Consider the following 71,608-nt stretch of genomic DNA (forward strand, 5'->3'; position numbering starts at 1 on the left):
TATTTAATAAAAACTTGTTAAAACATGATAGATATCTACGAGTACTAATAACTATTAAAATGCGAAAGTGTGTCTGTTGCCTTTTTATTTGTGTCTACTTTCATTACGAAACGGAGCGACCGATTGACATGATTTTAATTTTTTCTATATTCAATAAAATGTGACAGATATATGAACTACGCGGAGAGAAATATAGAATCGAGTTTGAGCAATCTTTTAATTCATATTAGTTGATGTTCACAAGTCGTTGTTGTTGTTGAGAGTCGAGAGCTCTTGCAGTCGATGTTTAGTCGTTGTTTTAGTCGATTAGTTATATCTATTTATTACATACATCAAACAAACTAAATTTTCCTTGCTTTTGAGTTGGCAAAGATTTTAATTAAATCATTTATTTTTATATAAATTTTTGATTCTATACTAAATTAATGGCTAAGTTTGTTCAGTCTGTCATGGTTGAACGAAGGTAATTTTTTATTAATTTTAATTTTGAAAAGGATCTTTCACCTTCTGCTACTGTTACAGGCAGTGTTAAATATATAAGCAGTGTTGTTGAGATATTAGGAAATGAGGAAATTAAAATATTAGAAAATATATAGCTTTAAATATCAGTCAATCCCCCTTCAAATCTATTTTTAAATGTTGGTTTTTCTTGGAGCCGATAACACTGAGATTTTTTTTCATGCATCTCTAATTAATTCCATTTGGAATAAAATTACATTTGGAAGAGTGAAAAAACTCAATTACGATACGATGTGTCAATTGACTACAGTAACTACCAATGTGTTGTTATTGGTTCTATGAACTCGGTTTGCTCACACTGTAAGGCATTAAAATACAAAAACGAAGCCAATGGATTGTGTTGCGCAAATGGTAAAGTGAAATTGATACCATTGGATCCACCACCAGAACCATTGTACTCATTGGTTTCAGGAATAGGAACAGATTCTATACACTTTTTGACACATATCCAATACTGTAGAAAAAACAGGATTTCAATATTTAATGAAAGTAGTGGCACCGCTTTATAAAGTTCCAGCCAGAAAAACAATTACTCACATGATTGACGATAAATATGACATTCTGTCGACGCAATTGAAATTAAAAATACAAGAAGTAGAAGCACTATCTTTAACTGCAGATGTTTGGACTGACTCGCATAATAGTCAAAGCTACTTAGGCTTAACTGGTCATTGTATATATGGAAATAAATTAATGAACATAATTTTTGGTGTAACTGCTCTAACAGAACCACATAATGCTGACTACTTAGCACAAGTAATTGTTAATATGACAGAAAAATGGGGCATCACAAGTAACAAAGTGGTAGCGTTTATCACGGACAATGGCGCAAATATCGTTAAAGCTGTCACAAATGTTTATGGCAAAAATAAACACATGCCATGCTTTGCACACACATTAAACCTAGTATCATCAAAACCATTTGATAATAAGGATGGATTGGAAGAAGCCAAAAATTTACTAACAGCTGTTAAAGATATAACAACATATTTTAAGCATAATACAAATGCTGCTTGCTGACTCTTTAAAGAAAGCTCAGGATCACCAAACAAAGCCTTTGGGGCTTATTCAGTCTGTGTCTACCAGATGGAATTCTGTTTTTTATCAATTAGAACGATTTGTTGAGTTATCCGAAATAATTGCGCCAATATTACTCAAGTTAGAATTCATAAAATATCTTATGAATATATTAAGACCATTAGAAGTAATAAAAAATTTAAAGTCTCAAAATATGTTACATCTGGAAGGTGCTATTTTACTCGAAGAATGTGCTGGCTGTCCGGAATTCCTTACTCGACAAATATCAAAATATAGAGGTGAATTGTGTCAAGAAAAAATATGGAGAAGACATTCGAAAGTTTGCATTCACATTGAACTTTTTGTCGCCTAGTGCCTACAAGTTCGTAAGGACGACATACAGAGACTGTTTACCACATCTAAGGACCCTTTTTAAAATGGTCCCAGCGTGTTGATGCACCAGGGTTCACAGATGAGGCATTTAAAACTTTAAAAATAAAGGCCCAGAACAGTTTAAGGGCTTGTACACAAAACTGCGATGCGACGTCGCATCGCAAAAATCTGCGAGCTCCCTCTACGCATCGCAAGAACTTGCGAATTGATTCGCATCGCGCATTCCTGCGATGTTGCGTCACACTTGTTGACGCCATTTTTAGTTCGCTCTGGGACAGCGTGTGGGCAAGACGTGTACTTTAAAAATGACAGAATACGACGTTGATTTTTTAATATCACTGATCGAGGAGCGCCCTGTTCTTTGGGATACTAGTAATGAAGATTATAAAAACAAATTCATTAAACAAGATGCTTGGAAGGACGTGTGTAAAAGTTTATTTCCAAATTTCGAGGAAAAAGAAAACAATGAAAAAACTAAACTTGGTAAGTACACAAATACATTTATTAAGTAAAACTTCTTTTTACTTTTTACTAAAACTACCTACAAATCAAACATTCTATTCATATAAGCACAAAAAATATTCTTTAAATTGTTTACAAATGTTTAGGCGTCGACAGCGAGCTACTTTAATGTTTTACGATGTGATCCTTTTGTACCTGTTGTATTGACTTATTACCTAGAACGCGAGCAACAATGCAAGCCGCATTGTATATTCTTAAATTAGTTTTAGTTGCCAGCTTAATGCTCCAACTTCACTAGTAAAGTAATCCGAATATTCGTTTCTAATTATATTTGCACTTACCACCTGACTACCTACATTCAACCCTTGTTGAAGTGGTTGTAGTTCGGAATTATCTATGATCATTTCAATAGGGGTGTCTAATTCATCACGGTTAATTACAAAGTTATGTAGTATGCAACAAGCCTTAACAATATCTATTGCAAAATCATATGAAACGTTAATGGGCCGGTGAAATATTCGCCACTTATTGGCCAGTATGCCGAAAGTACACTCGACATATCTTCTTGCCCTACTCAAACGGTAGTTGAATACTCTTTGTTTAACAGACAAATGCTTGCCAGAATAAGGACGCATGACATTATTCGAAATAGAAAAAGCTTCGTCTCCGACAAAAACAAAAGGAACCGGTTCTTGAAAGCCCGGTAACGGCCTTGATGTTGGTGTAGGCAAATCACCTCTCATCAGTAAGTCGTACAGTTTCGTGTTGTGGAAAATAGTGGAGTCACTTTCCTTTCCATATGCGCCTATGTCCACATAGATGAATCTGTATTTCGAGTCCACAATAGCCAACAAAACTATTGAATTGTAGCCCTTGTAATTAAAAAAAAGTGATCCACTTTTTGGGGGACTACGAACACGAATATGTTTCCCATCAACGGCTCCAATACAGTTAGGGAAGTTGGCTTTCTTGTTAAAGTCCGCAGCTATTTCTTCAAACAGCTGTTGTGTTATTTTTGGTATGTTTGCATTTAAACAAAATTTCCATATTGCATTACAAACTACTCGTATTATCTTAGCAACTGTACTTATTCCTCGATAATAATCTAAATGTATATTTCTGATTTCATTTCCGGTCGCTAGGAATCTGTAACATAAATAGAAAAAAAAGTTAATTTATATAACATACTTGAAAAGTAAAGAACACTAACCTAAAACGACATAAACATACATAAATTATTTTAATTTATTTAATTGGTAGACAACGCTTCTAGCGTTAAGTTCGCCTATTCTGTACAATTGGTATTTGATGAATAATAAAGATTAATAAATAAATGAATAAATTAAATATTGTCTATTTTTTTTTTTTCAGGAAATTCAGTAATACAAAGATGGAGGGGGATTAAGGATACCTTTAATAAATATGAAAAGAAACTCAAAGATGCAAGTAGGTCAGGGTCTGCATCCAAAAATATAAAAGAATACCATCTGTACAAACAATTACAATTTCTTAAGAAAAATTTGCAAAATGAGACCACTACTAGTATAAATGATTCAGAAAATGAGCAGGATAATCAAGAAGGTACATCTAAAACACGTTACCAAAGGCAGCCACCAAAACGAAAGATGGTTAATAATTTTGAAGATGATATTGTAAAGATTTTAAAGGAACCTGAGAATAGACACATATCTTTTTTTAAAGGTATTCTACCATCACTTGAAAGATTAGATGACAATAAAACTCTAATCTTTCAGAGCAGAGTTCTTCAAATTTTAACAGAATTGCATCAACCTCATGGCTACTACTATCCGAATAGCAACTACCAGGGTGGCTATCAAACTCAACATTTTGCGACATCTCAACAAACGCCACTGATACGTCCACAGTCATCTAACATACCAGATCAAATTGATTCACCCAGTAATGATTTTTCTAACTCAAGCATATTAAGCACACTTTCAACTGAAGAAGACTTTGATTTTTCGTAAATTTTATGAATTGTAATATTTTAAAAACTCTTTTCTCAATAAAAACTAATGTAAACAATTATTGTTTTACTTTACTTACCGGATAGTGAGGCCAATCATTTCCAGAGGCATAACAGGAATTCTCCCCTTGTACGATTGTTTCTGAAGATATGGTGATAATAAACTTAAAAGCTCTTCGAATGAAAATATGCTCATTCTAAAATACTCGAAAAATTTTTTTTCGTCGGTTTTCAAAGCTTTATATTTTAGAAGAAAATAGTTTCCAACGGGATTCATAATAGTAATAAATGGATGAACCCAAAATCTTCTTTGTTTCTTTTTCCTGTATCTCCTAAGCAATAATAGGAGTAGAGGAGGAGGAGTAGAGTAGAGGAGGGTAGTTCGGGAACTCTGTCAATACATACGTGTTTACATTGCGCTAGTTAAATTATTGATATTTCTCATGCTAATTCACTTTTATCCGTGTAAATAAGTAGTGTAATCGTACTTATGTCCATAATAAACTATAAATAACATTTATTTGTGAGTGAACACGTTATTTTTGTGTGCCTAAGGAGCTTGAAATAAAAACTGTGCGCGCGGTACAGTGTTGACGTTTCGCACAAGATTTCCATCAACTATAGAAATGAAGTGCCTAGCCTGTCTTTCAGAGTTGAACAAAAGCGAAATTATAAAATGTGTGGCCTGCGATGGTTGTTTTCATTTCAAGTGCGTGAACATGTCGTCAACTTATTTTGTTGATAATTATTTGAACATAAAAAAATCATGGCGCTGTCCTTCGTGTGACAATGTAACTTCAAGACGTAAAGGTAACGACACACCGGTCCGTCTCCAACAAGCTTCATCCGATTCAACGTTTGATATGTCCTGTGAAGATGTAATGGCTGACGAAATCATCAATAAGGAAACTTCTTCAAAAGAAGGTGACTTTCAATCCCCGGGCGTGATTTCCTACAAGCAGTTTGCCACTCTTTTGGACTCTAAATTACTTAATATGAAGTATTCGCTAGCGAGGGAAATAAAAACTGAATTAAACAGTGCCCTGGAGAAATTTAAGTTGGATTTCTCAGCGACTACGGAATTCTTATCTAATCAAATATGCGATCTGCAAAAGGAAGTTACTTGCCATACAACAAAACTCAAGGACCTAGAAACTGAAAACCTAAATCTAAAAAAATCTATCAATCAACTTCAGCTCGAGTTAAATTTAAGGGAGCAGGGGAATTTGAGTAGTGATTTACAAATATCAGGCATACCGGAATATGAAAACGAGTCGTTAACTCATATAATAACTACGGTAGCAGCTAAACTACAGGTAAATATTAATGAACAAGATATAGCCACCTCGATGCGTGTCGGGCCTAAACGCCCTGCCAATAATCTATCGAGTGGAGCGCATTCCTTTCGCTCCCGACCGATCGCCGTGCGACTCGCGCGCCGCTCCACTCGCGACGAGCTACTCAAAAACGCGCGCGTTCGGCGCGGCTGTACGTCAGGTGATCTGGGTTTGCCGTCGCACGAGGTTAGACGTGTTTATATCAACGAGAGACTCACAAGGATTAATAGACAAATATTTACCAAGGCGCGAGAAGCCGCGCGTGCTGCGAGATGGAGATTTGTATGGACTAAAGATGGCAGAATTTTCGCTCGACGCGCAGAGTCCAGTGACGTTCATATGTTGCAAACTGAAGAAGACATCGATAAGATATTCAACTGTAATAATATCTCACACGACGCAGAATAACCACCTTGCTCATATAGTTTGTAATCGTTACAATAAAACCTTAATAATCATGTTTTTGTTTACTAAATCCTTAATAAACAAAATAATTGAGTTTTTATGTTTCTTATGGCTAGTTAGTTGTAATTTCAGTATATATTACATAATAGTTATTATTATGCTATGTATTACAAATTCGATTGTATTAGGTGTCCAAAAGATATTATTTTTCATTTATCTCTTCTTGTACTGGTTTATTAAATTTTTATATATTTTACATTTAGGTTCTTATCTCTTTTGTCTAAACTACTTAATGTTGTTAATTAATTTAGTTACTTTTAATGAAGTTCATGTTTCGTATACGTATTTTTATCAAGGCAGGTCGTTCATGTGTTACGTGCCAATGAAATGTGTTTTTGTCCATCTTAAAAAACCTGTACACAGTATTTTGCCGGTGAAGGCACGTAAGCGTGCAAATATACATTTTAAGTTATTAGGTCTAATGTCCATGATAATAATTATCAGTAATTTGTGGATTTACATAACTAAAAGTTAAGAAATCTAAATTCTTAAAATTTGGTATTTTTAATGCGGGGTCGCTTTCTACTAAACATGATGAATTTATTGTGGCTATATACTCTCATTCGCCTGATATATTAGCTATAAACGAAACCTGGCTTAAAAAAGGTGAAGAGGGCCGTGCACCGAATATTAGAGGCTACAAACTCTTGCATCTACCGCGCCCTCCTGAAGTACGCTCTCGAGGGGGGGGCGTAGGGTTTTACGTTAAGCAGGGCGTTAGAATCCGCAAGTGTACCCACCCGTGTGGGCCAGTAGAAGTTGAACAGATGTGGTTGTCGCTAAATATTAATTCGCACAACATTTTATTAGGCACCGCCTACCGCCCACCCTGGGTTGATATTGATAAATTTTTCGATACTCTGTTAGAATCAATTCTATTTTTCTCTAAATTTGACGAGATTGTATTACTGGGAGATTTTAATATTAATCTATTAGATAGTACCAGCAACGGTACAGTCCAATTCAAGCAATTTTTATCTTATTTTAATCTACATAATTTTATAACCGAACCAACACACTTTACATCTCACAGTAGCAGCCTCATAGATGTCATTTGCTCTAACTTGCCTCTTGTCAATATTACTGTCACTCATAAACCTGAACTTGGAGGTCACGCAATGGTATTTGCAGAAGTTAAAATTATCAAGCCCAAACCTCCTGTAAAACGAATAACTTATCGACCTTTAAAAAGTATTGTTATAGCCGATTTTGATAAAGAGCTTGAATATATAAATTGGAAAGCAATTATCAACCAGGATAAGGTGGATCTTATGGTCGAAATTTTTAATAAAATAATTTTAAGTCTGTTTGATAAGTATGCTCCAGAAAAATCTTTTATCTCCAAAAGTCAACATAGTCCTTGGATAACCAGTAACGTACGCCTCATGATGAAACTACGTGATGAGGCGCATGCAAAATACAAAGCTCTTAATACTATAGATAGTAAAAATAATTATAAAAATTTGAAAGCTCTATCATTTTTCAGTATGGTTAGCGAAAAAAAAGCATACTACGACTTTCATATTAATGCTCATTTACGTAATTCACCTTCCCTCTGGAAAAATCTTAAAAAACATGTTTTACCTAATTTTAAGAACACTTGCGATCTCCCTGACCAATTTGATAACCCAGATATAATTAATGATCATTTCTTAAACATCCCTGGAGATAATACAATTGATCCCTCCGTTTTAAGTTATTTTGAGACACAAAAGTTTTCTACCGCTAGTAGTTTTCAGATCAAGACCGTACATGAAAATGTTGTAGCTAAAATTATTCTAGAAATTAAATCTAATGCATTGGGCGTCGACAAAATTAACATGGATATGATCGTACTTACACTACCTGCTACTCTTGAAATTATTACAGCTATAATTAATAAATCTATTTCAACATCCACATTTCCCTCACTATGGAAAACAGCTTTGGTCTTACCGCTGCCAAAAAATAATGAACCAACTGAGATAAAGGATTTACGACCGATTAGTATTCTTCCATATGTTTCTAAGATTCTTGAAAAAGTGATATATTACCAAGTCATAAAGTATTGTGAAACAAACAACATTTTACCACTTTTTCAATCCGGTTTTAGAAAAAATCGTAGCACGTCTTCCGCTTTATCAGATGTCATCGATAATATACTTACTTATCAAGATGCCGGTAGAGGAAGTATCCTAGCCTTACTGGACTTTTCTCGTGCGTTCGATTCAATTAATATAACTCTTTTGCTTGCCAAACTTTCACATTACGGTTTCTCGTTTACCACAGTCCTATGGTTCGCTAGTTACCTTCAAAATAGGAAGCAACGAGTTCTTTTACGCAAGATTAATGGGAATGAATTACTGTCGACAGTAAAACCTATAAACAGAGGAGTACCCCAGGGATCTATTCTGGGTCCTTTATTATTTATTTTATATTCGGCTGATATAGTTAACTGTTTAGAAAATTCTCAATATCACTTATACGCAGATGACTTGCAAATATATGTTCCTGTAGATCGAAAAGACGTCAATGCCTGTGTTGGTAAATTAAACGAAATCCTTGCTAAAGTTTCACAATGGTGTAAACATAACGCGTTAATTCTTAATCCCCTTAAATCGAAATTCATGGTCGTTGGGACAAAGAAGCAAGTAAAAGATATACTAGATCAACAGCCTAGGGTACACATTGATGGAGTAAATATCGAACATGTCAATGATACTCGGAATCTAGGATTACGTATCGATGAGAACTTGCGCTTTGAGAACCACTTAATCGATCTTGCTCGGAATTGTTTTTACAGACTAAAAGTACTATATAGTATTCGATCCTTTATTAGCATTCAACTTCGAATTAAACTTTGTGACACATTAATACTTTCAAAATTTAGTTATTGTTTTACTGCATATGGCCCATGTCTTCTACAAAAGTCGTGGCGATTGATTCAGCGAGTTCAAAACGCTTGTGCTCGTTTTTGTTTCACCGTCCCGCCCAGATCACACATCACCCCATTTTTAATTGATAATAAAATATTAAATATGAAACATAGGTATCAGCTATTAGTAGGCACTCTTTTATTTGGTGTTGTCAAAACTAAAGAACCTCCATATTTATACAGTAAGCTAGCTTGGCGGGAACCTAGCTATGGTAAGAGGTCTAAAGTACCACCTTTAATAATGCCACAGCACAGGTCTGCAGCATTTCGTGGCAGTTTTAAATATCTTGCCACAAAATGTTGGAACAACATCCCCCCACCTATTCGGGAGGTAAAATCTAAATTTACTTTTAAGAAAATTTTTCGATTGTATTTGTTAGATTGCCAAAAAGCAGACTGTGGCAATTATTAATTATTAATCAATAATATACAATAAATTCTATATATTTTTTCCTTTTTTTTTTTTTTTAATTTTTCTTTTCTTTTGTGTTTGCTAGCTATTGAGATTAAATTTTTTTTTTTTTTTTTTGTTCTTCTGAGATTACACTACTGTATTTTTAAACTGTATTTTGTTTTATTTTATTAGTTATATAATTATTTTGTGTTCTGTTCTTCCCTCCTAAGGGTCTGACAGAATACCAGCGTTGTGGGTACTGATGTACTCACAACAAATTTTAGCTGAGTCAGGTCCATTTTTTTGGCACAACATATTTTCTATATATATATATATGTATTAGTTTTAAGTTATTATTACGTTGTAAATGTATTAGTTTTAAGTTATTATGTAGTTATGTGTTGTGTTAACAAATAAATGATTTCTATTCTATTCTATTCTATTCTATAATAAAAGTGCACACTTCTTTTTACGATCCATGTCACGACCTGTTTTCAATTTAAAATACGTTTAGTACGGTTAACGGTCGTCGAAGAAATGGTCGCCCTGAGAGACGCCTTGCCGCACGAAATCGCATCGCAGCAATTCGTGTCGTAATTTTTTGCGTTGCGAATTCGCATCGCGTCGCATCGCAGTTTTGTGTACAAGCCCTTAGACCAATCCTATGTACTTTAGTAATCGATGAAATGGCTATTAGGAAAGGGTTACATTAGGATAATGCGGCTAAAAGATTTTATGAACCGACAGAAGATGTGGTCAAGACAGTTTTTTAAGTCGAGTTGGGAACGAATGAGTAGGTAATAAGCCATGAGATGATGTCAAATTTAGATAATTATGACAGTTTCGATCAACACTATCAGGCTTAATATCAATATTTACATCACCAATTAAAACCACATGTCTACTTTTCTCTAAAGATTTGAGTGTATAGTCCAAGGATTCAAAGAAAGCATTCTCGTTTTTAAAAGAGGGTGGTCTATAAATAGACACTATTGATAAATTATTTATCGTCGTAATTAAGCAATTTGCGATTGATGTGTTACAGATTGAATAGATTTTTTAATATATATAACTATACCGTCGTTCTGATTGTAACAATTCGCTGTTGTATAAGAAGTGTAGTTATCAATTTGTGGCACAAAGTGGCAGCTTCGTAGCCAACATTCGCTCAGCACTATAATGTCGGGTTCAAAATGTTCTGTATGTGCCAGAATTAGCTGTCAATTTACTGTCAGTTCGTCAGACTACACAGAATAACTGTCAAGTAAAGTTTACGAAGGATTGTTGCAAAGTATATAAAGATTCTAAATTAATTCTCACAGGATATACAAGGAACAATTTATTTGTAGGTCATAATCAAACCTTTGCTTTATTGTCTACATTACATTTATGGCATCAAAAAATGGGTCATCTAAATTATAATGATTTTCAGAAACTTAACGAGTCCACAAATAGAGCAGATATAGAGTCAAGTAAGGACAATGTGGTATGTAACACATGTCTGAAAGGCAAACGAACAAGGCAGCCTTTCAAGAACACTGGTACAAGAGCTTCCGCCCTCTTGGAGTTGATACATTCAGATGTATGCGGACCTATGGAGGAAAAGTCTCTCGGAGGTGCCAGATATTATGTCACATTTCTCGACGATTATTCTAGAAAGGTATTTGTTTACTTTTTACACTCTAAATCTCAAGTACTCGAAAAGTTTAAAGAATTTAAGAATTTTGTAGAAAATCAATTAAATGCAAAAGTTAAAACACTAACATGTGATAATGGCAAAGAATATGTTAATGAGGCATTTGATATTTTTTGTAGAAATTCAGGTATTAAACGTCAGTTGACAATACCCTATACTCCTGAACAGAACGGTATGAGCGAGAGGATGAATCGAACATTAGTAGAACGTTCTAAGTTTATGCTTATGAATTCCAGCTTATCTAAGATGTTTTGGGTCGAGGCGGTAGTTACAGCTGCATATATAATCAACAGAAGTCCTACAAAGTCCTTACAGTTTAAAACGCCTGAATGTTGGGAGGAATGAATGGGTTGGGAAGATGCCATGACTGGAGATGAGGGAGTAGATGGAATATTCTCTATCTCCCTTGGAACTTCAAAGATTTCCTGACATGAAAGTAGAAAAATTAGCTTAATCATGCATTTTAGCCAAAAGACAAAACATGCCACATTAAATGGAATTAAACAATACACACGTATAGGCCTATTTTCGTCTCTTCAGGCCCAATGCCTGTGGAGGCCTCTTGTCCTATAATGGACAGCACCTTGTTTGTAATGTCCGACACTACTGGGACAGTAATACAGTTCCCAGTAGTGTGCCTCGCTCGAGACGAGGCTGCATTTTCAGAACGCGAGTTCTTCTTAATGTCCTTCCATGTCAAAGTAACATTGTTACTATGAATAGTACTAGGATTTTATTGAATAGTAATAGCAAGAGAATTTAGGTGCTGTAGACTTCTGTGGTGTAGACGTAGACGAGGTTTATGGAACTGTAGACTTTAGGTTTTTTCTCTGCCCGTAGCTTTTTGCGACATTCTTCTGTCCTATGTCCTAACAACCTACAGAAATTGCAACACTCTTTTATCTTCTTCTGACCTCTTGCTATACTCGTATCATTATCATTGTTGAGTTCCTCCACTGTTCTCGCTTTGTCTACTTCGCTGTTCGCTGTCGCTTTCGCAAGAAGGAAATTTTCAAAACAGGTACGTTTGTTTTCATTAACAATGACCAAATATTTTCCATCATGGTCAATGCTAGACTCAATCATTACTTTACTCTCAAAATGAGAGAGGTATGTAGTAGAGGCCAAATGTTGTTTGAAAACTTTGCTTCTCAGATACTATTTACCGTTAGCAGGGATTCTCATGGACTGTTTTTTGTATTACAGGAGGAGGTGGACCCCAACCACCACCACCACCTCCAACTAGTGTGATTGTGGAGGCAATATTGGGTCGAGTAATGGAAGTATTGCCTAATAGTTATGATAGTGATGCCCTGGATTGTAATGTATGTTATCTATTACAAATTTTGTACTTCATATTTATGATGAATATATTATATTTAAGTTTAATATTTCCCTTTAATTATACAGGATATAAGCACAATTGAAATAAATGAGGCTACAAATAGTCAGTAGGCTACTTCTAGTGTCGAAAGCAACATTATAATCAGCATGCCAGAGCATGAAAAGGTATATAATTAATTAATCATAATATATGTAGAGAGTTGTATTGTAACATGCTTTTCACTGTTTTATAACTTAATGATGTTTTAGGAGAATTACATCCCAGAGAGGTCCAACCATTCAAACCAAAGTGAACCAGAGGCATGTTTCAGTAAGTCTGAAGTATGTATTTATAACAGCTATTTCATCGTCAAGTCAAGTTTTTTTTCATTTCAGCACTATGCTTTAAAAGTTACTTTGTAAAAAGGATATTATGGTGCCAGATATGTGTGATTTTTAACCTAAGTGTACATACAAATTATACTGTATTTTACTAGTTGGTTATTTAGTTTTTGTATCCTCTTCAGTACTATGCCATAAAAGTATATTAAGCTAAATATGGTGCCAAATGTATACCTAAATTGTACCTACATAAGAAATATACTGATTTTATTTGATGATTATGAATTCATTTTATTTTGTCCATACCTACCTTCTCAAATCCAAAAAAAATTAATTACTATTCATCAGTTTAATTTAATAAGATTTTTTACTGGCCACTATCCTATAAAGACACTTTAACATGTGTTCTAAAGCAGTGTAGCATCACTAACTTCCCAATTATATTGATTTTTTCATGCATAAGGTACAAAAGGAAAGAAATAAAATGCACTTTCAAGTACTAAAATGTATTCGTTAATTCGAGTGTTTTGAAATAATTATTAATAAGAGCTCTCCTTACTTGGTTTACATCTCTTCTAATATGATACTGTACCAGTATCCTGTAACTGTCTTATTTGCCCCCTTTGAATGAGTTATTCCCACGGTGCTGGTCAGGGTCATCTATAGGTATCTCGTCCCCATTCAACTCTAAAATGTTGTGCAGGACGGCAGTAGCAACTATAATTGGCAAACAATTATTTAAATTCACCCAGATTCCTAATGCCAAAACCGGGAAGCGCCTTTTCCAAATACCGAAAAGTCTTTCGACAGGCATACTGGTTCTTATTTGTGACTCATTCTACAAAGACTCTTCAGTAGTAATTATTCGGTCCAATGGCATCATTATATAACTTCGGTTCATGTATCCACTGTCAGCAACAAGAACAGAGTCCGTATAATGACCTATTTCAAACATTGCATTTCTTCTACATGAACTAAAAATGCGTTCGTCATGAGCACTACCAGGCCATCTTGCTACTATGTCTGTAATTATCAAATTGGCATTACATATCACTTGAGTGTTAATAGACATATAGCCTTTTCGGTTCCTAAAAGTTTCGGCATGTTCTCCTCCTGGAGAAATAATCTTTATATGAGTACAGTCTAGAGCACCAATAACTTTAGGAAATCTGGCTATTCTGTGGAAGTCCAGTTGAGTTGTCCTAATTTCCTCTGCGTCTTGAGGAAATTTTATGAAGTCCTTGCTTAGACACGCAATCGCAGCAGTCACTTTGTGAATCACTCTGTTTGCAGTGGACCTGCTAACCCCACAAAAATCACCCATTGTCAGTTGGTGGCATCCAGTTGCATAGAACCTCAAAGCTTGTAGAAATTGACTCATGGGAGGCAGTGAATTATTTCTGAAATGAAAAAAAAAACTCTTTTATAACTTTACGAGTCCTTTGCATTTGGTAGTAGTAGAGATAGTAGTAACTTGGTAGTTTGTTATAGGTAGGTAAGTACTTACTTATCATTAGGAAATTCCAATTTATGTTCAATCAATCCCAAATTATATAATGCATTAGATTTTGATAGGCGAAATCTAGTTTTGAATGCAACTTCATCGTATTCTTCATAAAAGTTATGACGTTTTTGAACAACCCTGGGTCTTTTCGTCATAGTTTCTAAATCGTCCAAATATTCAAGAATATTTAGATTATTATCTCCCTCCATTATAAAATTAAAAGCCATTATAGGTAGATAAAAGCTCAGATGAAAAGTGGTAAGTGTTATCCCAATTTTAACTTTACGAAACTTGTATGCTTGCGAGCGTAATAAACATAACCTGCAAATTTATCTGTCAAACACTTAAACGAAGAATAAACGGGGTATGAACGCTTGGTTAAGATAAACGCCCGATTTACGTCCTTAACCAGCATATGAGCTGTGGTGAACAGGAAATTTGGACTTAACGGCGTTTAACTTATTTAAACGGTTGATTATGTTTAAACGAATGTCGGTGAACTCGAACCTTAGTATCTGTTCAATCTGGTAAAATCAAATACAATTCTTTGTCAAGCTTTGAGTTTAAAAACGCTCCACAGACATCCATTTGGTTTATTTCTAATCCTAGCTTAGTAGCAACAGCCACAAAAATCCTAAAAGTATTTAGCTTTGCTACAGGGGCATATAAGTCCTCGTCACATTCCTGTTCAAAACCTCGAGCCACTAACCTTGCTTTGTAGCAATCTGCCTTTTTCTTTAACACCCATTTTGAACTAATTACCTCTTTTCCATCTGGTATTTGATCTACTTCTGTCCACGTGTTATTTTCCTTTAACTGACTAAGTTCATTACTGATAGCCTCCTTCCAGTTTTCAGCCTTATCTGACATTATAGCTTCTTTATAATTTCTAGGTTCTGCAATATACAAATGATAGTCATGTAGGTACCTTGGCTTTCTTACAGTTCTTGTTTGTCTACTTTCTTGACGAAAATCAAAGCTCTCATCTTGCTCTTCATTTTCATGTCCCACACTCTGGTCCTGAGTAACATCTAGTACTGTATCATTTGCCTCATCCTGGTTCTGTCAATTTCTCTGTGTCTCTGCTTCATTGGTATCAAAGAACTCATCTTCCTCCTCCTCCTGCTCATTATTTTCTAACGGTATATCGAGTGAAATTATATTATCCTTTTCCTGAATATTTTCAATATTTTTATCTTTCTGTCCAGTTTGTTCTACAAAAACAATGTCTCTTTTAATATGTACTTCTTTTTTGTCTTCATAGTAAACTCTAAATCCTTTACTTTCATCATAACCAACGAACATAACCTTTTCCCCTTTTATGTCCCATTTCAGTCTGTTTGCCTTTGGTATGTGAACAAATGCATAGTTTCAGAACACTCCACATAAGCTCTGTAAATCAAAATCACGTTCATAAAATGTCTTGTAGGGTGTCTTTTCTCCTTCCCTACTCTTTGAAGTTCTATTCAGCACATATACTGCAGTGTTCTGCTTCTGCCCATAGATCCTTTGATACATTCTTACTTGCAATCATGGACCTGGCTGCTTCTAAAATTGTTCTCATATCTCTTTCTGCTTCCCCATTCTGTTGAGGAGTATGCACCACAGCAGTTTGGTGTTGTAAACCATTCTCTTCAACAAACTTTTGCATATCTTTATTGACAAATTCGCCTCCATTGTCTGTTCTAATTACTTTAACTTTGAGACCAGTCTGTCTTTCTGCCCAAGTAGCAAACAGCTTTATTTTAGCGAATACCTCACTTTTCTTTTCGAGAAAATAAACTGTACGGTAATTAGAAAAGTCATATTTTATCAATAAGAAATATCTAGAACCTCCTATGCTTTGCACCTCCATTGGGCCACACACATCAACATGGACCAATTCTAAACACTCTTTGGTATGTTGCTCTCTTTTATAAAAAGATAATCTGTGCATCTTACCTTCTAAGCATGAAACACATTTAAAACTGTAACCTGTATAGTTAACGTTATTATTTTTTAATACTTGCTTTACATATTCGACACTTTGGTGACATAGCCTCTCATGCCACTCAGTTAATGTTGCTAATGCTACAACTTCACCACAAGGACTTTTCTTTGCTTTAAGTACATAATAACTCCCTTCACGATGGCCTAACGCACGTAATGAATTGTCTTTGTGAATTAAACATTGCCCATTTGAAATAGTTACATTATAACCCTTATTAGTCACACTTGGTATGGAGAACAAGTTAATTTTAATGTCTGGAACATGGAGCACACTGTTTATCGTTGAGTCAACATAGTTTTTCCCATTAAACACACTTAGTTTAATATCACCAACACCAACAATAGATAAACGTCTCCCATCTCCAACAACAACAAATCTATTTGAAGTTGACAATGATTCATAGTTAGTGAACAAAGAGCGATCTCCTGTCATATGCTCACTCGCTCCACTGTCAATCACCCAGCACTGATTGAAAGACCTCTTGTCTATGTTATTCAAAAGTTCAATCCTGGAATCTGTTGTTAAAGCTGCTGTAAATGCATTACCCAATTTTTCCTTCTTCAATAAGTGTTCTCCTATTTCTGTGCCTGTACGCTTGGGACACTCAAACTTCAAGTGATCTCTGGAACCACAGACAAAAGACCTGCGAACATCAGCCTCACTGTGACAATTTTTAGCCAAATGCTGTGTACTTCTGCACTTGAAACAGTGTTTGACATATCCATCTCGTCTCTTTACAAATAATGCCATGTTATCCCCTTCTTTATCCTTCTCTCTACTTTTTAACCTTTCCTCTTCAACAAGCAGGCGTGCCACCATGTCATCATATTTTTGTTTAGACATTTCTACTGATTCCCACGCTGATATAAAATGACTGTATTCCTCAGGTAAGGACAGTAAGACTTTGGTGATTAAAAATTTCTCAGACACCTCCTCACCAACCTGTTTTAATTGGCTGGCCATTTCTTGAAGTTTAGCTAAAAATACAGATAATTCTCCATCTTCAAACTTACATTGAAGAAATCTCTGTTGCAGCATCATGGTACTGGTTGCTGATTTTGCATACACTGTGTAATTTTAGCCACATATCAGCCGCCGTCTCGCATGTTAAAACATGTACCATAGCCGCTTCACTCAGCCTTGACACGATAATATTCTGTGCTTTTATATCTCGTTTCATCCAATCTGTTAGATTGGCTTCGGATTTCTTTTCTGTTCCGTTAACCATTAGGAACACATCTGCACTTTTCAATGTAACTGCCACTTGGAATTTCCACACATTCCAGTTTTTCTGGCCTTCCAGTCTGATGACATTTGAAGTCGATTCGTCATTGTCTGCAAATCCATCTTTGTGTTTGTGGAACCCCAACGCGCGTTTTCTTATCTCCACGATGCCTGATGTCGTACTTTAACCTCCGCACGACCTCTTCCAGACACCGCTTGATTAAATAACCTTTCTTTGTCCTGCTGACCACGCACGTTGTTCCTTGCCGCCAACACTAACTACCGTGTTGCATCGATAGACAGATCCCCAGCGATCTTCAACTTCACCTAATCAGAATTATGAGCCTGGGCGCATAACCTGTTAGGACTTGTAGTCCAATAAAACAAAGTGGAACTTGATTAATTCTGTATTAGGTATTAGATCACATAACTATCTCTTACGGGCCGACATTACAAAAGTACAGACATTACAGAAAGAGTGGTTCATAGATTAAAGAGAGTGTTGCCAAAGTGAAATATTGTATTGTTTCCTCAACAGTACAACGGTCCATATAAAGTGTTAAGTGAAAGTGAACCAAATGTTACAGTGCAAAAAGGTAACAAAGTTGAGACTGTCCATAAAAACAGAACAAAACCATACGTAACCTAGTATTAAGTCATAGCTAAGTTGTTTTGTTTATGATAGGTACCTATACATTATAATAGCCGGCTACCATCTAGAATTGTTTAGCGATAGTATTGTATTTCATTAAGATTGTTACGTAAGCAAAATACATATTGTATTCTAACTACAAATACGATTCGGAATGTATTTTAAGGTAAAACTCCTAAACATATATTTTAGGATATAAGACAATGATGTGGTCTATGGTACTAAAGCCTTTTCGGAAACCGGCTTGTTCGAGAGGCTGGAAGTCGTCAAACCTATTAGCGAGACGATTCGTAATGACTCTCGAGAACAATCCATACGCTGCGGCAGGTTATACAGAAGACTCACGAGTATAACCAGCCACTATGCTTAGCGTTTGTGGACTATGAAAAAGCCTTCGATTCGGTGGAAACCTGGGCTGTGCTAAGGTCATTGCAGAGACGCCGAATTGATTACAGGTATATCCAAGCGTTGAAGTGCTTGTACGAAAACGCCACAATGTCAGTCCGTATTCAGGATCAGACTACGAGACCAATCCAGTTGCAGCGAGGAGTGCGTCAAGGAGATGTGATCTCTCCGAAGCTATTTACCGCCGCACTGGAAGACGTCTTTAAGCTTCTGGACTGGGGCGGACTTGGCATCAACATCAATGGCGAGTACATCACTCAACTGCGGTTCGCGGACGATGTAGTCATCATGGCACAGACTGGATGACCTTAGTACCATGCTCAATGACCTCAGCAGCGTTTCTCAACAGGTGGGCCTGAAAATGAACATGGGCAAAACAAAAATAATGTGTAATGCTCATGTATCGCTCCACCCAGTTATAGTTGAGAACTGTTATAAGTGTTCTCTGCAACCCTTCCTGCTGAACTTTTCACCACCTAAGCCTCTTCCTAACCGAACTAGCTTCCGCCCGCCAGACCAGCCTTCAGTCTTATCCCGGATTCCATGCCAGACGGTTGTTTTAAATTAATTTGTCAATTATTTCTTTTTTTAAAAAGGCCTAACCCAGGTCCCCTCTAACATTTGGTGGCAGCGGTGGGATTTCTTGGAAAGTCCCCGGTACCGTCTCCGTATCTGTAAATCGCTTTGTGAAAAATCTGTAAAACAAAATTGTGTACCTATATGTGTTTTGTGAGTGAAACTTCTGCAAGATCCTGTGCCTTGCTAAAGGCCCTTTGCTGCGCACTGCTCGTGCTGTAGCCGGCCTTTCTCCATTGCAGCTGGTATAAAGCCGGTTAGCAACAAATAACTACTTCCGTGAAACGTCTCGCACACCGTGTACAATGATAATACTAATCTTGTCAGCACTCGTGTGAGTAACCCTTGGTCATTGCGCTTCTCAAAGTTGTATTGTGTTATTTTATAAGGTTTTTGTAATTCGTTTCTAATTTTAATTATTCAATATTAATAATTCAATACTAATAAAATGGCAGAAAGTAGGTCGCAAAGTCCTAAATTAGAAAGACCCGAAGTCACCGTCACTGACACAGAAGAAGAAACCTTTTGTGCCCCAGGGCCTACCACAAGATCAATTTCAAAAAAGAAAGTTGCCGCAGTTGCTAAAACAAGTTAGCTTCTGAGGTTCAAAAAGATATCCTCTTCAAATACATTCTCTGCCAATTACAGGGTAAAGCACAAACAGCCTGCTCAGTAAAGGAGTTCACAAACTGGCTCCAACTGAAAGAATTCCTAAAGACCCAGTTTAGTGAAAGAAAACATTACACTCACTTATTAACAGACCTGCAGGAATGTAAACAAACAAACAACGAATCCGTGAGCCAATATGCTTTAAGGATCGAAACGTACTTATCCAAATTACTAACCGAAATTTCTATCTCCCACGGACATAAAAGTAGGGAGATGATAGGTCGAACGGCAGCAATGGAGGAATTAGCACTCCATCATTTCCAAATGGGGCTAAGTGCCCGAATTTCCGACATAGTCAGGTGTAAATCTCCAAAGCCCCTAATGAAGCGATCAATATTGCCATCTCCGAAGAAAAAATCCAACAATTCTTAAATAAACAAAATACACTCAACATGCGCGATAAACCCAATTTCCCAAGGCCGAATCAACAATTTGTACGCCGTGGACCAAATCAACCGCCCTTTTCAAATTTGAACCGCCGCGAACAAGTCCGCGCCCGTTTCTCAACTATCAACCTAGGCCAAATGTAACTGTTGGCTCTTTCTCCAATTATTTGCCGGTATTGCAGAGCTCCAGGACACACTCTGGAGCAATGTCGTAAAAGACAGTACAAGATAACTCTCGTTACACAGCCGAACAAAATCCAACAAGACCGCCTCAACGAGTCCACTTTATGTCCCCCGAAGATGAAAACCTAGTAGAGCAAGGTTACGACACTATCGATGCCGCAACCGAACAAAAAAACGATCAACCATCCCGCCTCGGTGTCGGACGGGACTTCACCATGGAGTAAATGGCACCAAACACTGTGTCCCAAAATCAAAAACGAGTCCGCTACATGGACTTAACACTATCCGCTGTATCCGCTGTATCCACTGTATCCACTGTATCCACTGTATCCGCTGTATCCACTGTATCCACTGTATCCCCTGTATCCCCTGTATCCTCTGTATCCACTGTACCCACTGTATCCATACAGCCTTCCAAAAGGCCAGCTGAAGTATTCGAAATCTCTAACGATCCTGCAATAATGTTATTACCTCATGTGCTCGTAGAATCTCCAATATCCGACATACCATTGTCACTGCTAGTAGATTCAGGATCATCAGTAAGCTTAATTAAACACTCCTGTCTATTGCAAGGAAATCCCAAACTTGTGAAAGAAATAATCCAACTAATTACCCAAATCCAACATCACACACCGATTCCATGTCATTGATACAATACACTTACCCTATGATGGAATTATAGGTTCCGACATGGTCAATACACATAATTGCAACATTGACTACTCCAATAATTTACTTCACGTCGATAAATCATCCGTAAAATTACATTTTCATGAACCATCATATCTGATTCCTCCAAGGTCCGAATTCATAATTGAATGCTCAGTTCGTAACCCTCAAGTAAGAGAAGGAATAATACTAGATCAGAAAATCTCTGAAAGTCTTTTGATAGCCAATAGTGTAGTTCGTGTGAAGAAAAATAATAGGATAAACATATCAGTAGTAAATACTTCGGAAGAACCCGTAACTCTGAAATTGTAGACGAATACGTATACCTAGGACATATGATCCAGTTAGGTAGGTCCAATTTCGAGAAAGAGGTGAACCGTCGAATCCAACTCGGCTGGGCTGCATTTGGGAAACTTCGCGACATCTTTTCGTCCGAAATTCCTCAGTGCCTGAAGACAAAAGTCTTCGAACAGTGCGTGTTGCCAGTGATGACCTATGGTTCCGAGACTTGGTCGCTAACTATGGGCCTCATAAGAAGGCTCAGTCACACAGCGGGCGATGGAACGAGCTATGTTAGAAGTATCTTTGCGTGATCGAATCAGAAATGAGGAGATCCGCAGAAGAACCAAAGTCACCGACATAGCTCAACGAGTTGCGAAGCTGAAGGGGCAATGGGCGGGGCACATAGTTCGAAGAGCCGATGGACGTTGGGGTCCCAAAGTGCTGGAATGGCAACTCCGCACTAGTAAGCGCAGTGTTGGCCGACCCCCCACCAGCAGGGCTAGCACGGGCAAGGGAGAAATTTATCCACGGGGAGAGGATAAAACGTTTATCCCCCACACTCGTTTTATCCACTCACCGCGCATGGGCACGCCGGTGGATATAATATCCCCGGTGGATAAACGGAGGGAAAGACTTGTCAACCCATTTGTATATATCTTATAAATTGGCATTAGGTATATTAATAGTCCGAAATAAACGTAAATTTGATAATATTTGGTTATTTTGTGCATATTATTTATCTGTTTTCTGTTGGCATTGTTTTGTTTGGTGATTGTTTTTTGCGGTGGTTTGTAGTAGGTATCTATAGTATCTATCATACTAGCGGACCCGGTTAAGCTTCGTTGTGACATAAGTGCACTTATTCTCTATCCCTACTCTACCCTTCTTTACCTCTACCCCTACCCTACCCCTGCCCTACCCCTACCCTACCCCTGCCCTACCCCTGCCCTACCCCTGCCCTACCCTACCTCTACCCTACCCCACCACTACCCCACCCCTACCCCACCCCTACCCTACCTCTACCCTACCCTACCCCACCCCTACCAAACCCCTACCCCACCCCTACCCTACCCCACCCTACCCTACCACTTTTTTAAATTACCCCGATGATGTAGTGTAGCGCACTCACACATAGATTAGTAATGTACTGTATGTATCGTAATGAATAGCCATTTTGTTGATTAGTCAATAAAGTTCTTTCAACGCAGTCAGACGTGTTTAATTGACACTACATGCCGCCTCAACCTCACCACAATCTATATTAAAGAAAATAAAAACTTAAAAGGGTTGTTGGTTGACCAACAGACTCTTTTAGTACAGAAGGTGCTGGATGAGTCCATTTAATTGCGTCAGGGCATGCTCAAAATGTAACGATCGCTTTGTGTCGGAATACCTATTCCACCAATGATAATATTAAAAGGACACGGACAGAAAGTGGAATTTAGTGACAATTACCTGCCGTCAGTTTCAATAAAATGTCACCGAATTATTTAACGAAATATAAGACTCAAGGAAAATTTTGTTAACCTTCGATGGAGCTTCATCTCACTTAGATTGCAAGTACAATTCCGAACTGCAACCCCTCGATAAATCCTTTGAACATTATTGGGATCAAGAGGTTTTAAGATACATGTATCAAAATCCTGGAAGACGCATAACGAAAACCAGTTTCAATGCCATTTTCACAAAGGTCTGGTCACAGTGTTTAACCCGTGAAAATATAGTAAGTTTGTAACGCCGTGGATTTTAATTTTTGGTGGTTAAATTTGGAACCTCTAGGGTTGTTTCGAAGGGCAGCGACATCGATGAATTTCGTAGAGATTACGAGGTCCGTTGCTAGATGGCGCTTATTTTGGAACCTGAGTCTACTCCTACATCTATCCATTTGCACGCGTCGAGTAGCATGCTGCTAGCGGCGTGAATCTTTGGAGGCCCGCTTGCCGCTAGACAAAATGGCGGACGTGATGAACGCAACGGCAAGGTCAGCGACCGCGTGGAGTCAACGTCCATCATAAACGTCAGGTCGTACCTATTCTTTCTTTTGTTTAATGGAGTCATTCTAAAACTTCTATTTTTATTCTTTTTTTTGCAATGATGCGTTACATTAATTGTTAGTGGTAATTCGGATAAACCGTTCAGATATACAATAAGATTTAAATATGATGATTGTTTGTGATGAGATAATTAGACCTCTTTCGTGAGCGTTTACAATGCAACGGGTTTGTTGTTCCTTTAGTATAAACGTGTGTAATTGCTAAGCGAATTTAAATGGGATCATCCTTGTGGATTTGACTGGTAGCGATGTGTATTCATAACTTCTAGTGCGTTGTTCGACGGACCCACTTTAAATACCTAGCCGTGGCAGTGGTTTGGTCAACAAAAATCCAAACGCTATATCGACACCATCAAATCCCCAAGGATTAGAATAATAAAACAAATATTTGAGATAACCACTGTTTATTTACAAAGTATGTACAAAGTAACTTAACATTAGGAATCCTTCTATTTTTCACGTAACTTGACCTATTTATATTTTTGTCCTTTAGGGTTCCTCATATATTTCTAAGGGATTAGCATTTCTTTTATATTGTAAAAATGTTCATCTAAAAAATATAGAAGCCAAATACCGGTGATTTAACTGTAAAAGTGTTTTTGTTTACTTAACCCTCCATCCTCCTACATGTATAGATCGGAAAGCCAGAATCTCGGTGGCACCATTTGAGATTCTGGTCTACAAGCTATGTGTTTGGCTGGTGACGCACTAGGGATTTCATTCAAATCGTTTTCACTAAAATCGGCCAAAACTAAAGGCTTGCAAGTTATAGTGGTTATCGGGCTTGTTTCCGTTCAATCCTGACATATTACCAGACGATTATCTTAACTTAATTTAACAGTTATCGTAACTGAGCTGGAATGGCGACCCCGCACACGATTGCGCAGTGTTGGTGGACCCCCCACTAAATCACAATATCAGCAATATCTCGACACAGATGTCGACAGTACGATTACGTATTTTAAAATGCAAGGATAGATATATTACATAGATAGTCGGAATTATTTGAATTACTTTGTATGAAAACATAATTTTTTATGCAGTTCGGCTCCTATAAGACTTGTCGACACCTTGAAGTTATGGGAAATACTCCCGAGCACCCTGTATAGCTCATCTTTTTCCAGCTGTTGGTGAATGTCTTTTGTCATATCAGCAGTTTTTCCAAACATCATAAAAACGCCCAAGAAACTATTCTCACTCTCACTAATTGTCGCACTTTCACAATGTCTTTTTCTATACGAACGAATCTAATTATTTGACACATTTGGTCTGTTTTACTCAAAAATGGTTCCATAATACTTTTTAATAACTGCAACATTTGTTTTCGTTATGTTCACCCAAACATGTTTTTCAGTAATTCAAAATTGAAAGGTAGGGCGAGAATGTTCAGTATTTCAGAACTGAATTATAATAATATGTTTTATCTACTTCCGAACGACGCATTGGCCGTCTCGTTCTCGCAATCTCTTGGTCTCTCTCTCCTCAAGATGGCGAATAAATTACAATGTCATCATACATATACATCACATTATAACCCAAATTTCTCTTTACAGGAGATTCAGGATATGCCCAACGCGATTAGCTGATGACTCCTATACTGCACACCACACCTAATACACCTGAAGCTAACTACACAAACATTCAAACCAGAGCGCGCAACACAGTAGAAAGAAGTATTAGTGTGTTGAAGAAAAGAGGTGTCTTTTGGTTCACAAGACTTTGCACTATAGTCCTGTGAAGGCGGGAAAAATTACAAATGCATGTGTTGTTGTAGAAGTTATTGGCAAGTTGTAATGTGTTTAGGAAAAAGAAGAAGTTTGTACAAATGTCAAATTGTAAAGAACTCAAATAATAAAAGTTACATGTTAAACCTATTATGAGTTTTTAATTTAATACATGGCTTTAAGCTTTAGCCATCAGGTTATGGACCTCCAGCAAATAAGGTAAACATGAATAATACCAAAAATAAAGACGAAAATAATCTAGATGTTGAGAGATCACAATTTTCCTATACGATATCGAGTCTTCCGTGCATAGAAAAATTGGACGGATGCATGGATTACAGTACGTGGAAATTCCAGATGGAACTCCATCTAATTCATGGAGATGTACAAGGTAACTAAAGAGATCAAAAGGCTAGAGCTAAAATCTGCTTAATGGTAAAACCATATTGTTTAGTACATGTTTGTCAAACAAAGACAGCTAAGGAGGCATGAAATCCTTTAAGGATGCGTTTGAGGACAAGGGTCTTTGGCTTACGTACTACGGACTCTGTTTTTGCTATACGAATTTGACATTTGTGATATTATCGAAGGCTTCTGCATAACCCTGGACTACTTGATCATGCCGCCCAAGAGTACGCAAACATGCATTTAATTTACGTGCTGTGTAATTGTAATGCAGATGCAGCTGCACGAGATAATCGTCGAAGATACCCTAATCAGCGACATCCCGATTATCGCGTGTTTACACGAGTGCACGACGCTTTTAGCGAAGGGCGGATGCCTGGCACCGGTGTTGGTGGAGCTTTGGAAGGTAGACCTCGACGACATGGTGATGACGAAGTTTTAAACGCTGTAAAAGCAAACCCTGAATTATCAATTCGCGAAATAAGTAGCGAAACTAATGTGGATACGCGCACTGTGGGCAGAATCCTGCACAGGCATGAGCTTACATTTCATTTTCAGAGTCTGACTCTTATGACAAGGGACTCTTTTGACGGCCTCCGTGGCGCAGTAGTATGAGCGGTGGATTTACAAGACGGAGGTCCTGGGTTCGATCCCCAGCTGGGCCGATTAAGGTTTTCTTAATTGGTCCAGGTCTGGCTGGTGCGAGGATTTGGCCGTGGCTAGTTACCACCCTACGATGTCGTGTAAAAACCGAAAGGAGTGTGGACTTTTATCCTCCTCCTATCAAGTTAGCCCGCTGCCATCTTAGATTGCATCGTCACTTACCATCAGGTGAGATTGTAATCAAGGGCTAACTTGTAAGGAATAAAAAAAAAGCATTATGCGCCGAGAGTGCATTTCTGTCGAATAATGTTACGGAAAATAAGAGAAGATACGGATTTCTTTAACAAAATATTGTGGAGCGATTAATCAAGTTGTAGATGAAATGGCTACCTCAATTTGCACAACCTCCATAGTTGGCAGGCAGTGAACCCCAGAGAATGTAGACAAGATCGTGCTCAAGTCCAATTTAAAGTAAATCTTTGGACGAGAATTTTAAACGGACAAATAATTGGGCCCATTGAACTACCCGAGACACTAACGGATCCCATTTATTTAAATTTACCGCAAAATATTTTACCAGAACAATTACGAAATTTAAATGTTTTCAATGCATTATTCGATTTGACGTTTGCTGTCAATTGTCATGTCATAGTTGCTCTATGGGCGCCATCTTGAAAAACTTGGGTTGGGTTATTTTATTTATTTATTTTTATTTAGTTACATTTATTCACTTAAATAAATTTTAATAATACAACAGTGGACCTGAAATGGATGGTCCATTTCAGGTCCACACTCCTTTGTATGAAACTCTTCCTGAGGTACAATTTGTACTATTATTCCTACCTACATAAACATGACTTTAAATTTTTTATGTGTTTTTATTTACAGACTAAGTTACCATTAATAAAAAATATCTGCGATGTCTACATTTTGCGAGCAAGGAATAAAGCAATGCAACTTGAAAATATATTCTAAGGGACTGTTTATCAAATAAGTGCAATTGTAAAAAAGCTAATATATTGTGCAATTAAAGATATCATAAATCTTTGACTTGTGCTAATAAGTAGCTACTTATATAGTTTTTATTTAAACTTTCAAACAGGGAAACATGCGGATGTGTGAAACATGAAAATATTATGAGAAAAATTGATAAATTCAAAATTTTAGCAATGATTGATACCAAGGACATAGATGAAATCTTGGCAAAAGTACAATGTAACTTAAATTATGTACCATGTTCTTATAGAGAATGTTTCACATGCACCAACAATAAGATTGATTTTGACTGGGATACTCACAGCCCAAATGAAATAGTTAGATACAACGAATACAAACTTGAGAAACATGAGTATGTGAATAAAAAGAATAATAAAAAAATAATCACTAAGAAGATGGAAAAGAAACGAGTAAGTGAAACTTTGGAATCTTTAATAAAAAAATTTAACAACGACATAAATATTATGAGAAAACACCAATATCAACAATATTCTTCCTGCATTAAAAATTTAGAAAAAAATTAAGTAGCTATACATATTAATTTCAGTGAGAATTACATATGTAAGCTTTAAAACTAATATTCGTCACGCTTCACATACTAAATGCTAATACTTACTCGAGTTTTTTTTATTAAAAACTTCAAATAATTTAGGATAATGACAAGTTTGATTTATTATATTCCTACTAATTAATATTATATTATTTCATTTTAATATTTTACAAAAAATATGTTGATATTTTTTTTTATATAAAAACCCTTGTGCTTATTTTCAGAAATGCTAATTTTTATTACTAAAATTTTTATTTGACTATTATTACTTTGTAGGAATGTGATGTAAAAAATAAAGATTTTTTCATAAAATATTTTTTTAATGGATTATAATATTATCATATCACACATAACTAGTTGACTCAAATAGGTAACCAATGTTATCTTTAAATCTCAGTTAACTTCCTTTAATTTCACAAATATTCTTCATTTCTCTAACATGTATTCAAGACTCATGTATGTTACCGTATGTTACCAATTCACGACTGTTAATGTACAATTTTTGGCGGCCTAAGTCGTATAAGTAATGGCAATTATTGCAGACCTACTTTTTGGTTGTCACAGCATGTACCAAAGATAATAAGCACTGAGTTAGAAACTAAGAAAGAAGAAGAAGAAGATAAATTAGCCAAAAAAGAAAAAGAAAATATAAAAATAATACTTAAAAAACCAAAAAATTACGAAAATGAGTATGTGCCCGCCCCTTATGTGGCGAAAAGTATTCTGATCCACCGACTGAAGATTGGATTGAATGTAGCCTTTGTGGAGCTGAAGTTCAAAATAAAATATCTCAGACTTTAGACACTTCACAAGTGTACTAGTAGAACTAGTACACTTGTGAAGTGTACTAGTTCTACTAGACTCGGGAGAATTTACATGTCCCAACAAATTTTATTTAATATATACAATTTAATATTTAAAAAATGTGGAAAGAAGCTCGCGGCAATCCGACGAACGCCCGCTGTGTTAATGTCGCGAGCTTCTGGGAGGACAATCTGTTGCCACAGGTGCATTCGCATACCAACCATGAGTGGATATATAACATGATGGACCTGAGATTATTTCCCACAGAATAATTCTTTATTACATGGGAATCGAATTCGAAGAACATTGCCAAATTGACCCCTGACCAGCGCCAACAACTTGCGAGTACGTTAATGCCGGGTTTTACTAAATTTTTATTTAATTTAATTGTTTTCAGATGCACCGTGAAAAAAGTCGGAGGGAGGTCGTGCCTGCGATGCGCGACGAGCGCGACATCGGTCGACCCATTTAACTCATTAGATTGCACAGCTCCACTTTGCAAGAGTATATATCCAGATTCGAAAATCGCAAAAGATGTAACCTGTTCCCTGCGATGCGCGTCATCGGTCGATCCGCCGCGCTCCCGTCCAAAAATGCGGAGTACCAATGCAAAAATGCCCGCCTCAGGAGCTTCGTAGGCTGGCCGGAAAACATGCGCCAGACGCCGGAGTAGCTTGCTGAGGCAGCCTTTTTCTGTACTGGTAAAGAGGACGCAGTGTTATGTTTTTTATTGCAACCGGGGGGCTAAAAGGCTGGAAGAGGGGGGACCAACCATGGGCACAACATGCCCAGTGGTTCGATCGATGCCCATTTTTGGTCCATGCTAAGGGCAAAATCTACATTAAAAAAATGTGGAAAGAAGCTCGCGGCATTCCCACGAACGCCCGCTGTGTTAATGTCGCGAGCTTCTGGGGGGACAATTTATTGCCACAAGTGCATTCGGGTACCAACCATGAGTGGATATATAACATGATGGACCTGAGATTATTTCCCACCGAATAATTCTTTATTCCATGGGAAATTAATATCAGGTCCATTAAAAACCTAGTGTTCTAGACCAATAACTAAAGGTAAATTAGAGCGATTTAGAGAGTATAATTTCACTAATCGTTTGGAGGCTAAAATTGTATTGAACAAAATGTTTGTATGTACAGCTCATGCGTACAGATTGTTAATTAAATTATTAATTAGCGGTGAGCTGTGACACAGATATAAATGTTCAGTCAGCAATATATTTGCTATATAAATCATAGCTCTGCCTCCAACCAGTATTTCTGGTAATTAGCCGAATTGCTGTCCATCTACGGACCTGGTTTATGCCCGCCGGTCTGGACTAGTAATAAGACTAAGCGCCTAACAACACTCGCCGCCTATAGACCCTTTGCAGGTCCTGGTGAGTCGTGAAAGTAGTAGAAAGTTTATTGTTGTAGTGAAGAATTAAATATTTATATAAAATTAATTTCCGTTAATTAAAGTGTTTTTTTTATAAACACCGAGAGCCCTAGACTAACATTTGGTGTCAGAAGAAAGCGGGATTTATTCCTGTTCCTGCTCTACCAATAGCTCCTCCACGTAAGTCAAAGCACCAGCAGATGGATAGAAGACAATGTAAATCAGCAATTCCAACAGACACACCGGAAAAGACCTAAATAGGTCTTTTCCGGTGTGTCTGAAGAGACGAAAAAGAAAGTATCAAAACGTGTGCTAAAAGAGAAGCATAAAAGTAGAAAATCATAAAAAAATTAAATAAAAAGAAGTCATCTGGTAATGAGGATGATGACGAAAAGAACGACATAAATGTGTCCTTTGAATGTTTTGACATGACTCTTTATCGGGAAATAACGTAATTTTATTTTTACTAGTATTGGAATGACTACAAGTCTACAAGTAAATTAAAAAAGTTGGCTGTAGCTACTAGAGCATCACATCAGCAGAGCAGGAGGGGCTACTTTGAACCGCCTTTTAACCGAAATAGAAAATAAATCTTAGGAGAAGATTTTGGCTCTGGTCTGCCAAGAATAAGGGTAGAGCCATTTGGAAGTAAGTTCGTAATTGCATATACAACGTGTCCCAAAATTCAACGATAAGCGGGCGCCAAAAGATTGACCTGCTCATGAGCACTTAAGGAAAAATAATAAAAAAAATATACCTAAATTTTTTTTTTAGTTACAAAATAAATTTTAAAATTCTTTGAAAATTTACACCTTGTATGATATTTTGAACTACCGCAGCTACAATTTCTTAAATATGCTTAAGATTTTTTTTGTATCGGAACCTAAGTAGTACTACTATTCACCACAACTCTTAAAAACACCACAATGCCCGCAGTTTTTACACAAAAAAATATCAAAATATTTTTTTTCCCTCAAATTTTTAAAGATTTTTACTTTCAGTCTACTTTGACTCATGGTCTTGCAAAAAAAAGTATGAACACCGCTATGGCAAGTTATTTTCAAAGTTGACGCAACTAATCAAGATTTCAAAATAGTATAATACCCTAGGATAACTAGTCGCAAAAAAAAAATATGCGTACCATTTGTAAACAAGAACTAAATTTCTAAAATGTTTTTGCTCCTAGAAATCACTTTTACTTTATGCACAAAATGATGTGAGTCATACGTTGCAATTTCCTAGAATTTTAATGGAACGAACGATAACATTTAAAAATAAGAGAGAGAGAGAGAGAGAAAGATAGCGATAAGTATACGTTAGAGAGGAATAGACAGATGTTCTTTGTTGAATGACAATGATGCAGGTAAAGAAAATCCTGTTCCCAGCAAGTCAGTACGCTCTGCTCCTTTGTTTACTGCGCAACTTTCCGTATTCAATTGACGTGGCTCTCGTACTAACGACTTTTGGCTTTGCATTTTGGACTGGACTTAAGTGATCTGCAAACTGAACTGACCTGGCATTATTTTGGACTGTGCCTGTGTTTTGTGAATTGGACTTTTGGTGTATTTTGGACTGTTTAGCGTTATCATGCCGCAACCATACACGCCGATGGAATACGCTAACATGCATCTCATTTATGGAGAATGTCGGTGCAATGCTAACGCTGCTAGCAGATTGTATCGAGAAAGGTACCCAAACGCTCAAAGATATCCAGATTATCGGGTATTTATGAATGTGCATCAAGCGTTTTCGGAGGGTCGTTTGCCGTCAGCTAGAAGAAACGCTGGAAGACCTAGATCGGAATGCGATGAAGAAGTTCTCAATGAAATAAACATTGATTCAACTACCTCAGTGCGTGCCATAGAAGCAGCTACGGGAATCCCAAAAAGTTCAGCACATCGAATACTAAAACGTCATCGGCTACACCCATATCATTACAGACGTGTACAAACGTTACTATCACGGGACTATCCACTGCGGATCGCATTTTGCCGAGTGATGCTTCAAAAGCATCGGGAAGATCCTCAGTTCTTGGATAAAGTACTATGGTCGGATGAAACAACCTGCAAGAAAGATGGCTATTTAAATCTTCACAACCTACACAGCTGGAGCAATGAGAATCCGCACCTGATGAGAGAAGACAAATCCCAATATCAATTTAAGGTCAACTTATGGACGGGCATTTTAAATGGAAAAGTGATTGGGCCTTTTGAATTACAAGGAAACTTAGATGGGGACAGTTATTTGAACTTTTTACAAAATGATTTGCAAGAATTACTAGAAGACGTCCCCCTAAGCGACCTTCAAAATATGTGGTATCAAAATGATGGTTGCCCAGCTCACTACGCTCGTCCTGTGAGACAATACCTAGACCACGAGTATCCGGGGCGTTGGATCGGGCGACTTGGTCCTATCCTATGGCCACCCCGATCACCCGACCTAAACCCCCTGGATTTCTTTTATTGGGGTTGTCTCAAAGACAGGATCTACGCAAAACCGATTACGACATTGGACGAGCTTCGGCAAAAAATCACTCAGGCTGCGGCACATATCAATGCTAGAAGATATGCGCGAAAAATAAAACGGTCGTTTTTAAGGCGATGTCGTGCCTGTATTAATGCCGGTGGAAAACAATTCGAACATTTACTTTAATGTTGTGTAATTAAAATAACAAACACATTTTTGGAACATAGTAAAATTTATTACTAACAACAAGAACAATTAAGAAATTTGGTTCTTGTTTACAAATGGTACGCATATTTTTTTTTGTGACTAGTTATCCTAGGGTATTATACTATTTTGAAATCTTGATTAGTTGCGTCAACTTTGAAAATAACTTGCCATAGCGGTGTTCATACTTTTTTTTGCAAGACCATGAGTCAAAGTAGACTGAAAGTAAAAATCTTTAAAAATTTGAGGGAAAAAAAATATTTTGATATTTTTTTGTGTAAAAACTGCGGGCATTGTGGTGTTTTTAAGAGTTGTGGTGAATAGTAGTACTACTTAGGTTCCGATACAAAAAAAATCTTAAGCATATTTAAGAAATTGTAGCTGCGGTAGTTCAAAATATCATACAAGGTGTAAATTTTCAAAGAATTTTAAAATTTATTTTGTAACTAAAAAAAAAATTTAGGTATATTTTTTTTATTATTTTTCCTTAAGTGCTCATGAGCAGGTCAATCTTTTGGCGCCCGCTTATCGTTGAATTTTGGGACACGTTGTATTTATTAGTATAGTTGAATAGATTTATCACATAATTTATTATATTTTTCAAACATTAAGGCTGTGTCCCCAGTAAGCAAACTGTCAGCGGCCAACTGAGTTAGCGGCGTATCGGTTTAGTACGCCCTTCCATATATTTCAAATGGCGTGTTCACAGTTTGCTAGTTTTGCGCTCACTGTACGCAGTTTGCAGCGTTACGCGCGCCGACTATCTTAGTGAGCGGCCGACTCCCACCAAAACCGGTTCCAGTCGGCGGCGGCGATTGGTTGTTCGCCGGGCGTAGTGACTCAGTTTGCCGCAAACTGATTATTCGGATAGTTGGAAAAAAGCTATCATCGTGTTAGGACGTGTTTTTTTGCATCGCACCTAACTAATCTCAACGCACACACACATCACTGAAAATCCAAGATGTCCTTTGATACGGAAAGGTTCATTAGTGAAATACAGAATAGACCATGCATATGGAACATGTCGAGTGAAGAATACAGCAACAGAGTATTAAAGCAGAGCAATTGGAATAAAGTCGCTGAAATTATATACGATGATTGGCAAAACTTAGAAGAAAACACTAAACAAAAAAGAAGTAAGTTCCATTCTAATGAATTTATTATTTATTCAACAATATACTTGTATCACTCACTACATAAAACAAAGTATCATAATTTACATAGTATTTACGGCTTTACACACTCCGTTACACTATTTCTTCCTGTAGCTACAACTTACAAATATTTCTCTTGCCAGGATAGCTTTCCTTCGTTAAGAAAATAGTTTTTAAAGTTTTCTCTTGTTGTTTTTCCAGAATTTGATACAGTAATAATTTGGCTCCTTGAACTTGTAAGAGTTGTTGAGGTACGTCGCGAAATATGTGCATATTGTGCTTGTTCTCTTGCTATGACAAAATTATGTAAAATACAAACGGCTTTTACGATAGCGATGGTTGTATTCACATTAGTAGCGATCGGTGTATGCAGAACTCTCCATTTGCTTGTTAGGATGCCGAATGCACATTCCACGCATCTCCTAGCTCGACTATGACGATAATTGTAAATTCGCTCTTCCTTATTTAAACTTTTATTAGGAAAAGGCCTCAAGATATGCTTTTGTAATCCAAATGCCTCATCTCCAAGAAACACGAAAGGTTGGGGCAATCCATTTGAATTAGGCAATTTAGTTGAGTTAGGAATCTTCAGAGACCCACACGCCAAATTTTTGCCAAAACCACTTTCTTTAAATATATTACTGTCAGCATTTCGTCCGCAAGCACCTACATCAATAGCTATAAAAGAACAGTTTGCATCTGCTACGGCTAACAGAACAATTGAGAAGAACTTCTTATAATTAAAATAGTTAGACCCACTTTTTGGTGGTTTTCTAATACGGATATGCTTGCCATCGATAGATCCTATACAATTAGGATAGTTGGTTTTTTTATAATATCGTTTTGCTATTTCTAGCCACAATTCTTCAGAAGGTTCCGGCATTTCCTGTGGCTGTAAAATATCCCATATAATGCATGCAGTTTCACTTATTATTTTCGATACCGTCGATTTTCCAACAAGAAACTCTTGTGCAATTTTTCTGTAACTTAGTCCACTTGACAAGAATCTGGAAAGAATATTGAACTACCGATTATTTCTGTTTCAGTAAAAGACCTACAAAAAAAATGGAAGGGTTTGCGCGACTATCACACCAGAGAAAAAAATAAGGATTCCTCAGTCAAAAGCGGAAGTGGCGCAACAAAAAAACGCAAGACACCATACTTGGACATGTTACAGTTTTTAAATGTTTCTAGAGCTAGCAACCAGACATCTGGCAATATTAGCGCCGAGACGTCTAGCGACAGTAGCGCTATTTTAGATGAAAATGATCACTGTGTTTCAAGAAGACCAAAAAAGATGACTGTGTTTCAAGAAGCCCTAATTAACTCGATGGAAAAAAAAAGAGAAAACGATCCAGATATGAACTTTCTACTAAATATTTTACCGGAAATGAAGACAATGTCCCCAACACAGAATTTTGAATTTCGGTTCGAAGTGATGAAAATTATTAAAAATATAAAATATAGTGTACATAATAATTATGACGGTGGTATGATGCTAACTGGATGGACGAATGCCTACCAGTACCCACATCAGTATGGCTATGCGAGTGGAAGCAGCAGTACACCAAATGTGCAAAACTACCCTCGAAACAGTCCATCACATAGCTCTACAGGTTCTTCAGCGGAAATAGAAGACATAGAAGCAATATTGCGAGGCGATTCAAACCACACTGAAAATGAGGAATGACAGGTTACCAACTTAATGTTACCATATATGTTCTTAATTCAATTTAAATAATACAGTAACTTTGAAAAGTGATTGTTAAATTAAAAACTATAAATGCGAAAGTGACTTTGTATTACAATAAAAATAACATATTTTTTTAAAATCCTAAAGCGTTAATTATTTACTTACCTCAAAGTTATAGTAAGCCGTTCTTCGGGACATAATGTATCTCTTGTGATATTATTTTTAGCTATGTACTGGGTTATAGATTTAAGCAATTCATCAAATGTATGAGAAGTCATATTGAAATAGTCGTAAAATTTTTCTGGATGTTTCCTTAGTTCTGGATAAAGAGTGTGAAATTGTCCAATGCTCAACCTTTTCTTGTATAATGGGTGAACCCAGTGCTTCCTTTTATCCTCTTTCAGCGCTTCTAAGATACCAATTACTTCAAAAATATCCATCGTGACCAACACAACCACTCCCTTCGTACAACAAAAGTAAAGTGATAATTAAGTCGGTCGGCTAAATAAGCGGCTAACTCTCTCAAGTTTGCTTGCGACGCACGAAAATTGATTTGAGTCTGCAGCTAACTCAAATTTCAGTTCGCTGCAAATTTGCGGCTCACTCAGTCGGCCGCTGACAGTTTGCTTACTGGGGACACAGCCTTAACCAAACTACAGATTTTAATTCGGAAGCAACAAATCCAGTACTTTCTGAAAGTATATTGAGTTTGCCGATGGTTATGGAAGAAGAGCCTGGACCTGGACCATCATCATTTAGATTAACACCTCCTCTACCTGCATCACATCCTTTACCTACATCACCTCCAGTAGGTAGTAGTAACCTACCCCCGGCACTGTGGCTGCCAGATCTGTCCCCATAAGCACTCTCACTCACCACGTCGCCGCAAACGCCGCGTGATCCCATTAACGCAAGAACGCTCGGAGAGAACTTATTAGGATATCCGACAGAAGGGCACAAATAGAAGAAACGAACATGGATACTTTAATAAAACTTATAGAAGAAATAAGAGGAATAAATGAAATTATTTTGTCAAGGTGACTGTTTATATGTATTTTTATACTTTAATACAGTTACTTTATATTTTCCGGATATCACGACTATAAAACCTTTATAGAAACTGTATTTAAATATGTATCTAAAAATGCAAATAAGTAAATTAAAAAATATGCCTGAACAGGCCAGACAGTCACGCATCCGAAGTGAAAGACATAATCGTCGGACCGTCTGATTACAAGCGACTAAAAAATGAACTAACAACAAGTTTACATCAGTCAGCAAGTAATGCAGCAGAACGATTTCAAACAAATAACGAAATGCTATGATTCTGAATATACTGTCCGAAAAAGAGAGATTTAATAGTAAAAATTACCTTACATACCCCTGTCAATATAAGCCATAGAAATGTTTACGAATATTCAGGATGTAACTCGATTTAACTCGAACATAATTATTTAGTAAAATTTAGTAAAAGTAACAATTATAATATTAAAAAACATGTATTAACTTTATTACTTCTTCACTGTAATTTTAATTTCCTAAAATGCTCACATTTTAGAAACATGAAAAACAAAATTTCGCATACGCATTCGATTTTATCATTGTTATATAGTTAGTACATTTACTGTTTATTTTATTCCGCGCTTAAACATTAAATATACATTTTATATTAATTATTGGAGTTTAATTCACTCACACCACACGCGCGCTCCCATACATCTGATAAATTAATAAAAAAACATAAAATCATTTTTTTACTTTAACTCATTGCAAACTGGAGCAGGTGTGAAAAGAAAAAATGAAACAACGGAGTCTTCTAGTAAGCGGTAATGCTCTCAAGAACCTTCCACGTCTACAGCACTATTATAAAAAACAAGATTTGTGGAGGAACATTGAATGTCCTATATTTAAAATATACGTAAAAAAAATAACCATTAACCAAGGCTTCCTTAACCTAACTAATCAAAAGCGAAAAAAGCGGCAATAGGAAAAAAACCTAGTTCTAAACGACCAACAGCTACGAATAATAGGATATACTACTTAATCGCCTAATTTACTAGAGTTTGATACACTAATTCAATTCTTTTTACTGACCAAGCAAATCTCTATATAATACAAAAGAATCCTTCCTAACCAATCCTTTCAAATTACCATACCGATATTCAGCAGTTTATTGGTTTTTACTGATATGATGTCATTGATACAATTGCCAAGAGTAATCAGTCATTGGAAGACACCTACACCCATGATTCGAGAAATAATGCCAAAGCATAAGTTTGAAAAAATTAGACAGTATATCCATTTCAATGTCAATTCATCTTCATCTGAAGATGACGAAGAACCGACACCTACCCAAGGCAGCAGCCACGCAGAGGCTGAAGGATCGACAGGAACGGGGTCTCTGCAGACGTTTCCATTCAGTGGTGTTGGCCATTTCAGCATTGGTCCAGCTGAGTCCCCTATCGATCTTTTCAATTTAATATTTAGCTCCACATTTATGTCCATGTTACTATCAAGCGTAAACACTCATGGTTTACGCCTGATGTTAGATAGTACAGGCCCCAATAGTAGGTCTTTGAAATGGAACAACACCAACGAAGACGAAATACGTATTTTCATGGCGTTACTTTTCCATATGGGCCATATAACAATAAATAGGCTCAATGATTTCATAGGACATTCAATGTTCAATTATGTAATAAAATGTAACTTGTAATTATTATTATTATATTGTATAATGTAATGTATGGTATTGCTTGATATTAAATAAATAAATAAATGATTATTGGAGTACAGATATATTATATAATTTGCCTTTTAAACAATTAATGTGCCGGGACCGATTTCTGTTAATGCTTCGGAATCTAACTTTTTCCGATAGTAATTCATACAGTGACACTGACCCTAACAGATATTGCAAACCAATAATAGATTTTTTTAACTTGCTTATGAAAACTTTAGTAAATCCTCCAAAAAATTTAACAATTGACGAAAGTGTTGTACTGTAGCGAGGACGATTAAGAATTAGACAATATATTAAAGGCAAAAGGCATAAACATGGAGTTAAATTATGTGTACTAACAGATACAAATGGCATAATGCAGAAAATGCATATGTATTGTGGATCAGATGATACTGTACTTAAAGACAAAGGCCATGCTGATGAAAAAGTAATGATGCTTATGGAAGATTACCTAAACACAGGGCGCTCTCTCTATACAGACAACTTTTATAATAGTGTGACACTAGCAGAAAAGTTGTTGCAACAACGCACATATTTAACAGGCACGCTTAGAGCTAATCGAGTAAGGAATCCAGTGATAACTAAGTCGAAGATCGCTAGAGGTACATTGCTTACTAGATATAATGCACGTGGTGTATGCGTCACCAATTATAGGGATAAAAGGAATGTATTGATGATTTCGACTGAACATCACTCTGATTTCGTTGAATCTAGAAACAGACATGGTCTAAATGGACAGGTAAAACTGAAACCAAAAGTTATAGTAGAATATAACAAATATATGAAAGGTGATGATCGAAAAGATCAAATGCTATCATATTATCAGTCATATAAAAAGTCAACCAGATGGTATAAAAAAATAGTAATACACGTAATGCAATGCTCCTGAACTGTTTCAAGATGTTCAATGAACAAAAGAACCGGTCAGATGACAATAGTAGATCCATGTCATTTATAGATTTCCGGCGAAATGAAATAAAAAGGTTATTATAGCTTGACACACCGTCTGACAAACTAACTGAGACTGAGGTTTCCAATATACCTTCTACTTCATCATCGCAACGTATAAGAACAAACACCCGAGGTGGTATCCATACAATAGCTAACTTGCCTAAAAATTATAAAAATAAAACCAAAAGAAAAGATTGTGTGTACTGTTTAAAAAAGCGAAATATTCGCAAAGCATCGTTATTTTATTGTCCCTTTTGCAACCCTGGGTTATGTTTACCTTGCTTTCGTGAATTTCACGGGTATCCTTAAATTGTTCTTGCCAACATGGCATTATACTTCCAATATTTTTTTTTCCACAATTTGTGCCCCATACCAATCCCTACATAATACAATATAATCCTTTCTAACCAATCCTATCAAATTACCAATACCGATATTCAGCAGTTTATTGGTGTTAACTAATATGACGTCATTGATACAATTGCCAAGAGTAATCTGTCATTGGAAGACACCTACAGCTACACCCATTATTCGAGCAATAATGCCAAAGCATACGTTTGAAAAAATTGGACAGTATATCCATTTCAATGTCAATTCATCTTCATCCGAAGCTGACGAAGAACCGACACCTACCCAAGGCAGCAGCCACGCAGAGGCTGAAGGATCGACAGGAACGACCAGGACCATTTCAGCATTGGTCCAGCTGAGTCCCCTATCGATCTTTTCATTTTAATATTTAGCTTCACATTTATGTCCATGTTACTATCAAGCGTAAACACTCATGCTTTACGCCTGATGTTAGAAAATACAGGCTCCAATAGTAGGTCTTTAAAATGGAACAACACCAACGAAGACGAAATACGTATTTTTTTGGCGTTACTTTTCCATATGGACCATATAACATAAATAGGCTCAATGATTATTGGAGTACAGATATATTATATAATTTGCCTTTTAAACAATTCATGTGCCGGGACCGATTTCTGTTAATGCTTCGGAATCTAACTTTTTCCGATAGTAATTCATACAGTGACACTGACCCTAACAGATATTGCAAACCAATAATAGATTTTTTTGACTCGCTTATGAAAACTTTAGTAAATACTCCAAAAAATTTAACAATTGACGAAAGTGTTGTACTGTGGCGAGGACGATTAAGAATTAGACAATATATTAAAGGCAAAAGGCATAAATATGGAGTTAAATTATATGTACTTACAGATACAAATGGCATAATGCAGAAAATGCATATGTATTGTGGATCAGATGATACTGTACTTAAAGGCAAAGGCCATGCTGATAAAGTAGTAATGATGCTTATGGAAGATTACCTAAACACAGAGCTCTCTCTATACAGATAACTTTTATAATAGTGTGACACTAGCAGAAAAGTTGTTGCAACAACGCACATATTTAACAGGCACGCTTAGAGCTAATCGAGTAAGGAATCCAGTGATAACTAAGTCGAAGATCGCTAGAAGCACATTGCTTACTAGATATAACGCACGTGGTGTATGCGTCACCAATTATAGGGATAAAAGGAATGTATTGATGATTTCGACTGAACATCACTCTGATTTCGTTGAATCTAGAAACAGACATGGTCTAAATGGACAGGTAAAACTGAAACCAAAAGTTATAGTAGAAAATAACAAATATATGAAAGGTGATGATCGAAAAGATCAAATGCTATCATATTATCAGTCATATAAGAAGTCAACCAGATGGTATAAAAAAATAGTAATACACGTAATGCAATGCTCCTGAACTGTTTCAAGATGTTCAATGAACAAAAGAACCGGTCAGATGACAATAGTAGATCCATGTCATTTATAGATTTCCGGCGAAATGAAATAAAAAGGTTATTATAGCTTGACACACCGTCTGACAAACTAACTGAGACTGAGGTTTCCAATATACCTTCTACTTCATCATCGCAACGTATAAGAACAAACACCCGAGGTGGTATCCATACAATAGCTAACTTGCCTAAAAATTATAAAAATAAAACCAATAGAAAAGATTGTGCGCACTGACCGATTTCTGTTAATGCTTCGCAATCTAACTTTTTCCGATAGTTATTCATACAGTGACACTGACCCTAACAGATATTGCAAACCAATAATAGATTTTTTTGACTCGCTTATGAAAATTTTAGTAAATCCTCCAAAAAATTTAACAATTGACGAAAGTGTTGTACTGTAGCGAGGACGATTAAGAATTAGACAATATATTAAAGGCAAAAGGCAAAAATATGAAGTTAAATTATATGTACTTACAGATACAAATGGCATAATGCATATGTGTTGTGGATCAGATGATATTGTACTTAAAGGCAAAGGCCATGCTGATAAAGAAGTAATGATGCTTATGGAAGATTACCTAAACACAGGGCGCTCTCTCTATACAGACAACTTTTATAATAATGTGACACTAGCAGAAAAGATGTTGCAACAACGCACATATTTAACAGGCACGCTTAGAGCTAATCGAGTAAGGAATCCAGTGATAACTAAGTCGAAGATCGCTAGAGGTACATTGCTTACTAGATATAATGCACGTGGTGTATGCGTCACCAATTATAGGGATAAAAGGAATGTATTGATGATTTCGACTGAACATCACTCTGATTTCGTTGAATCTAGAAACAGACATGGTCTAAATGGACAGGTAAAACTGAAACCAAAAGTTATAGTAGAATATAACAAATATATGAAAGGTGATGATCGAAAAGATCAAATGCTGCTTTGATCTTTGAAAAAAAATTATGGCATGAGTCTAATCTTATCATTGTTTACAATATTTCCTAAAAATGTTCAAAGGTTGTAATTAAAAAAAACTAACAATGCTGACATTATATTCTTCCGATACATAAATTTATCGAGACGTGATCAAGCATACGTCTCCATAAATTTATGTAAATAGTATAAAAAGGGTAAATACCAGCGTATTTAACATGAGTTTATTCAGTACCAGAATCACGATAGTATCCAAGTTGTAAAAGTCCTAATTATTTTATGTCTCTTGTTATTTATTTCAAATAACATGATTTAGATACTCAGTGTTCCTTATTAAGTTTTATAGTAGTTCAGCATGCATTTTGCTAAAAGTAACATCTTATAACCCTGACATAAATTATTTGTCATCTAACCTGCAGCAACAGAAGTCACACTAATTTTACAATAATTTAATTTATGCGTGTAATAAAAACATTCCAAAATGTACCTCTTTTGTTTACTTTATTTCATAAAGAGTTTTGATAGTATTTATTATTGTTATTCTCCAAATAATCAGAAAGTCAAAATTATTTGATGGCACGCCAATGACCCCATTAAACATTTTTTAGAAAAAATGGCACGTTGATGCATAAAGGTTCGCCTACCCTGCCCTACTCCAACCCTACAGAGCATTCGTGTACCGAAGTGCAATCGCTTCTTGAAGAGCAAGCTTAACTCCGGACCAGGACTCAGAAGCAGCATCCACAAAGGATAACGTACCACAAAAAGGCGCACTAGGAATCTGTAGGAGTTCTTCTTCCAACTCCTTCCTTAACTACAATTACTTTTAATAGTATTTTTTAATTTAAATTTTTTTAATAGTAAAGATAATAAAAGAAAATGTGGAAGTAACCCCTGGCAACATGATTAAATTGATTCCATTTTATGACGGGAATCTTACATACATGTTCTTAAAACATGTGACTACTTAAATTTCATTTACAAAGGGAAAAAGGAACAAGCGGAATATATTTTACAAGTTATAACTAGTAGACTCACAGGAGAAGCAGCTAGTTTGATAGGTAAAACAGAAGACAAAAACTTACAACGACTTTTATACGATCATAAAACAACATTTCGGAAAGTTATTAAGTGAGGAAAATTAATCACTAAAATTATTAAATGCGGTTAAACAGCATGACAGATCAAATATTGGCAATTTAAAAAATAGCGCATAATGTTTTGTCTGCGACTTCAAGATTTTAAGGATTAATTAGAGATAAAATTAGCAAGCGCAATAAGAGTTCAACATCCTGCAAATTTAAAGGAGGCACTAACATTAATCCTCGAAGAACAATAGTTTCAGTTTCAATATCTTACTGAAAGTCTTCAGAAAGGATAAAACGAAACTTTAATTTTCAAAAGGAAACTTAATCGTCAATCAAATTATAGCCATATCTAAAGTCATAAATAATTGCGACACGTGTAAAAGAATGAAATATAATAGAAATCCTTTGAAAGCACAGTTGCTGTTAATACAAACTTGTTTCAGGAAATATTTATGGTTGTATTTTCAAGAGAAGGAATATCATTTTTGACTTTAGTTCATTCTTTCTCAAAATTGGGTCAAGTCATTGAGATGAAATGTAGATCAACACCAGAAATGATAAGAGCTATAATAAAATACTTTTCTTATTATGGCGTACCAGATAAAATCATTTGTGATCCTGTTACAGAATTTAATAATAATTTAATGAATGAAACTTTAATATTTTATAAAATTGATCGCTGCAGCAAATGTTCAAGTTCTCATTGAACTGTCGATTAGCCTTCTTAACATCCAATCCGTACCCATCAGGCCACGACAAAAAAGCTACATTCAAAACTACATTGGAATAATGACTCACTGTAATACATACAGTACAGGAGTTGTTGTGACTAGTATCTAGGCTTACACATCTTTTATTGTATTCACGTCATGTAAAGTATCTTAAACTTATTGTCATTCATGTATCATAAATAATTGCGACACACGTAAAATAATTAAATATGATAGAAATCCCTTGAAAGCACAGTTGCAGTTAATACTAACTTGTTTCAGGAAATATTTAATAAGAGAAGGAATATCATTTTTAACTTTAGTTGATTATTTTTCAATATTAGGTCAAGTCATTGAGATGAAATGTAGATCAACAACAGAAATGATAAGAGCTTTAATAAAATACTTTTCTTATTATGGCGTACCAGATAAAACCAGTTGTGATCCTGGTACAGAATTTAATAATAATTTAATGAATGAAACTTTAATGGGATTAATCTTTTCAATAAAATCAAAAATCGGATAATGAATGCGATCGAATATGTAAAATGTTTTCTTATGCAAATTAGACAAAAAATTAGCAAGCGCAATAAGAGTTCAACATCCAGCTTTAAAGAAAGAATTAACATGAAAGTCTTCAGAAAGGATGAAATAAAACTTTAATTTTCAAAAGGAAACACAATTTAATCGACAAAATGTTCAACCTAATTCAAATCGACAAAAACATCAGCCTTACTTTAATTTGAAAAAAAATCAGCCCAATTTTAATCGTCAATCAAATTATAGCCATATCCAAAGTCATAAATAATTGCGACACATGTAAAAGAATGAAATATGTCGGAAATCTCTTAAAACCATAGTTACAGTTAACACAAACTTGTAATAGTCACTTTCAGGAAATATTTATAAGTAGATGTATTTTCAATAGAAGGAATATAATTTGTAACTTTAGTTGATTCTTTCTCAAAATTAGGTCAAGTCATTGAGATGAAATGTAGATCAACACCAGAAATAAGAAGCTTTAATAAAATACTTTTCTCATTATGGCGTACCTGATAAAATCAGCTGTGATACTGGTACGGAATTTAATAATAATATAATGAAAGAAACATTTTTTTTTATTTTATAAAATTGATCGCTGCAGCAAATCTTCGAGTTCTTATTCAACCGTCAATTAGTCTCCTTAAGATCCAATCCGTACCCGTCAAGCCACGAGAAACAAAACTGGCGCAGTCGGTAGGATAGTTTCACGAAGATTCGTCGGTAATTAGTTTTCGTCACAAGAACAGCATCAAGAAGACTCAGCGAAAGAATCTCGTGATCCTCGACAAAGTGGTAGCAACGCAGAGCATTCGTGTACCGAACGGCAATCGTTTCTTGAAAATAGAAACTTCAATTTTCAAAAGAAAACACAATTTAGTCGACAAAATTACCAACCTCATTCAAATCAACAAAAATATCAGCCTCACTTCTTTAATCGGCAAAAATTTCAGCCCAATTTTAATTGTCAATCAAACTAAAACCATAAACAAAGTCTTAAATAATTGCGACACATGTAAAAGAATGAATTATGATAGAAATCCCTTGAAAGCACAGTTGCAGTTAATACAAACTTGTTTCAGGAAATATTTATGGTTGTATTTTCAAGAGAAGGAATATCATTTTTAACTTTAGTTGATTCTTTCTCAAAATTAGGTCAAGTCATTGAGATGAAATGTAGATCAACACCAGAAATGATAAGAGCTTTAATAAAATACTTTCTTATTATGGCGTACCAGATAAAACCAGTTGTGATCCTGGTACAGAATTTAATAATAATTTAATGAATGAAACTTTAATGGGATTAATCTTTTCAATAAAATCAAAAATCGGATAATGAATGCGATCGAAAATGTAAAAAGTTTTCTTATGCAAATTAGACAAAAAATTAGCAAGCGCAATAAAAGTTCAACATCCTGCTTTAAAGAAAGCATTAACATGAAAGTCTTCAGAAAGGATGAAATAAAACTTTAATTTTGAAAAGAAAACACAATTTAATCGACAAAATATTCAACCTAATTCAAATCGACAAAAACATCAGCCTTACTTTAATTTGAAAAAAATTAGCCCAATTTTAATCGTCAATCAAATTATAGCCATATCCAAAGTCATAAATAATTGCGACACATGTAAAAGAATGAAATATGTCGGAAATATCTTAAAACCATAGTTACAGTTAACACAAACTTGTAATAGTCACTTTTAAGAAATAATTATAAGTAGATGTATTTTTAATAGAAGGAATATAATTTTTAACTTTAGTCGATTCTTTCTCAAAATTTGGTCAAGCCATTAAGATCAAATGTAGATCAACACCAGAAATAAGAAGAGCTTTAATAAAATACTTTTCTCATTATGGCGTACCTGATAAAATCAGTTGTGATACTGGTACGGAATTTAATAATAATATAATGAAAGAAACATTTTTTATATTTTATAAAATTGATCGCTGCAGCAAATCTTAGAGTTTTTATTCAACCGTCGATTAGTCTCCCGTAAGATTCAGTAGTCCGTACCCGCCAAGCCACGAGAAACAAGACTGGCGCAGTCGGTAGGATAGTTTCACGAAGATTCGTCGGTAATTCGTTTTCGTCACAAGAACAGCATCAAGAATAGCATCAAGAATAATTAATGCGATCGAAAATGTAAAATGTTTTATATATAACTTAGAGATAAAATTAGCAAGCGCAATAAGAGTTCAACATCCTGCAAATTTAAAGGAAGCACTTACATTAATCCTCGAAGAACAATAGTTTCAGTTACAATATCTAACTGAAAGTCTTTAGAAAGGATAAAACAAAACTTTAATTTTCAAAAGGAAACACAATTTAATCGACAAAATATTTAACCTAATTCAAATTGACAAAAACATCAGCCTTACTTTAATTGGAAAAAAAATCAGCCCAATTTTAATCGTCAATGAAATTATAACCATATCTAAAGTCATAAATAATTGCGACACATGTAAAAGCATGAAATATGATAGAAATCCCTTAAAACCACAGTTACAGTTAACACAAACTTGTAATAGTCACTTTCAGGAAATATTTATAAGTAGATGTATTTTTAATAGAAGGAATATAATTTTTAACTTTAGTTGATTCTTTCTCAAAATTTGGTCAAGCCATTAAGATCAAATGTAGATCAACACCAGAAATAAGAAGAGCTTTAATAAAATACTTTTCTCATTATGGCGTACCTGATAAAATCAGCTGTGATACTGGTACGGAATTTAATAATAATATAATGAAAGAAACATTTTTTTTTTTATAAAAGTGATCGCTGCAGCAAATCTTCGAGTTCTTATTAGCCGGGTCCACACCGGACGATCCATCGCGCTCCGATCGCGCGCGGCAGCAGCGCGATCCAAAGATGCAGGCGGTGTGGACGTGCCGCGCGCGATCCATGCGCACGTATTGGAGCGCGCGCTCCCTACCTCGCGCGATCCGTGTGCGGTCGGTTTTTGTGCCAGCCTCAAAGGTGCCTCAGTTGCGTGATGCGCGCGGTGTGGACGGTTGTGTTGGTTCGCGCGATCCACCTCGCCATGAACATCTCAGAAAGTCGCCGTTTGATATCGCTTTATAAAGAATTTAAATGTTTATGGGATCCCAAAGATTCTAATTACACCAATAGAGGTGTTAGAGATGATGCTTGGCGTCAGATTTCTTGTGAAATGGGGAATAAGTCGATCGAGAACCTAAAGAAAAAAATGCGATCTCTGGCGGGAGGCTACAGAAGGGAGAAACACAGAGAGAAGCAAAGCCGTATAACTGGATCCGGTAAGAAAACAAAGCTACTTTTTATCTGTAGGTATTAAAATTATATATTTTATTATAAGTAATTACATCATAATATTTACTGTGGATTTCACGTGATTTCGCTTTTTACATTTAAGCTGTTAGAAATACACGTGGTTATTTTAATGAGTAACTTGTTTATTTCAGGTGCTCAAGATACATATAAATCAAAGTGGTTTGCGTATGATGACTTCGACTTTATGGCGGATAAAAATGAACCCGGAACCACACGCGATACATTGGAACATGTGAGCTATTAGTTTACTGATATTCATTTTGCCAAACTATTGTATGGTTTGTAACAAAGTGTCTTGCTAAGTGGGACCGTATTGTAGTGGCATTTTCTGTTGCTCTTCTTGGTACGACGGCCATCGGTTGTAGCGATTGTGATGGCGGTTCATTTCGCCAGCTTCCAGGTATTACATCTCCATTCTCCTGTACTGTATCAAACGTTCCTGGCGATATAAAGTTAGGATTACTGCGTAAGTAGTTATATAGATGAACCGTTGCCAGCACGACTTTAGTCGCAGTTTCTGGTTCCAAAAGCATAGGTTTACGCAGGACTCTGTAGGCAGAACTAAGTACTCCAAACGCGTTTTCAACTACTCTACGTGCTCTTGACAGTCGGTAGTTGAAAATTCTTTCACAAGAACCCCTTTCCCGTGTACCATCGTATGGTTTCATAGTATAATCATTAAGCTGAAAAGCTTTATCACCTAGTATATAATAGGGTACCTCAATTTTATAGGGAACTTGCAATATCTCCGGTGGAGGAATATTTAGCTCTTTTTTTTCAAGTTTTTTATATAAATTTGTGCTTTTGAACACGCCTCCATCTGATATTCTGCCTTTAGTCCCAACATTCACATACAGGAACCTATAATTTGCATCTACTAATGCAAAAAGAACAATACTAGGAAATAATTTGTAATTATCAAAGTCGTTGCCACTATTAAAAGGCGATTGTATAGCGACGTGTTTGCCGTCCATCGCTCCTATCACGTGTGGGAAATTCCACTTATTCTCGAATTGCTGAGAAACTGTACGCCATTCTTCTTTAGTTGACGGCACCTGAAAATAAAGGAGATCTTAATTATAATATAAAGCTGAAAATAAGAATAAGCAGTAAATAGTAATAATAATTGTTGTTACAGGTAGAATCTGATACGACTGAAGGGGAACTTGAAGTTAATACTACAGTGAGCGAAAACGAGAACAGTAACATTACTAGTGACACACAACCGGAGAGAGCCAACCACCACACAGATCAGAGTAGAGAGCAGAATGATCAGAATGCACAATCCAGTGTCCAAACAACAAACAAAAGAACAAAAAAAAGAAAGAAAACTACTTCTAATAATGCAGATGACATATCAGATGAAACTCTTTCAGAGGCTTTCCAACTTCTGCAACAATGTGCTCAGCCACCACAACCGGAAACTGATTCTTACATTGCTTTCGGGCAGTATATATCTACTGAATTGCGGAAATATGATGCAGTAACATTAGTTAATGTCAAAAATGCTATATGCCAAGTTATTTTTCAAGCTGACACAGGAAGATATGGGGATAGCAATTATGGATATTACACTAATTCATATCCTGGCACACCAATAGCATCCACTTCATCACAGTCCCAGTCTCTACAACCTCAAAATTATCCAGCTCCAATTCCACAGACATCACCGTCTGCTCATCTAGCCTCCAATTCATCGCAGTCCCAGTTTCTGAAACCTCAGGATTATTCACTTCCACAGTCACCACCGAATTAAATAAGTACCTAACTATATCATGTTTTCAAAAAATAATTAATAATTGTAAACATGTTACTTCTTTAAATTATGATTGTAATACACTACTTTTTTATTGAGTAATAAAGTATGGTTTTACTTACCTTTACATAATCATTTAACAGGTCAATGATGGCTTCACAAACTTCAGGAATAATTATCGATATAGACTGTTTGGAAATGCGGAACAGATACTGCAAACTGACGTACGAATCTCCAGTTGCTAAAAATCTCAATGTTAGTAATAATCTTTCCTTCACAGTAATGGCATCTCTATAATTTGTATCATTCTTTCTTAGCTTGTTATTTAATAATGAACACAATATCTCAAATTGATTAGCATTCATTCTTGCAAAATTGTGTTCAACTTTATCTGACACTAACTCTGCGTACAGCTGAGTCCCAGATTCCAAGCGATTTTTGTAAATTTGTTTCACCCAAAACCGTCGTTTTCTTTTTTGTGATTTTTTGCGCAAGCATTTAAGCAAAATAAAAGTTACTGCTGCAACGGCAAGACGCCGCCGTTGTACGTGTGACTCCATATCGTACAAGAGTTAGACTGGCTGAATCACGGATCGCCTTAGGATCGCTTGGAGCGCATAATTTGGGATCGCAAGTTTCCAAGAGTGGATCGGCCTAACACGATCCACGATCCACGCTCCGCGATCCTGGATCGTCCGGTGTGGACCCGGCTAATCAACCGTCAATTAGTCTCCTTAAGATCCAATCCGTACCCGTCAAGGCACGAGAAACAAAACTGGCGCAGTCGGTAGAATAGTTTCACGAAGATCCGTCGGTAATTAGTTTTCGTCACAAGAACAGCATCAAGAAGACTCAGCGAAAGAATCTCGTGATCCTCGACAAAGTAGTAGCAACGCAGAGCATTCGTGTACCGAACTGCAATCGTTTCTTGAAAATAGAAACTTCAATTTTCAAAAGAAAACACAATTTAGTCGACAAAATTACCAACCTCATTCAAATCAACAAAAATATCAGCCTCACTTCTTTAATCGGCAAAAATTTCAGCCCAATTTTAATCGTCAATCAAACTAAAACCATAAACAAAGTCATAAATAATTGTGACACATGTAAAAGAATGAATTATGATAGAAATCCCTTGAAAGCACAGTTGCAGTTAATACAAACTTGTTTCAGGAAATATTTATGGTTGTATTTTCAATAGAAGGAATATAATTTTTAACTTTAGTTGATTCTTTCTCAAAATTTGGTCAAGCCATTAAGATCAAATGTAGATCAACACCAGACATAAGAAGAGCTTTAATAAAATACTTTTCTCATTATGGCGTACCTGATAAAATCAGTTGTGATACTGGTACGGAATTTAATAATAATATAATGAAAGAAACATTTTTTTTATTTTATAAAATTGATCGCTGCAGCAAATCTTCGAGTTCTTATTCAACCGTCAATTAGTCTCCTTAAGATCCAATCCGTACCCGTCAAGGCACGAGAAACAAAACTGGCGCAGTCGGTAGAATAGTTTCACGAAGATTCGTCGGTAATTAGTTTTCGTCACAAAAACAGCATCAAGAAGACTCAGCGAAAGAATCTCGTGATCCTCGACAAAGTGGTAGCAACGGAGAGCATTCGTGTACCGAACTGCAATCGTTTCTTAAAAGAAACTTCAATTTTCAAAAGAAAACACATATTAGTCGACAAAATTACCAACCTCATTCAAATCAACAAAAATATCAGCCTCACTTCTTTAATCGGCAAAAATTTCAGCCCAATTTTAATCGTCAATCAAACTAAAACCATAAACAAAGTCTTAAATAATTGTGACACATGTAAAAGAATGAATTACGATAGAAATCCCTTGAAAGCACAGTTGCAGTTAATACAAACTTGTTTCAGGAAATATTGATGGTTGTATTTTCAAGAGAAGGAATATCATTTTTAACTTTAGTTGATTCTTTATCAAAATTAGGTCAAGTCGTTGAGATGAAATGTAGATCAACAACAGAAATGATAAGAGCTTTAATAAAATACTTTCTTATTATGGCGTACCAGATAAAACCAGTTGTGATCCTGGTAAAGAATTTAATAATAATTTAATGAATGAAACTTTAATAGGATTAATCTTTTCAATAAAATCAAAAATCGGATAATGAATGCGATCGAAAATGTAAAATGTTTTCTTATGCAAATTAGACAAAAAATTAGCAAGCGCAATAAGAGTTCAACATCCTGCTTTAAAGAAAGAATTAACATGAAAATCTTCAGAAAGGATGAAATAAAACTTTAATTTTCAAAAGAAAACACAATTTAATCGACAACGTAATCAACTTAATTCATATCGACAAAAATTTCATCCCAATTTTAATCGTCAATCAAATTATAACCATATCTAAAGTCATAAATAATTGCGACACATGTAAAAGCATGAAATATGATAGAAATCCCTTAACACAAACTTGTAATAGTCACTTTCAGGAAATATTTATTAGTAGATGTATTTTTAATAGAAGGAATATAATTTTTAACTTTAGTTGATTCTTTCTCAAAATTTGGTCAAGCCATTAAGATCAAATGTAGATCAACACCAGAAATAAGAAGAGCTTTAATAAAATACTTTTCTCATTATGGCGTACCTGATAAAATCAGTTGTGATACTGGTACGGAATTTAATAATAATATAATGAAAGAAACATTTTTTATATTTTATAAAATTGATCGCTGCAGCAAATCTTCGAGTTTTTATTCAACCGTCGATTAGTCTCCCGTAAGATTCAGTAGTCCGTACCCGCCAAGCCACGAGAAACAAAACTGGCGCAGTCGGTAGGATAGTTTCACGAAGATTCGTCGGTAATTAGTTTTCGTCACAAGAACAGCATCAAGAACAATTAATGCGATCGAAAATGTAAAATATTTTGTTATGCAACTTGGAGATAAAATTAGCAAGCGAAATAAGAGTTCAACGTCCTGCAAATTTAAAGGAGGCACTTACATTAATCCTCGAAGAACAATAGTTTCAGTTACAATATCTAACTGAAAGTCTTCAGAAAGGATAAAACGAAACTTTAATTTTCAAAAGGAAACACAATTTAATCGACAAAATATTTAACCTAATTCAAATTGACAAAAACATCAGCCTTACTTTAATTGGAAAAAAAATCAGCCCAATTTTAATCGTCAATCAAATTATAACACACATGTAAAAGCATGAAATATGATAGAAATCCCTTAAAACCACAGTTACAGTTAACACAAACTTGTAATAGTCACTTTCAGGAAATATTTATAAGTAGATGTATTTTTAATAGAAGGAATATAATTTTTAACTTTAGTTGATTCTTTCTCAAAATTTGGTCAAGCCATTGAGATGAAATGTATGTATAAATCCTCGACAAAGTGGTAGCAACGCAGAGCATTCGTGTACCGAACTGCAATCGTTTCTTGAAAATAGAAAATCCAATTTTCAAAAGAAAACACAATTTAGTCGACAAAATTACCAACCTCATTCAAATCAACAAAAATATCAGCCTCACTTCTTTAATCGGCAAAAATTTCAGCCCAATTTTAATCGTCAATCAAACTAAAACCATAAACAAAGTCTTAAATAATTGCGACACATGTAAAAGAATTAATTATGATAGAAATCCCTTGAAAGCACAGTTGCAGTTAATACAAACTTGTTTCAGGAAATATTTATGGTTGTATTTTCAAGAGAAGGAATATCATTTTTAACTTTAGTTGATTCTTTCTCAAAATTAGGTCAAGTCGTTGAGATGAAATGTAGATCAACAACAGAAATGATAAGAGCTTTAATAAAATACTTTCTTATTATGGCGTACCAGATAAAATCAGTTGTGATCCTGGTAAAGAATTTAATAATAATTTAATGAATGAAACTTTAATAGGATTAATCTTTTCAATAAAATCAAAAGTCGGATAATGAATGCGATCGAAAATGTAAAATGTTTTCTTATGCAAATTAGACAAAAAATTAGCAAGCGCAATAAGAGTTCAACATCCTGCTTTAAAGAAAGCATTAACATGTGTGACGTCCTACTTGTCACCAGGATAAGGTAAGGCTAAAATCCAAACACAAAATAATTTATTTGACAAACTCGTGCGTGCACGTCCGCTCGGCTGCGCAATACCTCCTCGTTCCCCCCTCTCCGCGCCCCCTGCCTCGCGCCGTGCCATCACGACTTTATCGTTTAATCTATGGTCATCACACCTCTCCTTTTTTGACAAATTGAAATATTTAAATATAATTCATATACAACAATAATTAACTGTAATCATACTTAAAACAAAACTAAACATCTTTAATGCGTCCGCAATTATAGAAATTATTTAATCGCTGTTAAGATCACTTATTTTATCCGAATCATCTTCATCACCTCCTACTACTCCCCACTGACCTTCAATTCGTTTTAAGTGAATAATATTTCTCCTTAATTCTTGTCCTGTCTCATCGTTTCGTATATTATATTCAGGGCCTTTGTGGTTTAAAACCGTATGTGTTGTTGGATTAAAGTTTGTGGTGAGTTTATTCTCCTTTACCATGTTTTTGACATATACCTTCTCTCCAAAGCCAATATCTATATCTTGTGCCTTCCTTCTCCTATCTCCATATTCTTTCCCTTTCTCTTTCATTATTTTGTCTTTATCTTTAATTTCTGAAATTGATGTGTTTTCTAAATCTATCAACGAAGGAAGTAGTTTATCCCTAAACTGTCTGCCAAAAAATAACTCTGAGGGAGTTTTACCAGTAGTAGAGTGGGGGGTACTGTTGTACATAGTGAGATACAATAGTAAATCCTCATACCAATTTGATTTCTCAGATTGACTAATTTTAAGACGTTTAAGGATATCCCGGTTTTGTCGTTCAACTTCGCCATTTTGTTGAGGAGAGTATGGTGTAGTATAAAAAATATTTATTCCTAAAATTTTACAAAAGTTTTTAAATTCATCGCTACTAAAAGATTTAGCATTATCGGCGGTAATGCTAAAAGGCGATCCTAGCCTAGAAAAAATTTCTCTTAAGACTTTAATTGTTTCAGCAGATGTTATCGTTTTCATTAGTTTAATTTCTTTGTATCTACTATAGTAATCAACTATAACAAAAAGATGATGTCCGCTAGGCAATGGACCGAGAAAATCGATTGCAACGTCAATCCAAGGCTTAGATGGCAGCTCACGACGTTTCATTGGTATTGGAGGATTCGGTGCAGAAACCAAAGTGCAACCCTTACAACTCTTTACAAATTTCTCAGCATCACTGTCTATTTTGGGCCACCATACTTTGGTTCGTAAACGTGCTTTCATTGCACCAATACCTGGATGTCCCTCGTGGGCTGCCTCCAAAACTTGGTGTCGTAACTTTAAGGGAATGACAATCTTAGTTCCTCTCAACAAAAGGCCTTCATATGTCCAGAGTTCAGTTTGAAATATTCTATAAATATTTATTAATGGGTCCCAGTTATTGGATGACAAAGCTTCATTAACTAGTCGAATTTCATTATCATCTAAGGACAATTCCGTTAATGTTTTCATCTCTAAGGCACACGGTCTAGCTAGTTGAACAATTTGATCTATGTGATTTTCATCCTCAAACGGCTGGGGATTATTTGTAGCACATAATCGAGATAGACAATCGGCAATATTTGTTTTGCCTGGCTTATATAGCACCTTGAAATTATAAGCTTGAAGACGAAGCACCCAACGCTCAATTCGGGCACAAGTTTTCAAGCGGCTGCCGAATATAACCTCCAGCGGTTTATGGTCGGTTACTAAATCAAACGTATCTTTGCCGAATAGATATATATCGAAATGTTCAACTGCCCAGACTAATGCAAGTGCTTCCTTTTCTGTCTGACAGTAACGTTTTTCAACGTCAGTTAGGCTTTTATTGCCATAAGCAATTATACGAGGTCCGTTACTGTCGGACTGAATAAGCACTGCACCTAACCCTACCGGACTTGCATCTGCCATAACAGTAGTTTTATCGTTCAGATCATAGTAGCCGAGAGTGTGAATATTACTTAGAGAGTCTTTGAGCTCTTTGAAAGAGTCGGTCTGTTCAGGACCCCAATATGAACCGATATGTGCATTTTTTCCTAATTTTAGGGTCAATAATCTTCTAAGGGGTTCAGATTTAGTAGCTAAATTTGGTATCCACTTATTTACGTAATTAACAAGGCCTAAAAAACTTTGCACTTCTTCAACCGTTGTCGGGTTCCTAAATTGTTTTACAACCTTGACATATTTATCTAGGGGCTTGACCCCTTCTATTGATAACTCATGGCCGAGAAATTTTATACTTTTCACACAAAAAACACACTTATTTTGGTTTAGAAGAATATTGCTTTCTTTTAAAGTAGCTAAAAGTTTTTCTAATCTAGCATTATGTTCGGCTTTATTTTCTCCATAAACTACAATATCGTCTATAAAGTTTACCACGCCCTCGCACGGCAAAAGGATTCTTTCAAGTATTTTTTGGAATTGCTCTGGAGCACATGAAATGCCAAACATCAATCTTTTATAGCGATATAAGCCTTTGCTGGTAATAAATGTCGTTATATCTCTAGAATCCTCACTTAATTCAACTTGATGGAATGCGTCTTTAATGTCCAATTTAGAGAATAGCTTGGCTTTTTTAAATTTAGGAAGCAACTGATCCATTGTAGGCAAAGGATAATTTTCTCTTACAATAGCCTTATTTGCGTGTCGCATGTCTATGCATACCCTAATTTCCCCATTAGGTTTAAGCACTGGAACTATCGGCGAAACCCAACCAGATGGAACTTTTACTGGCTCAATTATATCCAATTTGATGAGATATTCTATTTTTTTATTAATTTTTTCCTCCAGTGGTATGGGTACTCGCCGACAGGGCTGAGCTACAGGCTTAAGCAATTTATTTATAGATATATTAAGTTCCACGTTTTTAATTTTAGGAAAACTAGTTTCGCTTACCGCGTTTATTTCTAATCCTAATTTAAGCACTTTAAGAGATATGGCAGTATCTTTTCCCAACAAATCTCGTGTTCCATCTTTTACGACATAAAATGTTGCCGTTTGTACCTGATCTGCTACTTGAATATCAGTATCAAAGGATCCAGTTACGATAAGAGGTTTATCACTACCATAAGCAATAAATGTTTTATCCGGCTTAGCAATTTGATTTCTAACTGCCACTTTATACTTTTTTAAGTAACTCCAAGTTTTGTCACTTAAAATATTGTGTTTGCTGCCGGAATCAATAATCATATCAATTTGAACTCCTCCTACATTGCAGCTCATTAAGGCGTCGTCGTCAATGTGAAATATATAATTAACATCAGTTTTGATATGAGATGTAGTATACGGTTTCTGGTTAGTTTCAGATTTCTTTTGATCATCGCTTGCTATCTTCATTTTTTTCCTCGGATAATTATCTGTTGCCTTTAAAATAGAACTATTCCTTTTGCTAGCTCGAGTTCGACATTTATTTCTAAAATGTCCTAGGAATCCACATTTTAGACACTGTTTATTTCTTGCCGGGCAAATATTACTGTCTGCTGAATGGCGCACACTACCACACCGAAAACATTCTGAATTTTCAGACTTAATGTATTTTGTGTCAATTTTATATACACCAGATGTGTTAGATGCTTGACCGAAATCATCCAGTTGCCGTTCAACGGCCTCAATGGCATTTGCCTGAGCTATTATTTTGTCAAGAGTAGCATCATCGCCCAGTGTAAGTATTTTTTTTCTTAGATCTTTAGAATTACATTTCTCTACGATCTGATCAATAATGTTATCCTCATTATTAGAAAATTTGCATTTACTACTTTGATGACGTAATCGCACTAAAAATTTATCGAATTTTTCATTTGGCTCCTGTTTTAATAATCTGAATAAATGTCTTTCATAAATTTTACTTTGCATCGGAGAGAAGAAAGTATCTAGTTTCTTTATTGCAAAATCATATTCATCAGCATCAGTGTTTTGGTCGCCCGGTAAATTATAGTATATTTCTTGTAACGCCAACCCTCCCAAGTGGAGTAAGTTAGCCTTGCGTTTTTTTGGATCGCTTATATCTGACGCTATTAGAAATATTTCTAAACCACGTTTCCATTTCTCCCACCGCAAACCTACAGATGCGGGATCGCCATCGCAATCGAATGTTTCTAAGGATGGTATATGGGACATTGTTTGTGACCTGTAGCAAAATAATTTCGTTGTTAGTACCAACCGACGTCCTTGTCAGTTTACTACTGTTTTGCTAGCACCAACTGGATTATCCAGTTTGCTACTGTTTTTTTTTTTTTTTTTTCTTAGTACCAACTGACGTCCTTGTCAGTTTACTACTTATACGTATATTATAAATCGTATGTTTTTGCTAGCACCAACTGGATTATCCAGTTTGCTACTGATTCGTTTTTTCTTTTTTTTTTTTTAAGTACCAATTGACAATGTCAATTTACTACTGCAACATACATGTGGATTGTTGTAACACTCGTTAAAAGGCTTAATTTTAGAGTGCGAAATGTTTGCCTTGACATCCATATTAAACAAAACAGTTACGTAAGTACCCAAAATAATTTCAAATTTATGTTGTATTCCTTCTCTCTGACCGGCTATACTACAACAACTTTTGATCAAATATTTACAACAGTCACAATTCTTCTATATCTAAATAAATCTAATTTTAACTGCTTGTACCCTAAATTTGTTCATTTAATTTACTTTATTTTATTATTATTATTATTGCTATTTCCAAACGACTCTAATCGTGGTAACAATTCAATTTACAAAGAATCACTCATACTGATTTTAAAAAATGTACTGTACGGTGTGATACCTTTGCCTTTTCGAATTGACATTCGAAATTTAAAAAAAAATAAAGAAAAGAAAAAATATTCATAAATTTTTTCAATACGCTTATTCATTTATTTAACGTATTTACTAAATTGGAATGTTTTTTTGTTAGGATTAATGATTTATTATTTTATTTACATTTTATCAACTAGAATACACGTTATTGAAACGGAATTTGCTCATGCAAGTTGCAACCTGTACCTAATGGCGCCGGTTTTTTTACGTTGGGTACTTACATAGTATTTTATTTTATTCGATGATCTTTTCCACATTTATTTCTAGCGCTTACCCTTTAGGACTCGTCGCCAGTTGTGACGTCCTACTTGTCACCAGGATAAGGTAAGGCTAAAATCCAAACACAAAATAATTTATTTGACAAACTCGTGCGTGCACGTCCGCTCGGCTGCGCAATGCCTCCTCGTTCCCCCCTCTCCGCGCCCCCTGCCTCGCGCCGTGCCATCACGACTTTATCGTTTAATCTATGGTCATCACAACATGAAAGTCTTCAGAAAGGATGAAATGAAACTTTAATTTTCAAAAGAAAACACAATTTAATCGACAACGTAATCAACCTAATTCATATCGACAAAAATTTCATCCCAATTTTAATCGTCAATCAAATTATAACCATATCTAAAGTCATAAATAATTGCGACACATGTAAAAGCATGAAATATGATAGAAATCCCTTAACACAAACTTGTAATAGTCACTTTCAGGAAATATTTATAAGTAGATGTATTTTTAATAGAAGGAATATAATTTTTAACTTTAGTTGATTCTTTCTCAAAATTTGGTCAAGCCATTAAGATCAAATGTAGATCAACACCAGAAATAAGAAGAGCTTTAATAAAATACTTTTCTCATTATGGCGTACCTGATAAAATCAGCTGTGATACTGGTACGGAATTTAATAATAATATAATGAAAGAAACATTTTTTATATTTTATAAAATTGATCGCTGCAGCAAATCTTCGAGTTTTTATTCAACCGTCGATTAGTCTCCCGTAAGATTCAGTAGTCCGTACCCGCCAAGCCACGAGAAACAAAACTGGCGCAGTCGGTAGGATAGTTTCACGAAGATTCGTCGGTAATTAGTTTTCGTCACAAGAACAGCATCAAGAAGACTCAGCGAAAGAATCTCGTGATCCTCGACAAAGTGGTAGCAACGCAGTGCAATCGTTTCTTGAAAATAGAAACTTCAATTTTCAAAAGAAAACACAATTTGGTCGACAAAATTACCAACCTCATTCAAATCAACAAAAATATCAGCCTCACTTCTTTAATCGGCAAAAATTTCAGCCCAATTTTAATCGTCAATCAAACTAAAACCATAAACAAAGTCTTAAATAATTGTGACACATGTAAAAGAATTAATTATGATAGAAATCCCTTGAAAGCACAGTTGCAGTTAATACAAACTTGTTTCAGGAAATATTTATGGTTGTATTTTTAAGAGAAGGAATATCATTTTTAATTTAGTTGATTCTTTCTCAAAATTAGGTCAAGTCGTTGAGATGAAATGTAGATCAACACCAGAAATAAAAAGCGCTTTAATAAAATACTTTTTTTATTATGGCGCACCTTATAAAATCAGTTGTGATCCTGATACAGAATTTAATAATAATTTAATGAATGAAACTTTAATATTTTAAAACTTTTAACTAACTCTCCTCCAACGTTTTGTTGCATTGTGATGTGAATATTTTTATTTTTATTTTCAAATACCTACATATTAATCTGGAAAACTAACACTATCAAAAGATTGCATGATTGGATCACCTCTTTTTGAATTAATTTGACAAAACAACTGAAGTATAAATAACAATCTTGGACCTCCTCTAATGTTATAGATATTTTAAGAGAAGTTGTTTGAAAACCTGAGTAATTGTTTACTACCGAGGTCAGAGCAGAAGCAATACCCAGCTGAAAAGCTTAAAGACCAAATAGGTTTGATGACAAACCTATACTTTAATACTGCATCAACAAAAAGAAAGGTTTATATTATAATTAGAAGGGTAAACCGTTCTTTAACGTTGATATAGTATGTACCATATTGATGAGGAGGTCCGCAGAAGAACCAAATACATAACTCAATGAGTCAAGCCTCAAGTGACAACGGACAGGCCAGATTACCAACAATCTAGCCTGCCATCATAACCAATCATCAATATCCAAATATTGAGGTACAGAGGTAGTGAAATTCTAACCCTCCAGTATGTGAACTACAGACAAAACATTTTGCCACAGAAGAACCAAAGATAGATAACTCAATGAGTCAAGCCTCAAGTGACAATGGACGAACCAGATTGATGGATATTGAGGGTTCAGAGGTGGTGAAATGCTGACCTTGCAGTGTGGTACCCTCCAGCATGTGAACATTTTGCCAGTTGCCACTGGATTCAGGGGGTTCAAGACGGTGGACATACATCGGGAGAGTATTGGCTGATGATGAAGCACTTTTACGTTTTATATTTTAATTTTTAAAATACTTCCACTATATCCATTTTCCTTCCAATTAAGTATGATGTTAAAAGACTAATAGTCCAATAGAAGTGGATCTACACCAGTATGATGCTCTGGACTCCTGTCTCTCCTCTCTAGCAGGAGCAGAGCCTCCGATCAATTGCAACCGCATAACTGTGAAGCTGTTGAGGTTGTGAACATATATTCATTAGTCTTGATTGAGTTAAATCTTGTCCCAATTTACATTTAGGGCTGAAATGACTGAATATCACTGTCACAGTCAACTCTAGCTGAGTGAGACCCATATGCGGGAAGCCTAGCTTGAGCGACTAGCAATCATGTGAAAAGAACTTGGAAACAGAATTCTCTTCAGCGAATCTGTGATATTATGCTTCATTGTATTTTTTGTTACCATAAATTGACTATGTTGTTAGGTACTTAGTAAGTAAAGCAGATAGAGTATTCTTAATCTTCATTTTTAGAAGTTTAAGGTTTAAAAAAACCAACACTATCAAAAGAACAATTTGACATAACAATTAGTCAAATTTCATTTAATTGTAAGCTTTTCCATTTAATTGAACACAACTGGAGTATGTTACAAACAATTTCAGACCTCTAGTGTTATAGACACTTTAAAAGAGAAGAGAAAAGAATTGTCAAAACAGCTAAAAAAATGAGGATTGAGCATAATCAATACCCTGGTGAAAACCATAAAGACCAAACAGGTTTGATGACAAACGTGTTATTTAATACTGCATCAACAAAAAGAAAAGTTTATATAATACAAAATGATAAACTGTTCTTGTGAGTTGATACAGTATGTACCATACGAATTAGGAGTTCCACAGAAGAACAAAATTAACAAAATAGTTCAACGAGTCACTAAGTCTAAGTGACAATGGATATAAGGGTCCCAAGGCAATGAAACACTGACCCAAGTCTGGTAAGCCCTCCAGTATGTGTACCTTTGATTTGAAATATTTTGCAGGGTGCTACTGGATTCAGGTGGTTTAAGACAGTAGGGCTTCGAAATCTTTTTCAGCCATGTCTAGTGACTGAAGTTACCTTCCTTCACATTTTCAAAATTTGAAGACCAAATAACTGCAACGCAGTGTTTAGCGAAGCAGTTTCATTTTATGACTCAACACTTTTATTTATTTTCATTTTCAATTTAAAATACTTCCAGTATTTTAATTTTTCTTCCAAATAGGTATGTTTAACGACTAATAGTCCAATGTGTGAATCAGCTGGTATGATGTTCTGGACTCTTCTCTTCGTTCTAGGAGTACAGCAATGGACATTAGGGTCCCAAGGCGTTGAACTACTGAGTGAGCCTGCAGTGTGGTTATTTTATCACTTCTTCACTCCATGTTTTAGGTCTGCAATCTGATCCCAATTTCCATTTAGAGCAGAGCTGATGGAGTTGCACCATAGCGGTTAACTCTAGCCAAGTGAGACGCAGATGTGTGAAGCCCAGTATGAGCATCCAACGGTACAAGATTCTCTTGAGCAAAGCTCGGATTTTGTGATTAATTCAGTTTTTTTGGTTCCGTGAATTGATTAGGTGGTTAGTTACCTTCTAAGTAGATATAATTAACATCTATCACTATTCGCCATCTTATTTCTGCACTTGTGAGTTGTGACGCATCAGTTATTACATAATCACACGAGCTTCGGGCAGTGGAGTTCCGAGTTTATTCTTCTTTTCACTTATTTGATCTTATTTGTAACTATTTAGCTTTGACACTGTTATTACAAAGAAAACTGTTGAATACAATTTACAATACAAAGCTATTTATTGTATCTACGCATATTAACATTGAGATTGATCGCCATTTTGAATTTTAAAATTTGTCATTTGAATTTGAATCACAGATCATGAATCAGGAAACATATTTACTCAGGAGAAGAATATATTATATATAATTAATTCATGTCATGACTCATGAAATGCATAGATTATAGAGTAAAAATTATTACAATAAATTCAGTGTTGCCAAAATATAAATAAATAGTAAAGAATTACTTAGACCAATAATAACAGGACTTGGCTCGCTAACCGTTACCCCCTATGGCAAAGATCTATGATCTAAAGTATGTTTTTTCTCTACAGAGACAAAAGTGACGTTTCATGTGTTGCCTGATTTTTATATGATGTAAATAGGGACGTCACAAAATCGATATTCAGGAATTAAATGATTGCTTACTATCGATTTCGCAGATATGGACCAAAAAATATAATAAAATAATTTAATTTCATTGAAATAATTATTATTGATGACAATATTTAACTAATTCACGATTTTATTATATCAATGCATTCAACAAAATGTATTTGTAATTAAATTACAATAAAAAGTATTTTTCGCAAAATATTAATTATTGGATAGTTAATTGGCAATTGGGCATTCAAGGTAATGAAAAAAAAAGCTATTCAAATTTTTATATAACATTTATTCAGAGTCTGAACTTTCATTGTATGAACTGGTATCAGAGTCATTACCAACTTCAATTAAAAATCTTTCTTCCACTTCTTCTATTATAGAGCCCAGACGGTACATTTCATTTTCCATTTTGATAACGTGTGATATACAGCTAATCCATCGCTGCGGGGTTACCAGTCTAAGCCCTTATTCAAATAGTTTTTTGACATCATTATTTTTTAACGTTTTTTCCTTGGAGAAAGAACTTCTTCACAGCGCTTATGCGAAGAAGTAGATGGTTGATCATCAGCCATCTTATTGAGTATTAAATAATAAAAACAGGAAAAAAAAAACTCAACTAACAACAATAAAAATAAACGTAACAGAAACTTTACGTAACATATAACAAAAACAACACTTTAAAAATATCGTATCGAAACCCAACAGACACAAAATGGCATCATGTCATTAGCTATCATAATGTGACAGAACTGTAATTATTTTAAGAAAGTAAGAATAGAATCTCTTTAGTAAATTTTGTCTTTTCTCCTATTTATTTATTTATCCTTTTTTTATTTTTTATTAATGTTAATAAAATACATAATCGGTGTACACACATAAAAAAAAAAATACCGACCGAATTGAGAACCTCCTCCTTTTTGAAGTCGGTTAAAAATACTAAGTATTAATAATTTACAAAAAGAATATTTATTATATGATTTATGCAACTTTTGATATCATAATTACAGATTTTTAAAAAATATTTTACTTCTGATTATTTTTTTTATCGATTTTAATCGAATCAGAATCGTGAATCGTTCTTTATATGCTGGTCACATTATTTTTAAGTTTTACGTTTCCAATTGTCATTTCAGTCTCTGCTTTAAAAAAATAGACTATAATGCGTTTATAAAAACTGTTGCTACAGAATCGATGTTTCATTGTTGTAATCGTTTTCGTCGTGTAAGGAGCACCCTAAAAATGCCGGTTTGTGTAGTTAAATGGCATAAAAAACGGCCAAAAACTTATAGTTTAGTAAAAGATGGAGTAACGTTTCATTTGAAAGTATTTAAACTTTAATTTTATCAAATTTTTAATAAAAACAATTTTTATTAAGTTTGTTTAACATTTTGTATTCTAAAAGCATAATTTACAATATATTTATATATATATATATATATATATTCGTCATGTCCGTCTGTCCGTCCGTCCGTCCGCAGTTTAGCGCAGTGACTATTAATACTAGAAAGCTGTAAATTAGCATGAATATGTAATATATAAATGTAAACAAAGTCGTACAATAATAGTAGATTATTATACAAGGGCCTAAAAAAACCCATTTTAAACGAGGTATTTTTAGGGCACGACCCGAAGGCGAGGGTCGTGCCCTAAAAATACCTCGTTTAAAATGGATATTTATACTGTGGCATACTTATGGGCAAAGCAAGCATTTTAAGGTATTTTTATTTGTTGTATATGTTGGTAACACATTGTTACAAAAATATGTATCTAGACTCCGCGCCACGAAGTCCCGCGGCAAACAACTGAACTAAAATTGACAGCACCATAGACAAATGACAATTTAGTCGCCATTATTAAATGACAGTGAGCGCCAATATGACATTAGCGCCGCGTCTACGGAACTTGTTTCGTGGCGCGGAGTTTAATATTTTGTCTAAGTAAAATTTATTCACAAAAATTTCCATAAAAAACATTGAACAGACGAACTACAATTCGTCTTTGACCAACTTCAGAAGTTCGTCTTCGTCGTCACTCCAGATATCGGGGTCAGAAGTCATTTGGCCCAGAGCTTCCATCCTTCTCTCCATTGTCACCTTATCAAGAATATGTTCCATTTTCATATGCATACAATCGTTGAAAACTGACGCGTACTCGCAAATTTCAAAAATCGTTTCCACCGCCCTAAAGCACTCGTTAATAGCAGATTTCAATCGAGACATAACTTCTTCATCTTCTCCATAAACCGCTCTGTTAACTTCTAGAAGATTCGCTTCTGATATCTTATTGTTCTTTATTATATTATTTCGTTTCAAAATGCACGCGACAAAGCATTTACCTTGCATGGTTGATTGTGGTATTCTTTTTAAGAAGTTTTCGACGTCCACCATTGAAGCTTTGACTTGACGGGCGCATTCTGTTAAATTCCTTCTAAATGGTTCCACTTCTTGATTCATTTTGTTGATTTTGTCTATCTGTTCTTCTTTTGTTGGAGGTTCGAATGCTACAACTGTGTAAATTGAAACGAATATCAGACATGCAATAATCTTGTTGAATATTGTTCGAACCATTTTCTTGATGTGATTATTTTAATACAATTTTTAAAGTGCTATTAACGTAGCCTGCGTTACTAAAATAACTATCATATTTATTTCGATTTCAATTTCAGTCTTAGTTGGGTTTTAAGCAGTTTATTTTTATTATTGGTGCCCAGCGTTCACTAATTGCTTGTTAGAGTAGGGTTTACAATGATATGGAATTACTAGCTGGCGCCGCGCGGTTTCACCCGCGTGGTTCCCGTTCCCGTAGGAATAGGAGGATAATATATAGCCTATAGCCTTCCTCGATAAATGGGCTATCTTACACTGAAAGAATTTTTCAAATCGGTCCAGTAGTTCCTGAGATTAGAGCGTTGAATCAAACAAACAAACGAACTCTTCAGCTTTATACTATTAGTATAGATTTTATTACTTTGCGCTAGGCTTTGTATGTAGTAATAAAATAAATATTCCTTCGTTAGTAACGTATACACTGAAAAATTGGAAAGTTAATTTTATAAACAATGATGTTAAATGCTGTTAGATGTGTTACTAGGTCATTAAAAATGAGGCGCTCATCTGGTCAATGTTAGTTGTGGTCAACAACGAACGTTATTTAAACAAATAATACCTAAATATCGTCTGCAATGACGAGTTGTGTTCAGAAAATATCGTCGTTATCAACCCATATTCGGCTCACTGCTGAGCTCGAGTCTCCTCTCAGAATGAGAGGGGTTAGGCTAATAGTCCACCACGCTGCGGCCCAATGCGGATTGGCAGACTTCACACACGTAGAGAATTAAGAAAATTCTCTGGTATGCAGGTTTCCTCACGATGTTTTCCTTCACCGTTAGAGACTCGTGATATTTAATTTCTTAAAATGCACACAACTGAAAAGTTGGAGATGCACGTCCCGGACCAGATTCGAACCCACACCCTCCGGAATTGGAGGCAGAGGTCATTTCCACTGGGCTATCACGGCTTTAGAAAATATAAAAACTATATATTCATTAATATATTTGTGCGCTCAGTGTTGTAGCCTATTATTCGGATCAGTTTTAGCGGTGATTTTGTAGGAACGTAACCGATCTATAGTATAAAATTATCATTGTTTATAACTATAAAACACATGCTATAATAATATGTTTATTTTTTTTAAGATTTTTTCACTGCAGGGCCTCCGTCCTTATAGAAGAGGGGATATAGAGTTTAGACCCATCACGCTGCTTAACAGCGGGTTGGCGGGTTTAGGGTGATAATGTTAAATGAGACGGCCTCCGTAGCGCAGTGGTATGCGCGGTGGATTTACAAGACGGAGGTCCTGGGTTCGATCCCCGGCTGGGCAGATTGAGATTATCTTAATTTGCTCAGGTCTGGCTGGTGGGAGACTTCGGCCGTGGCTAGTTACCACCCTACCGGCAAAGACGTACCGCCAAGCGATTTAGCGTTCCGGTACGATGCCGTGTAGAAACCGACAGGGGTGTGGATTTTCATGCTCCTCCTAACAAGTTAGCCCGCTTCCATCTTAGACTGCATCATCATTTACCATAAGGTGAGATTGTAATCAAGGGCTAACTTGTAAAGAATAAAAAAAAAAAAATTCAATACAATCAGATGTAAATGATAGTGACTATCTTTGACTTATGCTAGTTGACATATACGAAATTGAGAATCTATTTTAAAAATGTCATCCGGGGCTTACTGGTGAGTGTAGACAGTAGGTAAATGACATTTTGCCAATAGGCTACTTGTCTCTTTTTTTTTAATAGAGTTTCAACTCAATTATTGAAGTAGTTCGTGCTATATTTCTGTAGATTGGATAAATAATAACCAATAAAACTGACAAAATAAAATAAAAAATAGCCGTGTAAAATTTTTTCCGCTTATACACAACATAGTTGGCAATCTGAAAGTATACTGTTTCAAACAAAAAAAAAAGAATTGTTAAAATTTACATAAAGTTATGATTACTTACCTATAAGCCTAAACCTAACCTTACATTAAAAAAACCTAACATTAAAAAAAGTATTGAAGTAACAAAAAAGTGCATTTAACTATACCTACTATATCATTATTAACCGACTTCAAAAAAGTAGGAGGTTATCAATTCATCGGAATCAAAAACTTGTACAGAATAAAAAAAAATCTTTTTTGTTTTTTTTTATGTATGTTCTTATTATATTACTCGAAGACGCCTGAACCGATTTGAAAAATTATTTTTTTTTGTTTGAAAAGGGTTTGCTTTTTTTCTAAAACTGTTTATCAAAACAGAAGTTAAGAAATATTTTTTATAAAAAAATACCGCAGAAAAATAGAAAAGTCATTAATATTAAAGTTTATTTATTGAATACTTAATAATAAATTATTTATTATTTATATTTTATATAAAATAAAGTATAACAACCAAACATTCATAATATCACATTTTACATTGATGTTCATATTCTACTTATCATTCCTGTTACATATAAATAAAAAACAGTTACAAGTTACGTTTCTTTAGTTAATAGACCAGGCGCTGTTAGGATGTCAGTTTGCATAATTCGAGGACCGCATTCTATTTACCCGGCTGCAAGGGTACAGTTTAGAACTCGGAAAAGAATGTTGCCAGTGAGTTATTCTGTTGAAAGTCCTCGAATTATGCTCTCACATCCTCACAGCGCCTGATCTACAAATTATTAAAAATGAAATACAACAGCTCCGAAGCACGAATGGAGTTTACTCTTTGAGATCGACTGTCTAAATAGGTGTATGTTGCCCCGCAGCCTAAAAAGTTAAAGGTGCGCAACTGCGGCAGCGCACGGTGAAAGGTGCGCAGAATAGGTTGCGCACAAAAACGTAACGCTGTTACAGTTCGCGCGGCGAGAGTTTGGCTTTGACCTTCGGATGGAGGGGATTACTGCGCATGGGTACTGTCACGCACACAATACTTTTCCTTTTTTATGTACCAGGTTGGATATTTGAGTGGGTCAAAATTCATGTATAGTGATAATAATGCTAGAAAATAATACGAAGTAGATAAACTTCTTCATTTATTAAAACTATTGATAGTTATTTTACATATTTACTACTCTATTTAATTTAGAAACAGTTTCCGTTTTCATTACCTGCAAAGTCTCTATAGTTTGGTTATTTTCCGACTGACTGAGTAAAGAAGCAACTTCCTCAATCTTACTTCGAATTTGCTTCAATGAATCGATACATTCGTCAGCTTCTTTCTTTAAAAAGCAATTCACGTCATATATCATTTTCCGTGCTTGCCTTTTTAAAACAATGTTTTTTTTACGCATTTTTAAATCACTTTTTAATATTTAACAAAAAAACTTAAACAAACAAACTCAACAAATAATAACAATCGACAACAATTAACGAAAATAGCAATTCATTTGTGAACGTGATTGTACAACAGGAGTGCGCGGTACGTCGTTTCGGTGCGAGAGGCAGGTAACGACTGGAGCGCCAATCAGAGCACCGCGCACCCGCCCCGCACCCCGCTAATGCCCGTTGATACCCAATTTCTGATTTCTGCGCAATAACGGTCAAAGCCAAACTCTCGCCGCGCGAACAGTATTCGTTCATCGAATTTTACTGCCCATATTTTTTTCAAACCGGGGTCTATAAATGAAATATAGATTCTTCAGGAGCAAACTCCAAAAACAGAATTATCTAGCACTGAAAACTTCAAAGACTTCCCTGCGAAACCGAAAATATTGCTATGTTTAATTACGGACCACTGATACTAATGTAATTTATTATTTTTATGTTTTACTGAATTCTTAATATTGTTATTTTTTATTAAAAAATCTATCATATTGAAAATTTATTGAGTTTCACACATTTGTTACATATTGATTAATCAATTGAAAACGTCATTACTAAATGTACTCAGCTATAAGGGCCTCCACACACGTCCGATCGGTAATAATTTTGACGTGACAACGTCTTATAAATTGGTTTGCCGGGTGACACTTCAAGAAACTGCGTTACGCTCCGCTCACGTTATGCGCTCACAATGAGAGCGAGTGAGAGGCACGCGTCCCTTCCACTCGGGCATGGTTAGCCCGCCTAAGAGCGAGAGAGACAGACATAAAAAGTGAAAGGCACGCGTCCCTTCCACTCGAGCACAGTTAGCCCGCCAAAGAGCGAGAGAGACAGAGCGAGAGAGAGGGAGTGAGAGAGATAGGCATACACACCGGTTCAAATTATGAATATTCACATTAAAATTATTTTACCACTCAAAGTCGTTGTCACGTAAAACTTTCGCCCGTATACCGACTTTACAGGCAACCAATTTTTTGTAGGAAAAAATGTATACATACATTTTTCGATTTTGGAGTCACTGAATCAGTGGTTTTGAGTAAACAAAGTACCTATTATTGGTCATTCACTAAATAATACGTAATGTTAACATTATATAGGTACTAGACAGGATTAATAAATTTAAAGTTACTAATATCTACTTATATATCCTACTACTATTACTGGTCGAACTTTTAAATAGGTACAAATTACTACCAAAAGTTTTACTTAAACTATTTTAGGTAGTTAAATACATAAATAGGTATTACGCATTTACTAGTACAATAGGTAAATAAGTACATTTAAATAGATGAAATATTTTTGTTAAATCGGTATCCGTCTTCAACATTTTTTCAACTTTTCCCCGTTCACAATGTTCCTATTTAGGTACATTTACCCTCCATTTAAAAATATCAAAGAGTAATGATTTCCAAGTCTGTTTTAGAAGTCGAAAAATTGTTGAATTTAAATTTTGATTACAAAAACAGTAGTTTCATATAATTGGAACAGAGTAGTATACAAACTAGGTAATAAAATACTGATATACAAAGTTGTCATTAAAAAAATTTAGGCCGTTTGAAAATATTTCTTATAATCACATGTTCTTTAACAACAATTATCAGCCTATATTAACAGCCCTCTACAGGGACAGAGCCTTCTATCCTCCTTTTAAGAGAGGGGATATGGAACTTAGACCCACCAGGCAACCACGCTGCTTTATTGGGCAAGTTTTTTGAATCTTATTCATTTAATCACTACATTCTATAGGCCTATAAATATGGATTAAGATTTGAACTTTTTTCTTCGAAGTAAAGTGAACTGTAACTTGTAGGAGTAAGGTCCTCTTTACTTTACTTTGATATAATTTAAATTTAGTCTTTTTTTATTTTTATAATAAACGTAGTTTATATAAAAGGTTTAGGTTGTCAATTTAAGTAAGTAGGTAGTATTTTCTTAGTTTTATTTCAAAATAAATTTATATGTAGTACAAAAAGTTATAAATAAATAAATAAATACCTACACAATACAATATATTTTTTTAAAAGAATATTTGCCATATCTTTTAAATATGACCAATATTCCCATTCCCCTCCAACTAGTCGGGAAAGACTGTATTAAGAGTGGGTACGACAATGGACCAACGGCGCGGGGATCGAACCACCACCACTCGGTGATGAGTCTGACCGCTCTTACCTCTGAGCTATTGAGGCTCAAATATAATTGTACGGAAGTCTGTCCAGAATGTCAAGAAATGATTTGTCATGAAATAGAACTGATATTCTAATTACATAATACAAAGCTACATGTTACTTTGAAGAAAATTTAAATCCTTATCCATGTTAATAAAATAAGGCCATATAATTTAATTTTACATTCACATAGTCAAGCCAAACGGTCAATTAATACTTTAATATCACCAAATACCCTTTCATGTTATGTTATTTATTAAATTAAATATTACTTATCATTTAGTAGATACATAATCCGGCCAACTTAGCCCGCAAAATATACATTTTTGTTCTAAAAAATGGTGAATCATAGGATAAAAAGGTAAGGATTTTTTTTAGATATTTAATTTTGTAGCAGCTTAAATGATATCCATTAATTATAGCTACACTATAGGTATAACTACCCTATAGTTTATAATTTTATAACGTATTTTTAAGTGTCATACTTATCTACAATGTGTACAAACAATTTTAATTTATTTATTTGCAGTTTGTATGTAACGTTAGCTGATAACGTTAGTTGTTGATACTGGCAAGTAACTTACTTAAACCACCTAAACACTAATCGGGAGCCGCAGCAGAATAAGCTGAGTGCAGTAAGTGCCAAGTGGCACAAGTATTCTTCTCTGACTGAAAGTTACATATATACCTTTTCCATGGAGACCCTTGGGACAAAAAAATTCACCGAATCATTTCAGTTGCCTCGACTGGTGGTAGAAGAGCTGGCTCATTTTTTGGCTAAGAATCAGCCTGGCTATCCAGAGCGGAAATGCAGCCAGTATTCTTA

General features: G+C 35.3%; 10 protein-coding genes and 1 long non-coding RNA gene across 11 annotated transcripts; 5 read left to right on the forward strand and 6 right to left on the reverse strand.

The window, feature by feature from the left end:
- The first annotated feature begins 1,156 nt into the window (after positions 1–1,156).
- LOC112055936 (uncharacterized) lies at positions 1,157–4,437 on the forward strand. The gene is made up of 2 exons (XM_024096231.2): positions 1,157–2,412; positions 3,763–4,437. The coding sequence occupies exons 1-2, from the start codon at positions 2,235–2,237 to the stop codon at positions 4,377–4,379; spliced, it is 795 nt and encodes a 264-aa protein (XP_023951999.1). The 5' UTR covers positions 1,157–2,234; the 3' UTR covers positions 4,380–4,437.
- LOC128199428 (uncharacterized) lies at positions 2,409–4,655 on the reverse strand. The gene is made up of 2 exons (XM_052888828.1): positions 4,459–4,655; positions 2,409–3,537 (listed from the first exon to the last, which is right to left on the reverse strand). Exons 1-2 carry the CDS (start codon positions 4,653–4,655, stop codon positions 2,646–2,648), a joined length of 1,089 nt encoding a protein of 362 aa, XP_052744788.1. The 3' UTR covers positions 2,409–2,645.
- Positions 4,656–5,259: 604 nt separating this feature from the next.
- Positions 5,260–6,123, forward strand: LOC128199358 (uncharacterized). Its single transcript, XM_052888549.1, has one exon. It carries the CDS (start codon positions 5,260–5,262, stop codon positions 6,121–6,123), a length of 864 nt encoding a protein of 287 aa, XP_052744509.1.
- A 4,810-nt stretch (positions 6,124–10,933) lies between these two features.
- Positions 10,934–13,227, forward strand: LOC112048239 (uncharacterized). The gene is made up of 4 exons (XR_008252070.1): positions 10,934–12,205; positions 12,391–12,509; positions 12,595–12,693; positions 12,778–13,227. It is a non-coding gene; the product is annotated as an uncharacterized LOC112048239 (long non-coding RNA).
- Positions 13,228–13,338: 111 nt separating this feature from the next.
- On the reverse strand, positions 13,339–15,380 carry LOC112048237 (putative nuclease HARBI1). The gene is made up of 2 exons (XM_024085701.2): positions 15,063–15,380; positions 13,339–14,249 (listed from the first exon to the last, which is right to left on the reverse strand). The coding sequence occupies exons 1-2, from the start codon at positions 15,221–15,223 to the stop codon at positions 13,688–13,690; spliced, it is 723 nt and encodes a 240-aa protein (XP_023941469.2). The 5' UTR covers positions 15,224–15,380; the 3' UTR covers positions 13,339–13,687.
- Positions 15,381–33,547: 18,167 nt separating this feature from the next.
- Positions 33,548–35,599, forward strand: LOC128199356 (uncharacterized). Its single transcript, XM_052888537.1, has 2 exons — positions 33,548–33,722; positions 34,787–35,599. Exons 1-2 carry the CDS (start codon positions 33,548–33,550, stop codon positions 35,428–35,430), a joined length of 819 nt encoding a protein of 272 aa, XP_052744497.1. The 3' UTR covers positions 35,431–35,599.
- Positions 33,728–35,873, reverse strand: LOC128199355 (uncharacterized). Its single transcript, XM_052888536.1, has 2 exons — positions 35,599–35,873; positions 33,728–34,747 (listed from the first exon to the last, which is right to left on the reverse strand). Exons 1-2 carry the CDS (start codon positions 35,871–35,873, stop codon positions 33,862–33,864), a joined length of 1,161 nt encoding a protein of 386 aa, XP_052744496.1. The 3' UTR covers positions 33,728–33,861.
- Positions 35,874–47,198: 11,325 nt separating this feature from the next.
- LOC112057079 (uncharacterized) lies at positions 47,199–49,398 on the forward strand. The gene is made up of 3 exons (XM_024097572.2): positions 47,199–47,481; positions 47,647–47,747; positions 48,654–49,398. The coding sequence occupies exons 1-3, from the start codon at positions 47,199–47,201 to the stop codon at positions 49,269–49,271; spliced, it is 1,002 nt and encodes a 333-aa protein (XP_023953340.2). The 3' UTR covers positions 49,272–49,398.
- On the reverse strand, positions 47,500–49,831 carry LOC112057078 (uncharacterized). The gene is made up of 2 exons (XM_052888535.1): positions 49,394–49,831; positions 47,500–48,570 (listed from the first exon to the last, which is right to left on the reverse strand). Exons 1-2 carry the CDS (start codon positions 49,829–49,831, stop codon positions 47,761–47,763), a joined length of 1,248 nt encoding a protein of 415 aa, XP_052744495.1. The 3' UTR covers positions 47,500–47,760.
- Positions 49,832–53,363: 3,532 nt separating this feature from the next.
- LOC128199354 (uncharacterized protein K02A2.6-like) lies at positions 53,364–62,512 on the reverse strand. Its single transcript, XM_052888534.1, has 2 exons — positions 58,417–62,512; positions 53,364–57,468 (listed from the first exon to the last, which is right to left on the reverse strand). Exon 2 carries the CDS (start codon positions 57,456–57,458, stop codon positions 53,613–53,615), a length of 3,846 nt encoding a protein of 1,281 aa, XP_052744494.1. The 5' UTR covers positions 57,459–57,468; positions 58,417–62,512; the 3' UTR covers positions 53,364–53,612.
- A 1,321-nt stretch (positions 62,513–63,833) lies between these two features.
- LOC112053685 (uncharacterized) lies at positions 63,834–66,886 on the reverse strand. The gene has a single exon (XM_052888538.1). The coding sequence runs from the start codon at positions 65,324–65,326 to the stop codon at positions 64,745–64,747; it is 582 nt and encodes a 193-aa protein (XP_052744498.1). The 5' UTR covers positions 65,327–66,886; the 3' UTR covers positions 63,834–64,744.
- Positions 66,887–71,608: the final 4,722 nt, after the last annotated feature.

The sequence above is a fragment of the Bicyclus anynana genome, chromosome 23, assembly GCF_947172395.1.
Source record: "Bicyclus anynana chromosome 23, ilBicAnyn1.1, whole genome shotgun sequence".
Lineage (NCBI taxonomy): Eukaryota > Metazoa > Arthropoda > Insecta > Lepidoptera > Nymphalidae > Bicyclus > Bicyclus anynana.

Coding starts and splice junctions, on each gene's coding strand:
- LOC112055936 (XM_024096231.2), top strand. CDS start 2,235: ATGACAGAATACGACGTTGATTTTTTAATATCACTGATCGAGGAGCGC. Junction 2,413..3,762: donor CAATGAAAAAACTAAACTTG/GTAAGTACACAA, acceptor TTTTTTTTTCAG/GAAATTCAGTAATACAAAGA.
- LOC128199428 (XM_052888828.1), bottom strand. CDS start 4,655: ATGAATCCCGTTGGAAACTATTTTCTTCTAAAATATAAAGCTTTGAAA. Junction 3,538..4,458: donor ATGATTGGCCTCACTATCCG/GTAAGTAAAGTA, acceptor TTTATGTTACAG/ATTCCTAGCGACCGGAAATG.
- LOC128199358 (XM_052888549.1), top strand. CDS start 5,260: ATGGCTGACGAAATCATCAATAAGGAAACTTCTTCAAAAGAAGGTGAC.
- LOC112048237 (XM_024085701.2), bottom strand. CDS start 15,223: ATGTCAGATAAGGCTGAAAACTGGAAGGAGGCTATCAGTAATGAACTT. Junction 14,250..15,062: donor GCAGATTGCTACAAAGCAAG/GTTAGTGGCTCG, acceptor TTTTCATTTCAG/AAATAATTCACTGCCTCCCA.
- LOC128199356 (XM_052888537.1), top strand. CDS start 33,548: ATGTCCTTTGATACGGAAAGGTTCATTAGTGAAATACAGAATAGACCA. Junction 33,723..34,786: donor AAACACTAAACAAAAAAGAA/GTAAGTTCCATT, acceptor TTTCTGTTTCAG/TAAAAGACCTACAAAAAAAA.
- LOC128199355 (XM_052888536.1), bottom strand. CDS start 35,873: ATGGATATTTTTGAAGTAATTGGTATCTTAGAAGCGCTGAAAGAGGAT. Junction 34,748..35,598: donor CGGCTTACTATAACTTTGAG/GTAAGTAAATAA, acceptor TATTCTTTCCAG/ATTCTTGTCAAGTGGACTAA.
- LOC112057079 (XM_024097572.2), top strand. CDS start 47,199: ATGCGCGCGGTGTGGACGGTTGTGTTGGTTCGCGCGATCCACCTCGCC. Junction 47,482..47,646: donor AAGCCGTATAACTGGATCCG/GTAAGAAAACAA, acceptor TGTTTATTTCAG/GTGCTCAAGATACATATAAA. Junction 47,748..48,653: donor CACGCGATACATTGGAACAT/GTGAGCTATTAG, acceptor TTGTTGTTACAG/GTAGAATCTGATACGACTGA.
- LOC112057078 (XM_052888535.1), bottom strand. CDS start 49,831: ATGGAGTCACACGTACAACGGCGGCGTCTTGCCGTTGCAGCAGTAACT. Junction 48,571..49,393: donor TGTTAAATGATTATGTAAAG/GTAAGTAAAACC, acceptor CTTTATTTTCAG/GTGCCGTCAACTAAAGAAGA.
- LOC128199354 (XM_052888534.1), bottom strand. CDS start 57,458: ATGTCCCATATACCATCCTTAGAAACATTCGATTGCGATGGCGATCCC.
- LOC112053685 (XM_052888538.1), bottom strand. CDS start 65,326: ATGGTTCGAACAATATTCAACAAGATTATTGCATGTCTGATATTCGTT.